General features: G+C 30.9%; 5 protein-coding genes across 6 annotated transcripts; 4 read left to right on the top strand and 1 right to left on the bottom strand.

The window, feature by feature from the left end:
* Positions 1-704: 704 nt before the first annotated feature.
* LOC145313501 (zinc finger Y-chromosomal protein-like) lies at positions 705-10,626 on the top strand. Its single transcript, XM_080152939.1, has 20 exons — positions 705-829; positions 1,435-1,542; positions 1,867-1,926; positions 2,220-2,452; positions 3,079-3,204; positions 3,624-3,712; positions 4,028-4,127; positions 4,388-4,480; positions 4,719-4,819; positions 5,131-5,199; positions 5,447-5,565; positions 5,839-5,960; positions 6,121-6,182; positions 6,510-6,583; positions 7,022-7,119; positions 7,571-7,652; positions 8,248-8,295; positions 8,539-8,648; positions 8,975-9,068; positions 9,312-10,626. Exons 5-20 carry the CDS (start codon positions 3,091-3,093, stop codon positions 9,401-9,403), a joined length of 1,467 nt encoding a protein of 488 aa, XP_080009065.1. The 5' UTR covers positions 705-829; positions 1,435-1,542; positions 1,867-1,926; positions 2,220-2,452; positions 3,079-3,090; the 3' UTR covers positions 9,404-10,626.
* Positions 10,627-13,411: 2,785 nt separating this feature from the next.
* On the top strand, positions 13,412-16,703 carry LOC145313499 (hematopoietic prostaglandin D synthase-like). Of its 2 annotated transcripts, none has more exons than XM_080152936.1 (8): positions 13,412-13,462; positions 14,187-14,250; positions 14,453-14,483; positions 14,753-14,878; positions 15,212-15,368; positions 15,659-15,716; positions 16,090-16,206; positions 16,624-16,703. In XM_080152936.1, exons 2-8 carry the CDS (start codon positions 14,187-14,189, stop codon positions 16,674-16,676), a joined length of 606 nt encoding a protein of 201 aa, XP_080009062.1. In that variant the 5' UTR covers positions 13,412-13,462; the 3' UTR covers positions 16,677-16,703. The 2 variants fall into 2 exon arrangements, with proteins under 2 accessions (XP_080009062.1, XP_080009063.1); XM_080152937.1 differs by having other exon boundaries at positions 13,418-13,457.
* A 424-nt stretch (positions 16,704-17,127) lies between these two features.
* Positions 17,128-23,338, bottom strand: LOC145313500 (uncharacterized). Its single transcript, XM_080152938.1, has 8 exons — positions 23,255-23,338; positions 22,658-22,691; positions 22,238-22,293; positions 19,913-19,960; positions 19,452-19,500; positions 18,068-18,126; positions 17,578-17,612; positions 17,128-17,231 (listed from the first exon to the last, which is right to left on the bottom strand). The coding sequence occupies exons 1-8, from the start codon at positions 23,327-23,329 to the stop codon at positions 17,144-17,146; spliced, it is 444 nt and encodes a 147-aa protein (XP_080009064.1). The 5' UTR covers positions 23,330-23,338; the 3' UTR covers positions 17,128-17,143.
* A 6,607-nt stretch (positions 23,339-29,945) lies between these two features.
* Positions 29,946-56,774, top strand: LOC145315140 (uncharacterized). The gene is made up of 14 exons (XM_080155188.1): positions 29,946-30,091; positions 30,685-30,937; positions 38,351-38,430; positions 42,550-42,660; positions 43,617-43,656; positions 44,093-44,174; positions 47,208-47,288; positions 53,811-53,897; positions 54,148-54,244; positions 54,593-54,688; positions 54,984-55,117; positions 55,487-55,570; positions 56,006-56,100; positions 56,468-56,774. Exons 2-14 carry the CDS (start codon positions 30,917-30,919, stop codon positions 56,720-56,722), a joined length of 1,263 nt encoding a protein of 420 aa, XP_080011314.1. The 5' UTR covers positions 29,946-30,091; positions 30,685-30,916; the 3' UTR covers positions 56,723-56,774.
* Positions 56,775-57,830: 1,056 nt separating this feature from the next.
* LOC145314789 (uncharacterized) lies at positions 57,831-59,762 on the top strand. The gene is made up of 5 exons (XM_080154868.1): positions 57,831-57,844; positions 57,972-58,105; positions 58,475-58,558; positions 58,994-59,088; positions 59,456-59,762. Exons 1-5 carry the CDS (start codon positions 57,831-57,833, stop codon positions 59,708-59,710), a joined length of 582 nt encoding a protein of 193 aa, XP_080010994.1. The 3' UTR covers positions 59,711-59,762.
* The last annotated feature ends 1,186 nt before the right edge of the window (positions 59,763-60,948 follow it).

Here is a 60,948-nt window from a genome sequence, read left to right as displayed (position 1 = left end):
ATGTTACTTTGATTTTTTTCCCAGAAAAATTGTTATTTATAGAATTTATTTATGAAATATTTGCCTGAAGCTGATTTAGTATAATTAACGGAACTGTATATAAATAAAGGTTAATTCTTAGGTGCTTCTAAAACTATTTAATTTAGCTTTCGTATAAACAGTAGTTCAGTTTTTCCATAAACACAAAAGCAACACCATTTAAATGTATTGAATTCTATTTAAAAATTAAGATTATATAGCTAGCTATACAAACGGTAATGAAACAATTTTTCAGGCATTAAAATGGAACCTTTAGAAGAAGAGGGTATGAAAATAGAAATCTCCGAGCTACCTCTACCTCAAGAGTTTAGAGAAACAGTCGAGTATATGAAAAGTCTTATTCAGGATTCAAGTAATACTGCTAGTAAAGCACATGAAATCAGCCAACTTATTTCTCTGCCAGGAATATATTTTCTTTCATTTAAAAATCCTTCATAACCTACCTATTTAGTTTTACAGACTAACATCTTTTCTTCTAGTTCATGGGATATTTATTATACTTTATAAGGGAAGGGGGACTACTTAACCTTTGAGGTGATTTGGCATAACTTTAGGAAAAGCTATCACATGAAATTTCTTTTTGATTTTATGATAAAATTGAGGACACAGCATAATATAACATTGATATTATTACCTAAAATCAAAGAAAATATTTTCTTAGGAACAGATACAAGTACAGAGGAATTTATAAAATCTTTCACTACTTCATTAACAGAGGCTTTAGAAGCATTAAGTGTATCATTAACAACGTTGAATTCAATCCTACAATTGCATGATGATTACAGAACAGGTAGGTATATTATTAAAATAATACCTTGAATTTAAGGGATTGCTTAATTTTGATTAAGTTTAAATAATGTATACAATTAACCATACAATTTTGCAGTGTTGCGGATCCGGATCCGCAAGGATCCGCATTTTTTTGAGTCCAAGGATCCGGATCCTCGGGTATAAAATTATGGAAAAATCTACCTAAATGTATATAAAATAGTCACTTACAAATTTTGAAATATCTGGTAATTTTATTAAGATCAGCTGATTCACTCCCAAACTCTTCTCTCTTCGAGATTAAAGAATAAATATTTTTTGAAAAATTTGGTGATTTTATTTTTATTTTTAAGGATCCGGATCTGGATCCGGTCGGATCCGGATCCGCACTGACCAAATTTGGAGGATCCGGATCCGCATACAATCAATGCGGATCCGCAACACTGCAATTTTGATAAAATGAAATTGTCGTATTATCAATGGCCCTTAATTAAATTTTAAGGTTGATTTAATTTCTACTTAGGTACTTTTTCTATATTTTTCAAAACTATTTAGGTACCTGTATAATCTCATTATAATTTAAATAATTGTAAAGCAAACCCCAATGTCATCGTGTTTTTTTTTCAGAAGAAAAACTGAAAACAGTACCTTCCCAACCTGTGAAATTAAAGATAAAGGAACCCGAAAATAAAAATTTATTTGCTTACAATAATCAAAGTGAGACAAAAATAAAAGGTACCTAAGTACAAACCTATTCAAATATTTTTGAAATGGGAAGGAAAAAATATTTTTACAATGGCTTTGTACAAATTGTTGTCCACAGATTTGTATGTAAAAATATTTCAGATTGAATCCCATTTCTGACTTTGACTAGTCCTGGAACAACGATTTTTCATTAATGCAAGAAATATTTATTGTTAATTAATTTGTATTGTTGAAAACATATTACATCATTGATACCAACAAGGCTTTTAGAGTATACTTAATAATTGTCTTAGAAAAAATATTATGTTGTTACTTCTATGAATCAAATATTAATTGCCTACTCTTATTATTCAGGAGAAATAGAGGAAGATGAAAGTAAAGCGGGCGAAAGTCTTATTAACCATGACGATGACTGTAAGTATAATAATTTAATACCTAATTTTTAAAGTATTATTTATTAATCTTCCTTGGACCTATAAGAATCTTCACTGTAAAGGAGAACCATATTTGTTCAGCGGTTAGCGAGATCCTTTACTACAAAGAGACAGATAGACATTCTGTTACTTTTTCATTAAAATAATTTACATGGAAGAATTTGTTTTCTCCACAATTTTTAAGTGATATGTTATCGACAGAAGTGCAGACAAACCCTAGCTATGCTTAATTTCGCTTCTAATATCAATATTAATTAGACATATCCAATATAGGTAACGATACAGAAGACATTTTGCAATCTGAAGAAGAATACTCACACAATAATATTCATAAACAAAAATCTTCGAATTCTAAAAAGAAAAAATCTACCAATGAAATAAATAATGAACATAAATATAAATGTAAAAGATGTGATTATTCAACCAACAGAGCTGATTGTTTTAAAGATCATATCACAGGAGGATTAAAGTTTAAAAAGTGCCCGTGGTGTGATCATCATTCGAAAGTAAGATAACAGTTTTAAATATCATATTTTTTTGTGTTATCTATAGTATATCCGGCTTTCAAGCACATTAATCCTTATACTAAAGTAACATGATGTCTGTTTGTCTGTCTGTGTGTTTGTATGTTTGTACCGAAGGATCTCTCATACCGCTGAACTGATCGGGTTCTCCTTAACAGGGTAGCTTCTCATAGGTCCTGAGAATGTTTATTACTATTTTAGGGGAGGGTACCACCACCCTCCCAAGAGAAATCGTCCCTAGAAAAAAATAGGTACTCCCCCCCCCAAAAAAAAAAAAAATTATTTCATTTTTTTTCACTAAAATTAAAAATGGGGAAAGAACCTTTACCCCCCCTCCCCCCCCCCCCAAAAAAAAAAGACTCTAGGGCGTAGCCGCTAGTAACATATAACCAAAGAAAAGAATGGCAACAATATTGATACTGTGGTATCAAAATTATATTTCAATATAGACCCGCTTGCTTAACAGAGCCTTTTTAGGATTAGAAAATTATGCCTGTATATTATATCAGGTGGTAAACAAACTCCAATTATCACTAAATAAGGCCTAGTTATGATAGGTGTCAAACTTTATCAAATTTTTCTATAGGTACAATTTTAAATTATTGCAGGGATCATTAGGAATGAAAAGTCACATATCTCAAGCTCACCAAGAGTCAAAGGATGGATCACAATTTAAATGTTTGATCTGCAGTTTGAAAGTTAACAAAGTAGAGAAAATTTACACTCATTTACAGGGAAGCATGTTTTAACTTTATAGATACGACTGTTTTATTTGGAAATTTAGGAATATGGTACTTTTTGGATGCGATGCTTATATAATTGTCTTTCTATTCTCACTTGTTGTTTAATTACTATAAAAGCTCATATTTGTTTAGACTTTTTCAAATGTATTAAGCAAACAGACATTTCTTTAAAACATATATAAAATTCAAATGACCTGTTTGTTTCAGCACATTAAGTAAATATTTTGTTTATCTGTGAAGATTGTTTATCTGTTATGTCGCCCTGTGGCATTATTTAGTTTTTTTCTTCGTGAACTTTTTTTTTCATATTTATCAAAAATAATTCCGGATTTCAATAAGTCTTAGAAGCAATTTCTTTTAAGCAACTAAAGTCCATTTAAAATTTTTTTCTTGAACATGCTGATTTTTAAAAGGTGCACAATATCAATATTCTAGTTCACTGTCAATTTTGTGATTATTCAAGCAGTAGTGATAAAGAATTGCAACAAGAACATTTAAGGTAATGCAGAACAGAAAAATAACCTTATATCATATTCTTATGTTTGAAATTATGTCTTTGTTAGCAGGTAAGGAAAGTGCTGTAGATTAATTTACCCAATGTAAAGAACAGTCTAGAATTTAACTCTAAGTAATGTGCAGAATTATTATTACCCCCCCCCCTCGACTTCGTATGACCATCATTTTCCTTAATTATGAAAAAGATTTTAGTGTTTTACCACTGAATATACCTAACTATGAATGGCTTCACTGAACCCTTTTTGACACGAACTTTTCTTAAAGAAATAGCAAAGATATATAATATTTTTTGTTGTAGGATGCACTCCGTCGAAAACCAGTTGAATTGCTGTGATATTTGTGATTTTACAACACCTTCCAAACTCAAGTACAACCATCATGTTAATTATATGCATAAGGTGAAGTCTTATCTATAAGGTCTTTGGATCAAATTTCATAGTACAGAGTATCAACATGTTTGACTTTATATAAGTTTACCTCTCTAGTAAGAATTGCTTTAATATGAATGGATATTAAATATTAAAAACTATATAAACTACACATTTTGGACTTCAAATCTAATTGTACTTACATCTTGATCTTACATATCAATAATTATAATAGTAAGTATGACTCAGTGTGTACAATTAGATTTCTAAACTGTCCTTTTATCTATTAGACTGTAAACTGTGATATATGTGAAGAATCTTTTACCGGGGCATCCAATCTTGGTAAACACAAGAGGAGTGTACACGAAGATAACATTGAAAAGGTAAATAAAAAGGTGCTCATATCAGAGACTCCTCACTTATTAAGTGCATTTAAGAAGTTAACTACTGTTCTTTTGTTAAGTGTAATAGAACATTTAAAGAATAAATTGAACACAGTAAGTAAGTATACCCAAGTAAATAAAAATTTAAGTTAGTAGGTACCTATCCTTTAGTTTTTCTCATTCTGTGTTCTTAATTGATTATTTATTTATGTTGCAATAGTTTTTATTTTATTCGCAGGATGAAAAGAGTAAACCCTACACAATAATTGATGGAGAAAGTATATGTAAAGCCTGTGGACACAAGGATCAAAACCACAGAAGACTTATGCAACATATTAGGAACATAAACAAAATATATTTGCTTTAACCTAATTGGCAGTTAAAAGTAACACCTAGAGTAATTTTTTACATTTCTAACATAAAAATGTCATTTTCAAACCTCTTCCTTTACAAAAATGAAAAAAAATTTAATAAGAGGTAATAGCAAAAAATCTTTTGTTATTTCCATTCACTTCTGAGTTTCTTTGGTGTCCTAATATTGCTGCCTATCTTATGTCAATGACTGAAAGATTTAATCACTCCTTTGTAAAGAAGTATTTACGGATAAGGAAGCCAACAAAAATTCAATATAAAATTTGTTTGTATTAAAGATGCCTGCATCGAGCCGTAGATTGCAGTATCTGTCATGAAAGTTTTACTGGTGTTTACGAATTAATCAGGTATAATTGAAATGTGGTTGCTTTTTTTGCTTAGTAAGGTATGCCTACTTAAAAAAACAAGAAAAGGGAAACGAATAAAATTTAATTCAATGCTCAGAAACTTTTCTACTGTTACTGTTTGGGTTGCATTACAAAATATCATCAACTCACAAAAAGGCGAAATCAAGGCCCAAATTAATTAGGTTCCGTTCCTAAATCAAATACTTAAGGTCGTTAGAAAGCTTTACAAATTCTTCTCTATTTTAAGGCACAAAAAGTACCACCATAATGTGATAAGAAAGCACGAGAAAGAGGTTGTTTGTGATTTGTGTGGAAAATTTCTGAAAGTACGAAGTATGGAGAACCACATGGAGACACATCATTCAGGTAATGGATCCCAGTAAGGTTGTTTAATTTACCTCCAACCAAAAAAAAGAAACCAATGAACAATTTTAAACTTTTAAAATGAAGTAGATACCTTTACATACATATGTGAGGAAAAATAAATAGCATAGGTATTTATCTTGTAGATTAAATGAAATAATGTCAAAATACTTTTAGAATAATGTAAAGACTACCTACCTCAGTTAGGTAACTCATGATTAAGATTCTTTTATCCATTATATATCCTCTTACTTACAGTATTCATAAATTGTTAAGGTGTAAAATTAACCTGTGATAAATGTGAGTTCTCAGCAGCTTCCAGGGTTGTTATGCGGAGACATCAGAAACAATACCATGAAGCTCAAGTTCCATACTCATGTGAGATGTGCAATGCAGGAATGAACATTGAATATAACTTTTTGTTGCAGAAAATTAGCTAAATAGAAATCTTGTTTTCTTTGGAGACTCTACCTAATAACCTAAACTCAAATACAAAAAAGTATTTCTGAAATTGTGGATCTGTAATAACAAATCATTGATGTTCATCTATACACAGGATTTAAGGAGAGAAAAGAGTTTAACCAACACATGGTGTCTGTTCATGGTGGTCATAAATTTAGGAAATTTTATGCTTGCATGAGCGTTGTATATTAATACTGTGTTGACTAAAGATCTTTGTATAGGAACAAGATACACCCATAGAAATTCAAAGAAAGAAATGGGTTTGGTTTCCAGGTCATAATGCTGAACTAAAACGCAGAAAATTTACAGTACTTATATCATATATGTTGCTGTTAAAGAATGTCTACCACGAAACTTGATATACTTAGTTTTTTCATCTCTAGCTGCATAATACTGTTCTTTTTATTCAAAGGTATTAGCATGTTTTAAATAGTAAATATACTCATAAAAGTTTCACCTTCCTGAATGCATAATAATTTGTACAGATGTGATCAATGTTCCTACAGTTCTTCTCAACTTGTTAATTTACAGGGTCACAAAAGATCTAAACACGCTGAAGGTAATAACCACCACCACACCACATAAGATACTTGATTTTTTATACATTTCATGGCCTTCTCTTGTTTTAGTTTGGGTCAGAGTGCGTCATTAGAGGGGCGTTAATTTTGTACTTACTACTCAGTTCACTTCAAACGAACAACTAAATTAATTTGAAAATTAAAAATATTTTATTTAAGGGACTTTCTTAGTAAATAGGTACTAGGGTAGAACACCCAAAAACAGCTGAAATCGTGAAAAATTTTTTCTCTCGAATTAATTAAGTTGTTGGTTATACCTCTACAGGTACCTACCTACTTCTTTGTTGCTATGTCAAAGGTATTACATCAACAGGAATAGTGAATTTACATCCCAAGCCAAAGTTTTTGTATTAAAAAGCCGTGTTTTCAAATTCTTTGTGTACAGCAAGAATGTTTTTAACAAGTTTTTTATATGTCAGGTGCATTTCACTGTGACCAATGCAATGCCCAGTTTGGACACAAAGTGAGCCTGAATAGACACATACAAAAACATCACTCTGAAGGAGAGGTTAAAAAGGTATGCTTTGTTTTTGATGGGGTTTTTACAAATATATAGGATGACCAAAATTGAGTGCTAATTTCTAAAAGCTTTTAAAGGTACTTATTAATATCCAGGGAGGGAAGGAACATTGAACGGTTTATTACACTATTCCCCAAAGAGGGTCCGAACAACTAATTAAAATCAAGAGAAGGGGTAGTTTTTTAAATTATCATTGGGAATGTACATCAATTTATGGGTCATTGTCTTATCCCTTTAAATTCCTGATAATATCAGTCTAAAAGACATTCTAAGAAAATGTAAAAAAGTTATAGTACCTTAATAGTGGAATAACATAAAAGCTAGGGATATTTATCTTATGAAGATGGCCAGCCAACCTAATCCATAGATATGTGTACCTAATTAGATGGTTGTAATAACTTATTGTATTTACCTAATGTTTCTAACATTCATTGAAATTATTTTGTAGGAGAAGTGTCCTGAAGCGGATTGTAATTACACCTACTCATTACCAGCTCAACTAGAAATACACACTAATAAAGTTCATAAAGGTAGTTTTTTAATACATTTTATTATGTTTCCCTCAAATAGCTTAGCGAACACAGAGCACCCCCACCCCTCCCTCCTAAGGTTGAAATTAATTGAAAATAAGGTAAAGCAGATTTTTTGTGTTTTTTTTTAATTTCTAACCCTTGCGGGGACTATTTCTAACCTGCGGAGTTTACCTGTACCTAATATAACATAAAAAAACACAAACACACGAAAAATATTAAACCTCTCCCCTTATTTTCTGTTTTCGACTAGGTTTAATTTTCATTCTTTCAAATATAAATATACTAGAGGATGCGCCCCTAGCTTCAAGGGGCTTTGGTTTTAAAGGGTAGGGAAAGACAGAAAATATCCTAAAACCATTGAAAGAGTTAATTTTAAAAATAAAAAATTAGCCTAAAACCATCCCGGGACCTATGCGATGCTTACCTAAAATGGAAAACTGAATCAGTTCAGCAGTTATTAAAATCTTAAGCTTCAGTCAAAAACTTACTACTTTATATACTTAATTAGATATCGAATTTATCTTCAAAAAACAATGAAATAGGCCTTACAGGTATAAGACTGGAATTTAACAGAAAATATATTTTTGTTAAGGTATTCAATATCCATGTAACCAATGTGATTATGTTGCTAATTATAAAGGTAAGCTCTAGTATTTTTACAATAAATGTTTTGGCTAAAAAATCGAATATTTAAATTCCTTAGGTACGGCATAGATGAGCTTTTCTTTATATTTTTGGTCTAAAAGATACTTTTCATAAAAAATCGGGAAAGATGCTTTTCTAGTGCAATTTATGGAATTATTGTAATGATTTCTATTAAATTTAATATTCTTAATTTTTAAAAGTTTTATAAATTGATCTTAAGAATGACTTTATCTTCCAGGTACCTTACATCGGCATGTAAAAACAATCCATGCTGGACTCAAGTTAAGATGTGAACAATGCGACTTTACTGCTTTCTACCCTAATGAAATAAAGATACATACAATGAAGGTTAGTTCTAACAGGGGCATTGCAGGATATTTACTATTTCAGGAATGTTGATTCCTGAACGGCTGTTGAATTTAGCTGTAACAATCAACAGAATTAATTTGAAAAATAACTGGTATTTTCAGAAGATTTTTTTCGTGATTTTTGGGGAAAATATCATTTTAGATTTATTTCGCTTGTTGGCTATACCTTATTCCTGTGTTGTGTCGTGGAAAAATAAGCTTAACCACAAAATTATTTATTGAAACCATATCTGCCTAATATGTTTTGATGTTGAATATAAAAGTTATCACTTTTATTGCCAATATCTGTAATATTTTTTACTTTAGGTGCATGAGGGTGTGACTTGGCCTTGCAGCGAATGTGATTTTGTGGGGGATACCAAGAGAAAATTATGGAAACACCAGAGTTTTGTACACAAAGGCAAGGGGGTCAATTAAAATTTTTCTTTTCCTTAGCTAAGAGATTAATTTCTTTTGATAAAGAAACTAGGTATAATGCCTTAAATACGTTTTTTTTTATAATTTTTGTATTGTTGAGTAAAATGCTCAATAATTGTGGTTAACATTGACTTTAAATTTTGACTAGCGGAAATTTAGAGGATATACCCTTTCCCGCAATTTTTAATGAAATTTTTGAAAATTATAATTGATCCTTTGAATGTAGGAAAAGCTTACGAGTGTGATCTGTGCCAGTTTAAGTCTCCAAGTTCTGGCAATGTTAAGAGACACAAACGACAAATACATAAAGTATTCTAGATGCTATTTGTTTAGTTCTATTGAAATTGCAATAATATGAAACTGAATGCTTTCAGCTATTACATTTTAATAAGCTGCAGCTTTGGTAATTATGCAGCTAAAGCCGCTTTTGACAGTTGTTTAACAGTCTTCAATCACTCTTCTGCCGAATGTGAAAAATGGGAGCTAACAAAAATATTAACTGCAGATTTTTGTTCAAACGTAGCCACCAGTAATTTAACATTAGAAAAAAAGGCTGTTTCAATATACTTTAACAATTCAAATCTGTAACCAAGCCGTCCTATGACATGTCAACGCCCCAGACTCCTTCAGAGGTTTTATACTTATTAGATTTTCTCGACTATCCAATCTAATTACAAAAATAAACTGCAACCAACTTATTCTTCTATTGCATGGTGTGTGCAATTGGTACGTTAATACCATTAAATTTAAGAGGGGGGAAAGTTTTGACACATTTGCGTAAACAGGGAGTATAGGCTTTATCTTTAGACTGAGAGGATAGGGTATCAGGGATAAAATCATTCTTAAATGATAAATTTTCCCAAGTTTTAAGATTTTTTGGATAGGCCTCCAGGTTCAGGAGCTGCAGGCCTCCAGGTTTAAGAGCTGCAGGCCTTTAGGTGGTCTCTGGACATATAAAACTTAAAATTAAATTTTTTTGTACAGTTATCGGTCATTTTATATAACAAAATATGCATATTTATAAATGTTATTTGCATATTTGAAGTAAAAAGATACATAGTTTGTTTTATAAGTTGAATTCTATCTCCTAAAAAAATAAAATTTTATTTTTACCTGTCCAGAGACAAGCTGGAGGCCTGTAGCTAGTGAACCTAAAGGCCTATCCAAAAAATCTTAAAACTTGGGAAAATCATCATATAAGAATGATTTTTTCTACTATAACCTATCCTCTCAGTCCAAAGCTAAAGCCTATACTCACTGTTTACGCAAATGTGTCAAAACTCCCCCCCCCCCCCCCCTCTTATTTTGTAATTGTTAAATAGACAGAAACCGAATTGCCTTAAATTCTAACTGGGATATTTTAAATTATATGTACCTGAATTTAAGTACTTGTAACGTTATAAAAAGTTATTTTAAAACTGTATGATTTAAATTTGTGATTGTTATACCTGGAAGATACAGTGCTATTTCAGTGCCTTATATTACGTCCTTATATTGTATGTTATAACTTACCATATCAATAAATTTTGTTATATTGTTTATTTATTTTATAATTATTAAAATCAATTTGTTAGTTTACTAAAAAGAAATTGTATTGAATCCGTTGAATTTTCACTTACATAGGCCTCTATAAGTTAATCGACATCAAACCAACCGTTAAACTTATGGCTATACTTAAGACCTTATATTTTAGCAGTCTGGTGTAAAATTTGCATTTTGTACATAATAAAATATTGAGATATACTTGCAAAAAATTATGAACAAATATTAATAGAATATTTATTAATTTGTAATTTATTAATGTTGATAACTGATAATGACGTGACATTTTATGAGTTTTAAAGTGATAAATGTCAAAATTTAAATAGTGTATATTATGAACCTAAGAACAAGTTAGTCTTCATAATCTTAAGGAATAAGAAAATGGACGGTTAATATAACGATTAAAATCATGGTTGGAAAGTTTAGATACTGTTTGTTTTTACAACAAAATTCTAACATTCTTAGTGGTAAAGAATAATTTATAACAAATTTTCCCTCTCTCTCTCTGAGAATAAGTTACTCATAAGATTAGGGGAAATGCATTGACTTTTTAACAGGAGCAATCATTCATTATGAGAATTCCTATTTTATAAAACGCACTTTTCGTAGAGTTTTTATTGATTTCCATAATAGGTTGTATGATTTTATATCTTTATTGACAAATTAACTCGGTGTGAAAATTGTCACATAGATGTTTGAAACAGAACGATTGCGTCTATTATTAGAGCAGTTAAGCATTTTTTAAAATGAGAAAGGGAATTAAATCTCAAAAGTTTATCACATATACTGCATCACATGTCATCAGAAATAAATCATTAAATTAACCTTGAAAAATTTAAAAATGTGGTAGGTATACCTGCTTTACATTAAATTATAGTTAATTCAAAGTTTAAGATACTCACGGTTGGACCCTCAGATGTTAAAACTTTATTTTAGTGTTTGGCCAAAATGACTTAGCAATTGTATCTGTAAGTACGTCTAATAACACCCTTTGCTATTTTTAAAATCCTAGAAAATTTCTTTTTGCAAGAAAATTGCATAAATTCGCAACCTTTTTTAGAACTACTACATAACTCGAGTTTTAAAACTTTTTATATAAAATCCTTTTTACAAAAAATATCAATAATTACTTAAAATTAAACCTGAAAGAAAGAAAAATCTCATTACACGTGTTAATTTGCATGTTTTAGGTCTTTTTTTGAGGAAAGTATAACTTCCACATTTTTGACAATAATATATTTTTTTAACATTTCAAAGTAAAATATAATAAAACTTAAACGATTTTTCTTGAATTATCAGTTGAAAATTTCATCAAACATGCAATTTAAGTGATGAAAATTTAATAAAATAATTTTTTGAATGTTTAGAATTACCAATTTTCTACATTTAAAACAAAATGTTAACAAAATTTAAAAACATTTTAACATATAACTTAAAAAATCAATAACATTTTATAAAAAGATGTTTCAAAAAATAAATCATTAAAAGGTATTAAAATGCATTTGAAATTACTTAAAATTAAAACGAGAACATCTTTTTACACTGTATTCTGTGTAATAGAGTTTAAATGACATGATTAGAGAATGAAATATTTCCTAAACTCATTAAGCCTTTTTGTGACTATATTAGAAATAATTTATTTTGTTTTATATTGCTTTTTTATTCAAATATTTGACAAAATTTTCCCTACGTCAATAAAATAAAGTCAGTTTTTTACTGTTTCCAGGTTTTTCTTTATAATTATAACAATTAAATATAATATAAATCTTCATTATCTTTTATTTGAATTATCATACACATTAAAATGTAAAGTATAAGCTAGAATAGCACTTTTTTCAACGAATATTTTAATGACATTATATCAAAATAATTCCTCTTAAATATCACACAACATATGATTGGGAAGTATAGCCATTTCTTGGAGGTATAATATTTACAAAAATACCATTAATTCTGTTTTTATCAGAAGTTAAAAAAAAAATCAAACAATTCTAAAACAATGGTTGGCTGTCTAGATATTGAGTACACTAAGACTACGGCTCTGTTCTATTGAAATAACGTTGCAAAAAGAGGGGTTCTGAAAGTAATCTACCTAATTGTTTTTAAAGAACCAACAAGTACTGTCAGTATCTTTTTTCTTGTAATCTAGCAGACAATCAAATCATAACACAATTTTCATGATAAAATATTCAGGTTTCTACTTCACATTTTAAAAAATATATTGATCAATAAAATGTTCAAAATTCTACTTTGTACTAATTGAAAAAATATGTTGTAATTCTTATTTTAAAGTTACATTTTTATCCCTGACAAAATCATAGACGACTTTTAAAGGCATCTTATCTAAACTTTTTGAAGAAAAACTTAAAAACGTTAATTAAGTAAGAAAACTATTTTCTTCGATTTTTCTGAAGTTATTATCGCATTCTATGGGTTTTTTATTATCATTTACTTATATCAAAAGTGCCAAACATTGTACCCTAACTTATTCATTTAATAAAAAACCAACCGTGTACTGTTTTAAATGGAAGGGAAAGGAATATAAACGATGAATTGATCAAACTTCATATGTAAAAAATCTGTCTTCGGGAGCTAGTAACATTAGCCGAACATTAATTTGTCCATTATCGTTATTTCTCTATCTATATAAAGATAAAATAAAAACAAGTTAGTCATATATTCGCTATGTACAATTTTAAGAAGATATTACTTGAAGAAGAAAATTAAAATTCTAAGTAAATAAACGCTTATCTTTTTATGATGAATAGAAATTAATAATGAATCTAGTTATTTACTGGAAACATTCAAGTGAAGTGAAATAATAAGAAAGTTAGGGTTATGAGTGGATTAATATTTATTTGAGTGATCACTTTTTTTTCTTTTTTTTTACTTAAAGCCGAATTCGTAAGTCGGCCGCAAATTATTAAATAATGACGTTCTGTCTTCGGTAGCTGATCGTTGACATTTGAAACTTATGGATAATCTTAACAATTTTTCCGTTAAGAGAGTACAAAAAAATATAATGATGTATTTGGACCAAAATCTACATCAGTTTTTGGATTCCTTCTGATTTTTTTTTGGCAGAAAATGAAATAATGATAGATGTAAAATGTAGACTTAGGGCCGTTGTAAGTATGCAATTCGGTGGTTGGGTGAAGCTCGGTATAAAAATTGGTTTAAATTCAACTGCTGCTGTTAAACCCTTAGTAGTTTTATTAAGGAACAGACAGCACATAGTTTGTTAACTCTTAGTAGTTTTATTAAAAAAACAGACAGCCCATAGTTTGTTAACCTTTAGTAGTTTTATTAAGGAACAGACAGCCCATAGTTTGTTGTAATGGTATATCATGAAAATATTTTACTAGTTCTTTGTATCATTACCAAATTTGTATTTAACTGATGATTAGGCTCAAGACAGAAGCCGCCTTTCTTAACATATTTCATTAATCCGCAGCTGAGCTTTCCTCAGAAAGGTTGGTTGCTGATCCTAAATAGTTTTAAAGAAAACAAAGATAGCCATTAAATAAATAAGTAATTCACTCATATCCCGTAATCCTAGATGGCAGACAAGCTGATATATTTTAATATTCCTGGCCGAGCTGAAATAGCCAGACTCATCCTAGGTTCACACACTACACTTTACTAATATGTTTTATTTTCAAATAAAAGATGACAAAAATATATGCTCCAAAATAAGACTACATTCATCTTTAGTCGACTTTTTGTTACCTATCAAATTCCTTTTTTGAATCTGTTTTAAGGACTACATTTTTTCATTGTTTCATTTAGTTTTTTTATATTAGTAAAGATTTTGTTTGATTTTAGCACATTCTGGTGAGGATTTCATTGATCATAGGCAAGCATAAAGTAATTAATTAGTAAAGTTAAAAATATATGTTCCAATAGTATCACAGTTTTAAAAAAACAACTTTGAGTACTTTTAATCAATTTTAATTTAATAGTTTCAAACTACCAATGTCCAAACTTTTCATCTAATGATTTTAATCTATAGAAGAGATAATCTTGTCTTATCCCTAAGATTTATATGAACGTCATAGTCATCTCCCAACCTGTTATGAAATTAAAGAATTAAACATGCAATTACTTTATCCTTGTGTTCTACAGGATATCCAAGAAAGAGTTTGATGGTATGAAGGATGAGCTTCCCTTTGGTCAGGTGCCACTACTTGAAACTGTAGAAGATGGAGTTATTGCTCAGTCCATGACAATTGCAAGATATCTGGCTAACAAGTAAGGAAATATTTTTGTTAGCGCAGCTATATCAATTACCAGTTTATAGGGACTCCAGAAAAGTTGTTGTCTTATCCACCCTCCAGTGAAAATTGTTGGGTGCCATTATACCCCCCCCCCCCTCCCCCTCCTTTATACAGAGATTTTGTACCCTCTCCCATCTGAGACTCCAACCATGCTCGACATATATTGTACGTTTGTCAGTTATTAAATTTAGAAATTGGGCTTGCTATTGCTGTGCTACTACGGTACATTTTCACTATAAATGTTTTTTACTGTATACATAATGCATTCTTGTCCTGCTTATTGGTTTAAATGATTTGATTTTTTCAGGTTTGACCTAGTAGGAGCAGATGATATGCAGCGTGCCCAGGCAGAGGAAATAGTTGATGCTATTAATGACATCATGGAGCCTCTCTTTGCTGTTATAGTTCCTAATGATCCCAAGGAGAGAAAGGAGAAGAACGAGGAGGCTATTGAAAAATTCAGGAATTACATGGATTCATTGATTGATTGATTGATTAGTCATAGTTTCTTAGGGTTTGGACTTAAGTCGGCTGGATTCTTTCATACTACAACTGCATTAGAAGGTAGCTTTAGATTTATAGAAGCAATACTTTGTATTCTTTTTAACTTAAAATCAAACTTGCTCTGAAAAACTGCCATAACTCGAGCAATCTTATAATAAATGTACGTAAGTATAAAATCTGTACTTGTTTGTGTATGTTAAGTCATACAATAACTTACAGGAAGATTACATGATCATGTAAACTGAATAGGTCAGGGGCTGTGAAATTAGAAAAACGATTAGAGATGCGTGGCGGCCAGTTTTTCGCAGGTAAAAATCAACCATTTGGTGTTGATATTATATCAAAAAATAGATTTGTTATTTCGGTTCTGCAAAGAAAACATTTAATTAAGATTACTACTGCTTAGGGATAACCATGCTAAGAATTTACTCAATTATGTCAAAAGGCAGACATCACTCTCATGATAAGGGGAATTTTTTGAATTTATTGTCTTTCATTCATGTTATGTTATTTTAAACCAATAAAATTGTATATTAGCACAATGTTTTAAGGTTCACACCATTTTTTTGTTCTCCCGATTTAATTACCTAATTGCTATAACTTGAAACTGTGAGATATAGTAAATTAATGCTACATGGTGGTTAAAATGTCGAAGTGAACATCATATAAACTATTTTTTAGGTAACACAGTGACCTGGGCTGACCTGCACTTCACTAACGCAGTCCTCCTTCTGAAGAAGCTGAATGGGTACAAGGCGTTGGATGGATGTCCTCTTCTTAGAGATTTAGATAACAGGAATGGAAATACAAAACAGCACAAAAATACTACACGGCTGTAAATATAGGGGAAAATGCATGATGCCAAACCTTTAATTACAATTAGATTAAACATTTTTTTATTTCGAAACATATTGTTTAAAAAGTACAATATTAATTGATTAAAGGTTAAATCAATGTCCCTAATTGAGATTTTAACATATTTTATTTATTTGGCTTCATGCTTCAGCTTTTTACGTTCTTGAATATTTTTTTTTCTATTTCTCAATGGCAAAGTCCAGGGGTGGGGGGATGGATAATAATATACCACCTCCCCCCACAAATTTTTGAAACCCCTCATTTTTTCCCTTCACCCTCCCCCCCCCCCCCCTCAAAAAAAAGCTTGGAAGACCAGGTCCCCAATGACTGTTTTGTATTACCCCAAAAAATCTTGTAGGATTTGTGCCTTGCCCAACATCAGCAAGTGGATCAAACAACATTGGAATATGTAAAACTTAGAAAACACTGACCACATCATTTATTCATATTTTACTTCTTTTATTGCCCAGTTAATTTAATAGATAGTTTAAATAATTAAAGTTCTTAGTTGATAATAATGTAGCAGTTTACTGTTCGTTTATGTTCAAGTATAGTCAACTTCCTATAGACATCAATAGCCTTGTTGCTTTAAGTAATCTGTCTAAAGATTTAATAGTTATTTCTCGCATTGTATTATAAACAGCTTTCCGCGGACATAGAATGTACAATTATAAGATTAAAACCAGTTTTTTTAGCCCCAGTTTGCCGAAGGCACAGGCTAATAGAGCTGGCTTTAATCTTATGATTGGACATTTTATTTTCGTAGAAAGCTGGATATAATAAGATGCTAGACGTAGTTTTTTTCGTATGGATAAGAACCCGTTCTTATCCACCGGATTCGAATGAATACGAGAAATAGAATTACACGTTAATACTTAATTTATTTGCAAATGTTATTAGTTTTATACATAAGATAAGCGTCCAAATCCAATTTTCCTTCTGCATTCGAATCCCACTCCTTTATTATACTAAAAAAGATAAAATGATAATTGAAAAAAATATAACAATTTTCTAATAAAAGTATGTGATAAATATGATGACTGTATTTTTACTTTTAGGAGCCAACTGGCTCACAGAGCATGCTCCTTAATCTTATAAACAAGTGCTATACTGTATTGTATGTAGTCTGAATTTTTTTTTGAAAGTTATTACATAAGAAAACAAAAAAATACACTAAATGTTTAGCTAAGACAAACAAAATTTCGATCTTAAGCAGTCAAGCCATAAAAACTTTAGTGACTTACTAGTCTTGAAAATCCGCAAAAAAATATTAAGTCCTGATTAAAAAATGATAAAATGAAAATTGTACTTTACCTACTAGCTTCGTCCCTATCAATTTTTCTGCCCAACTAAAAATATTAAAAAATATGTATATTTAACATGAACAGACAAAGAACATTTGACCAAAGGCTGGATTTTCTCAAGGAAGATTAAGCTTACCTGAAGGGACTTTGAATTATACTGGTATTTTTATAAACATATAAACATTTCTCAATAATTGGCTCAAAACTTTAGGTACTTTTATAGATTTTTATTGTCTGTGTTAAACTAGCGGTGTGTCATCATTTCAACCAACAATTTTTTATGTACATAAGAGGTTAATTTGATTAGCATCATATGTAATGTACATCCATTCATCGTCTATTCTCTTATCTTATCCTCTAAGATTCCTTAAGCATGCATTCTATTGCTAATAAGCATTATCCTATTAGGATACACAAAATTATATCATGTGTTCGTCTTTTAGAGATTTTCCAGGAAAATCAATTTTGTGTTCTTTAAAATATTTAAAATGGAATCTTACTTTTTCCTCCAGCTTAATAAGTTCATCAATTTTAATGAATCCATTGTCATTCTCAACCTCTTAACAAATATTAACAATTTAGTATAATGTAATCTTTAACGTTTAATTATTTCATACAGAGGGGGGGTTTTGGTGGGGTGTATTGTATACACCCCCATAAGGGTCCAAAACCCTTTACATTTCCTTTATAATGCAAGGGTCTACACTACCTAATATAACCAAGGGGATGACAAGATCAAGAGGCAAACCATCTGCACGCCATTGATTTCATATGATATTTATTGACCCTTTTATTTATAACTAGTGAATCGGTGGTGCAGGCACCACCTAAAAAATTATATTCTACGTTATCTCACTTCTGAATATTAACCCTATTCTTCCATTGACCTATCCCCGACTATTAACCTTTTTTCTTCCATTGACCTATCCCCGACTATTAACCTTATTTCTTCAATTGACCTATCCCCGACTATTAATATTATTTCTTCCATTGACCTATCCCCCACTATTAATATTATTTCTTCCATTGACCTATCCCCGACTATTAATATTATTTCTTCCATTGACCTATCCCCGACTATTAATATTATTTCTTCCATTGACCTATCCCCGACTATTAATATTATTTCTTCCATTGACCTATCCCTGACTATTAATATTATTTCTTCCATTGACATATCCCTGAATCTCTCTCTCTGCGAACCGTACTACAAATAAAGATTACTACGACTTTTATAGTTTCGTTTATTCATCATTTTTTAAAGATTTAAAACCGTATTTATAATTTTGTCTCTTTTTCTTTAAAATATTTTAGGATCCTAATGTTTTTTGTTTAAAATTATCGTCCTGAAAGGGTTAAACTATTTAGCTAAATGTTAAATTTTAGTTTAATATCTGAACACATTCGGGCGCGTCGCTAGTATCATATTACAATAAAACTTAGTTTTCCTTGATTTACTATATTATAAACTTAAATTTTCTATTTCATAAATAGAAATTTAATACTTCAATATAATTTGAATAGCAACATGAAATAAAAAATTTAATTTATTCTTCATAGAGTAAAATAATGTGTCTTATCATTCAGGTCATTGAGAGTTTATTTTTGATTATTGAACCAGTAAGAGTTTTTAACATCTGACCTTTGGAAAACTTGAGCTCATTTATAGACATTTATTTCCTATATAGATCTGTCATGGATCTTGATGCAATACAGCAGGCCGTTTTTGAAATGTTAAAAATTGGAAGATTTCATTAAATAAAAGTAATTGCAAATATAAGTATTAAATAATATATTCTGTTAATCAAGTAGTGAACAGGAAGTTAAATAAATCTTCCCCCACATGACTAGTTTTTATGCGATAACAGTAATTATTTTTGTTACCTTGAAAAAAGTCTGTCAGAACTTTCTTAACTTCGTCATCGGAAGATACCTAAACAATACGCCAATTTAAAAAGTTGAAATTGTAAATTCAGCCAAAATAAACAATCTAAAAAGAAGAAAAAAATGAAACATTTGATCGAGTGAATGTACACCAGAAAAGGAAAAGGACTAATTTAAAATTTTGGATAGAAAACTAATAATTGATATTAAAAATTTAAAATACAGCTATATTTAATAAGACTGTTTGAAAAGTACAAATCCTAAAAAAAAGCAGCGCCAGAAAGATTCCATGAAAACCAAATAATTTCAGTTGTTGCTGAAATCTTGTTTCAACTGACTGTCTGCTGGACAGATAGAAAGACATTGTCCAGACATTCTTGTTGAAATCTCAATCCAACCTCAAACCAAAATGAAAATAGACTAAGGCGCAGTGGTAAAAACACGCTTTTTAAATTTTTTACCTTCAAGACAAATTTCAGATAGTCAGAAAACTCAATGCTGTCTTTACCCTAAAATGGATTGAAAAATATTCATTAAAAAAAGCGATTGAGCTAAAGAGCAATAAAAAATATACATCTACTAAACCATAGATTGCAGAATCCAAAATCCCTTAAAAACTACAAATCCTTGTTAATCTGATATTAGAAATATTTTGCGGAATTAGCAATACTTTGTAGTTTTCAGTTGAGAGGATGAATACAATTTTCTTTCCTTTACCAACTAATTTATACTTTGAGTGGATAAACATGTATTTTAGGTCTTGTACAACTTCTAAATCAAAAACACATATAGTATAGTGATACTGAAATAATATCATATTAAAGACAGGTTTTTGCATATGGTAAAGCTCTAAAACACCCCCCAAAAATAGTAACTTAGCTAAAGGGTGTGCAAAAAAAATGCGGACATTTTTAAAATTGAAATTGTGCGGCTTGTGTTAATAGTAGAAAAATGTTATGCATATTGTAAGAACCGCTAGGAAGTCTATTTTTTTGGAAATATAAGAATGATTCTTCTGCTACGTATAGTTACGGAGCTACGTGTTAAAATGTCCCAACTGATGTAAAACTTGACTTGCGAGTAAATCATTAAAGATTAAATTAAAGGTTATGCAAATAAAAATACGTACATTTTTTAAATTCTAATTGCTCAGCTTGTGTTAATGGTAGAAAAATGTTTTGCATACCTATGGAATCGCTATAAACTCTATTTTTTGGAAATATAACTGACTTATATAACTGACTTAAAACTATAAAAAAAAAAAATTTCCACTTTTCTCACATTTATCAATACAGCTCCTAAACTAAAAATAGCACAAAAATCATACTTATTTTTCAAAAAAATAGAGCTTATGACGGTTCTAACGATATACATAGCATTTTTCTACTATTCACACAAGCCGAGCAGTTTGAATTTTAAAAATGTCCGCATTTTTGCAAACCTTTTTTTTTGTCTTTAATGATTTACTTGCAAGTCAAGTTTTAAGTCAGTTGGGACATTTTACCATATCGCTCCGTAACTATAAGTAGCAGAGGAATCGTTCTTATATTTCCAAAAAAATAGACTTCCTAACGGTTCTAATGATATGCGTAACATTTTTCTACTATTAACAAAAGCCGCGCAATTTCAATTTTAAAAATGTCCGCATTTTTTTTTGCACACCCTTTAATTACTTAGAGAATTGACTGTTTTTTTGCATGGTTATATTTAAAAGTAAATTGAAGAAAATTAACATATAATCGCAACTATAGTAGGAGTTATAAAACATGTGCATCACTATTAAACATTTTTCTACTATTAACACAAGCCGCGCAATTTGATTTTTAAAAAGGTACATATTTTTTTATATACTTTAATCTTTAATGATTTACTCGCAAGTCAAGTTTTAAGGCAGTTGGGGCATTTTACCACATTGCTCCTAAACTATACGTAGCACAGGAATCGTTTTTATATTTCCAAAAAACAGACTTTCTAACGATATGTGTAACATTTTTCTACTATTAACAAAAGCCGCGCAATTTCAATTTTAAAAATGTCCCCATTTTTTTTTGCACACCCTTTAATTACTTAGATAATTGACTGTTTTTTTTGCATGGTTATATTTAAAAGTAAATTGAAGAAAATTAACATATAATCACAACTATAGTAGGAGTTATCAAACATGTGCATCACTATTAACCAAGTTTGATTTCAAATCTTTGGTTTCAATCAGTGTTTATTCAAAACTGTAAATACTCAGCTTTCTAACTGTGATGTTAAATAATGGAGTTGGACAATTGATATGGTGCTATTGCCAGAAAAGAAATATGGACTTTTCAATGTCCTGTTTTGTATTTACCAAAGGAAATTATCAATTTCTAGAAGCTATGCCCCTAAAGGACTCTGTGGGCATTTGAGGTGGGTGGGGGGTTTAATTCGACAACCCAATTTTTTTGGGAAGAATGAGTTGACCACCCCAATTTTTAACATTAGTTTTAAAAAGAAAAAAGAAGTTTTTTTTTGTAAGGGTAACTTTTTTTGGGGGCTATTTCTCTTGGGAGGGTGTTGGTCCCCTACCTCAAAATAGTTACACACCTGCCTAGGACCTGTAAGATGCTACACTGTAAAGGAGAACTGTAGTGGTTGTAAAGATAGTGTAACAAAAAATAAGTTTTTTTGGTGTATATTTTCTGTTAACTTGTAGTTTATAATAAGAATTTGATATGTTAAATCTAATTTAACTAAATATTTGCTATCTATGAAAGATTGGCTAATATGAATCATGCTAATTCCTGGTTAGCGCTAACCTTAAACATATTGGTTACATCATCATAACTGGATGCATTTGATCTTCCCTGAGAATACCACTATTATGATTTACTTATATTTATTATTTATCAATATAAATTAATAATTCTTGCTTAAGAAGGGTGTGGGAAAGGCCTGTTAAACCCCATCCCAGATTTAAATAAGTATTTAAATAAGCCTGATTGTTTATGGTTGAATTAAGTAGGAAAATGTTAAATAGGTAATGGGAATTTAAGATCAGAATTTTTTTTATTTGTTTATTTCATATCTTTCCTAAGTAACATAAAAGATAATGAAAATCAACTACTACATAACAATTTACCATTCCAACCATGAAGGATTCTGGGTAGTACAAAACTATTCAAATTTTTATTTTTTAGTCATAGTAAATCATAGCTGTATTAATCTTTCCTGAGAATCTCTGGATAATCCCTGCACTTTTCTAGCAAATACCTGAAATATTGGAGAATTAACTTAAAGCTTTAGGAGAAAAATTATTAAGAAGTGAACCAAAATATATCAAAGAGTATAGTAAGATAGAATATAAATGAAATTGTAGATTCTTTTTGAGATGGAATAAAATGAGAAATTTCTTTGTAAATGAATGAAAAATTAAAGACGTTCTATTTATCAACTGTCAAAATATACATACATATATGTTTATGGTATTTATGAAGGCCGGAAAAATACTCAGTTTTAAGTGCTGAAAGACTGCCACAAGTACACCCAATACCACAAATTTGAAGCCTTCAGCTTCAATATCAAAAAAGTTATAGGCATTTTAAAATAATAATTTAGGTAGATGAAGTTTAAAAAGTTTTCCAGCTCTCATGATGATAATTAAATTTTGAGTCTAGCTGATTATTGTAATCAGTAATTTATTATTAAAATTTCTATCATAATTGCTAGAAAAATTTCAAAATTTTTATCCACCTAAAATGTCTATATTTGTTTAGAACCAGTTTTGATCTAATGGTAATGAATAAGGTTCAGAGCTTGAGTAAAAATTAATATACCTCAACAGAAAGTCTTTTGTTTCTTCCCTTTATTTCCTCAAAATCATGATATAATTCTTTTACTGCAGATTTCATATTTAATCTTTTTTTGTATGGGAAAACACATCATTCATCGCACTCAAAAAAAAAGACTTTTTAATCCAACACCCCAAAAACAACATAAAACAAATATACATACTTTTTTAAAAATTTTCTTAGAAAAGAGAACGCTCTAAGCAATTGTCAAGAATTTTTGCTCAAGACTAAAGGGCTGAAAATACATTACAAAGGCAGTTTTTTTATAGTTTTTATCAAAATATGAAATTCCTTTTTCAGTTGTAGCTTCTGCAGCAGACTGGTAAAATTATAGTCATAAAATATTAAATCTTGAATTTCTATTTGCAATATTTATGTAGTTTTAAAATCAACAGTGGGTCCCCCCTCCTCCTTCCATTAGGAGTTTCACAATGTAATTGGAAAAAAAACACAATAAGATACATATAAGATTTCCATGAGACATATAACTCCATCGGACCAGCTATTTATAAGATCTTTTGTTTCAAGCAAAAACACTAATACTTTATAGTGTTAAACTAATATAGGATTAATAAAACAAATTATAGGCATTCTCTCAACTTTTATTTTTGTTGTATTGTCTCGTCTATCAACATTTACGACTTAGCTAGTGTCATAAGTATTGAGTTACAAAAAATCTTAAAAGGACTAACAGACAAAGTCAGTTATGTTTCAGATGTGATAAACAATTAAAAATCACAAAACTTTTATAGTTGAATAATTTTTTTTGTCATGAACGACATAAGGACTCAACAAATATGTTGTAAACTTGATTCTCTTAAATTAAAAGGGGTATATACACAAAAAAATCACCAGTCTACCTTAATTAGCATCTGTGAAAATCACATTACCACTTTAGCGTTACGAACTGACGGACGGACACACAAAGTGACTTGGAGTAGTTTCTCTGCTAAAAATAAAATTATTGGGTTAATATTCAGAGATTGAGGGGCTGTTTATTACATTAGTCCCCAAACCTTTATAATAACTTTTCAATTCGTTGGCTTAACAACTTTGGGGACTTTAGTAAATTTTGATTGGTTGGTGCAATAAGTCGAGTTTTAAACGTTTCAACCACTAATTTTAATCTAAAGAAGGAGTAATTTTGTGTATCATCATTGGGGATGTACACCAAATTATCGTTATCTGTTTTATCCCTTTAGATTCCTGGTTAATATTATTTTTTAAATCAAATTTTTATGATTTCCTTTTGTGTTGCGTTTCCCATAAGTTTTGAGAACATTAGATTATCTAAAAATTATAAGCATAAGTAGATTAATCAATTCAGACGATTATAATTTGTTAATAAGTTATAAGTTTTTCTTTGTTAAACCAAAAAAAAGGGCAGACTGAGTTGTTCCTAGTATAAATGTTAGGTGAAAACTGTAAATACTTTTATTTTCTTTAATAGCCTACTTTCTTATCATTACTTTTACTTCCTAAATATAATTGATATTATGATTGGAAATTTTATGTTTTATCAAAAATGAATGACGTTCAAATGTACTAGATTACTCATTTAATATTGGGAACACCTGATAAAGTTTAAGGAACATTTTATTCTAATTTTGTATTTAAAATCAGAGATAGAGGGGACAATGGGCTGTTTATTAAACTAATACCCAAAGTTTTATATTATCGTTTCCTTATTTGTTGGCTTAATAACTTTGGGGACTTAAAATGAGTTTTGATTGGTCGGTTTATTAAGTTTAGTGTTTAGTCGTTTCAACAAATTGTAATCTATAGAAGGGGTAATTTGGGTATCATTGGGATGTACATCATTTTATCGGTCATTGTCTTATCCCTTTAGCAATATAAAATAAACATTCTATATTTTATTGGACGTCTAAATAAATTGCTTGGGGTAAAATTAACGGGTTATTACCAACGACTCAAAAATTTAACAAGAACGATTATAAACAAAATTATATAGATACTTCTATGTATAGTTAAATTGTTTGATAAACAGATTAATCGCTTTGGGGATATAAGGTTTAATTGATACAAAAATGATGTATAAATGGATATTTATCTATAATACAAAGTAGAAAGCCCTTAGAGGTTAGGGGCGAAGCCGCTAGTCCTGATAATGAAGTAACAGGATGTTTGTCTGTTTGTCTGTTTGTACCGAAGGATCTCGCTAACCGCTGAATCGATAGGGTTCTCCTTAACAGGGTAGCTTCTCATAGGTCCCGGGAAGATTTATAACTATTTGGTGGGAGGGTACCACTACCATCCCCAGAGAAATCAACAATAATAAAAAAACGGCGCCCTGCAGACAAATTTTGCAAATAGCTAAAAACATAACTAACACCATCTATCGGCGAAAAAAAAATATTTTTGTTAAATAGCTGAATTTAAAATAGATTGAAAAGAAACAACTTTACGTGTCTCTAGAGGCATCTAGGGGCGTAGCCGCTAGTGAATAGGCAAATGAATGGATAGGTGAAAGGATTAAGGATTGACTGATTGATGCCAGCTAGATTGAAAGTCTTAGATAGATATAAAATAAATTTCAGGGAACCAAACACTTTTAGAAGGACATATAGAGTATCTAATAACCTAACAACTAAAAAATAAAACCATATGCTTTGAGATTTGTTTGACAACAAAGATTTTTGTAACAATATTTATGGATAGATTGTCGAAAAAAAACCCGCATTGACGTCTTGTGGAGAGGAATTTCACATTAATGTAATAACACTCATACTCTTGACTACATTGTTTCCAAGCTCTTTATAGTGCCTATAGAAAAGGGGATAAATTTAAAATCTTATGACCAAAAAAATTCCGAATTTACGTCATATTAGAATAATGGACTATTATAATATGACCTCATTCGGGTTACTTTGGCCAACTGTTTTGAAATTTATCCCCTTTTTTTATAGGCACTAAAAAGAGCTTCAATATTTCAATATAAAGTTTAAGATCACAGCCTCTGTGTACGTGTGTGTACCTAAAGATCTCGATAATTGCTGACCTTACAGGGTTGTTCTTTACATGGAATCTTCTTATATATTTTATGGAAGGGGGGGGGGGAAGGCCTATACCCTCCCAAGAGAAATTAACCCTTAAAAAAATTACCACACACCCTTCTCCTTATTTTGTTTTCTTTTTAATTGCAAATTAAATTTCATTGAAGACAAGATTCTACAGTAAGTCCCTATCAAAGTATTATTGCATAATCAAGATTTTTAACGATTTATCCATACATATTAGTTTTATTAGATAAAGTTTAATGGCCCAAAATCTGACATGATATCGAGGACCATTTTGCAGTTAATTATATCCTCGTTTTACGCAGCTATTTTTTAGTATTCTAAGAAAAAAAATATATTTTTATTTTTTGGGGGGGGGAGGGGGGGGATAAAATGAATATTTTTGTTGTTTTGATAATTCTAGTTTTAGGATTTAGAAAACAATCACGTTTTCCCTTTTAAGGTGGCTCTCAGAGTTCCTCCAAGTTGCGGCCGCGGCTTTAACTTTGCCACAACTGTGTGATTTAGTGCTGTAGGTGACTTTGGCTGAATAAAATTTAGTAGCCGAGCCTTATGTAAGCTACACAGCTGAAGTCGAGGCTTATTAGGTGGCTTCTTAATGAGGTTGAGGTTGACGAGCCCTAAATAAAAAAAAATATTTTGATATTGAAAATAAAACTGGACACTATCATAATTCTTTTCTATAATTAGGGTTGGTACGTCCGGAATGGATAGCTTTTTTCGTTAAATTAGGCATGTTAGAATTGTCCTATCAATTTCAAACAATTTAGAAATCGTAGCAACTCTATTTTCGTTATCCGTACGTGCATTTTAAATTTGTTGATTTCCAACTTTTTTAACAAATAAATTTTACATATATGATATAATTATCTGATGGATCTGATTTTTGAAATACTGATATCTATGACAACAAAGTAACTGTTAAAAGCGATGATTCTCTATAATCAATCTATAAATGTAAGTATGTCCTTAAACATCATCCTGTATTTAACCAGTTTTTCAACAATTTTACTTACAATTTTGTTTCAACATTTATATTCTGAATATTCAGTTCTAGCACTCTACAAGTATTAATGTTCGTTTGTCCTACCATTTTAGAGCTTCGCTTTTATCCTTGTTTAGTTGATTTTCGGTACATTACTTTTTATCAAAAAAATCCATAACGCATTTTTTATACATATTATGCATTTTTATTACATTTATGATGTGTAACAGACATTTGTGGTAGTCTTTACAGTTTATAATTGGTATAAACCATTCCTAAAAGTACTAATAATACATCTTATGGCTTCGCCTCAAGCAAAAAGGAGCTGCATACCTTTCGATAAATCGTCCAAAGTTTTGAATCCAAAAATGTCGGATATTTTTTAAAGCCCAACCTATCGTACGAACATTTTCAATTATTAAGCAACACTGACAATTAGATCTCAGGTTGCTTGAGATGAAGGGTGAGTATAAATTGTTAGAATAAAGATATAAGTAAGTACATCAGTTTTTGTTCAGGGTGTTAACTTTTAAAATAAAGTTTACTATAAATCAGGAGTCATATTTCAATTGAGGTTGATAATATAACTAATAATGGCAGAATTTCAATACTAATCTCAAAGGAGGGGGTTGGGAATTGTCCAAATACTTTGATATGGATGCAAAAATAGCCTTAAACCACCTTTGGACCTGGTTGTGGTTATTTCACTTGTTAAAGAATATCTATCGGACAAGTAAAGCATCGAGGGGGGATAAAAGGAAAATACTGTTTTAGAGAGGTGTTGTGTTGTCATCCCCCTTCTGCACGCCAGAATGATTGATAATAAAAGATTTTAGTTGAAACATACTTATCCATTAACCCTATATCATGGTTATTGATTTGGCTAGAAAAATCTGGAAGACTTCAAAATATTAAATATGTTCTTACTTTATTTCCTTGCTTCGCCCTAACTTCCAAGGGTTGGAGTCATAGACGTCCAAGCTTTTTTTTGGGGGGGGGTTAATTACCCCCCCCCCTGAAATCTGTTGGCAGGGGTAAATTTAGTTCCCCCCCCCCAAAATTTACCCTCGGGGTAAAATTTTTTTGGGGGGGTAATTTAAATTTTATTAAATATTTAGTATTAAAAATGCGCGCAAAGCGCGCAAAATTTTTTTATTTTTGGGGGGTATTTACCCCCCCCCCCCAAAATTGTTTGGGGGGGGTTAATACCCCCTCCTAAATGGTTGAGGGTGCCCACGGCACCCCCAGGGTAGGGGTAAATTTTAAATGGGGGAGGGGGGGTGCATACGGCACCCCCAAAATCGTTTGGGGGGGTAATCGCCCCATTACCCCGGGCCCCCCCCCCTTGGACGTCTATGGTTGGAGTATTAAGGTGGTACATTTAAAATTTTATTAAATATTTAGTAATAAAAATACCCCCTCCTAAATGGTTGGGGGTGCCGTGGCACCCCCCAGAATAGGGGTAAATTTTAAATGGGGGGGGGGGGGGGTAAAACGAAAATTTTTTGGGGGTGCATACGGCATACGTTTGGGGGGGGGGGGGGGGTAATCGCCCCATTACAACCCCCCCCCCCTTGGACGTCTATGGTTGGAGTATTAAGGTGGTACACTCTTCTAAACTTATTGAAAATCAAATTTAAAATTACTGGAAAGAAAAGGCAAAAAATATGGAGTAAATTTTTTTAGGGGCGATTTTTCTTGGGAGGGTGGATGGAGATACCCTCCACCAAAATATACAAATCTTCCCTAGGCCTGTAAATAGCTTTCCTTTAAAGGAGAATCATGTCATGTAAGAGGTTAGCGAGATCCATTGCTATAGACCAAAAAAAGCTTACTATTTTATATAATAGAATATGAATTTTTGGTCTTTACTTCGTCACAGAAACATTTTTCATAAAATTATTGAAATCGTCTCTTAAAATCATTACTAGTTTTTACCTTATGGCATCTTACTTCTTTTTAAATTTAAGCTAAAATGTATGAACATATAGTGTTGACACTCCGTTGAATTAATAATCCATTGGAAAGAATCAGAAATATAGATAATGGCAGTAAATGCAAAATTTAATTTAGAAGAGGCTTGCAGTAGCTTTAGGCCAACAGGCCTTCAGGTTCCGGAAATAACCTTTGCGGCTTAACTTTTATTATCACAAGGATAATTTACAGACAAAACAATATGTTATGTAATAGTTTGAAAGATGCTTATAACAGCTCTCTTTTACCTCATCAATTAACAACCAACTCTTTGGGCCAAGGCATTCCCCTACTCTAACTTTTAATTATGACGCGGTGTTAAGCCGATAATCGAACCTATCACCTATCGCAGATGCGCTGCGTGTTGAGCCACGGTCGCGGGTTAACAGCTCTCTTTGCATCTCTTAACTTTACTTTAGTTATTTTAGGGATGATAATCAGGTTAGGAGGCAGCTTCTTTTAAAGTAAAAATACTTTTAGGTAATGGCAAAATTTAGGCAAAACCTTACAAACCATTTCTAGATCTTAATTAGCACATTGAAAAAAATATATTTTCATTAATAACTTGTTTTCTTACTCACATATCCCTGAAAAAATGTTTGTTTGTTTTGGTCAACAAATTCGTAGATACGCGTATTATAATATTCATGCAGTTGAAACATAGATGCGTTCGTGTCAAGACCTTATGATCGGTTTATCAATTCTTAAAAACACGCGTTTTTATCTGTAGATGCGCACATGTGATGTTAAATAATATGTTCTTGTGATAGAATCGGCGCGCTATTTATATTACGCGCGACAAAACCTAAACGGTGATTTTACAATGTAACAGACAATATTACACATAAGCAAAATTATGTAATTTATATTATTGTATTTATTCATTTGTTGTTTTTTAACGCCTATATTTTAAAGTAACTGGTTGTATGTCTGATTGTTGTTATCGGTAAGGTTACTTATAAAAGGACAACTTTGCCACAAATGTTTAGCAAAGCTTAATATAAATTTAGGTTATTTATATTCATTATTCAGTCAGTTCAGTAGGAAGGTCAAAGTAATAAATCATTCTTTTTTAAATTTTAGTAATAATCATTTAATATTTATAAATGGAATGCTATATTTTAATTTTGAATCATTTTTGGAACAGCGCGGCTTAAAATAGGACCATTTGCACTTCGGTGCTTTGCTAATGATTTTGATCGGTGCTGCTACAAAGAAGCACAACTATTTGCTATTTATTTGTAATAAAGATAAAATTAAGCAATAACTGCATTGTTATAATAGCGTTATATCTTATCTGTAGGTTTGTAGTATTAGTCTTTAAAGAAGGACTTAATGACGACGTGCAAAACTGTCAGATTAATCAGCTAAATAAAATTTCACATTTTGCTATTGTTTGATATTGTCAATATTGTAAGATAACCCCTGATTCAAACAGTGCTGTGATTAAAATTAAAACCTCTTATAATTGTTGTGTTATACTAAAGTTGCAGGAAAGCACAGATAAACATACAGCTGTGATATTGTAAAAATAACTAACTATAAAATCCGCCAAATATAAGCGCTACTGGACTGTTTTAGTTTCTGTAACAAGAACAAATTAATTCTGCGGAAGGAGATCAGTAGTTTGTCGCTTGCAGAGGAGTTAACATGGATTGGAGACATGCCTTGGTAATTATTTTAAACAGTGACAAATATTTTGGAAAAAACATATTTTTTAACTCCAGTCGAAACATTTTCATACGTGAAAAAAAAGGTTTTCATGGAATCTGATCACATAAGAATAAACAAAAATACAATGCAACGCCTTTATTTACGTATCTGCGGACAATTATATTAAAAAGAATTGTACCTATAAGTCAGTTGTTTTCTGTTCATTTCCACTGATACTTTATTAAACAGTATATTAACTCTTATTTTGTATTATCAAAAGGCTTTTTTATTATTTAGATAAAAAATTAATAAATTTAAATTTTTATCTTTCATTGACTAATCCACAAATATCCAATTAATTACCTAATAAGTCTTGGGTAGTTAAATTAATGCTTATATTAAAATAAATAGTTGAGTTTTTGAGTTAATTTTGTCTGATTGATTACTTCTATTTTGTGTTTAGAACCTCGTTAGGATTATTTTTAGATAATCTCATTGCACTATCTAATTAAAACAAAAACACCTGACTTTAAATATCTTAAAAGTAAAATTTTTTAGCGCAGCTTCTATAGTTGTGCACACCCAGTGAATTGCAAGAGTAGAAGGAAGGGGAGAGGACATTATCTTAAATTTTATATAAGGGGGTTAAAACAATGTAAAAAAATAAATTGATTTGTTAAAATCAAGGGCTTTAAAACATGGCCCAAAGCAAATGGACCCAAACTTAGGGCTAATATCTAATATTGTACTTTATTTGTATTTTGATTTGAAAATATGTAATTCATCAACCATTATGGGTAATCGAGTTGTACTTTTTTAATAGCCAAGCTTCAGTATAGTTAATTAGTTATGTACGTCTGTTACAAAATTTACATATATCTTCCTGCTTTCTTTTCATCAGTTATATCTCTATTATTTGATCAGGGGCGTCCAAGCTTTTTTATTTGGGAGGGGTAAAATTTTAAAAATAAAATTTTTTTGGGGGGCCTACGGCCTACGGCACCCCCAAATTAATTTTTTTTTTGGGGGGGGGGTAATCACCTCTTTACCCCCCGCCCTTTGGACGTCTATGTATTTGATCATCTAAAATTTCCAAGTTATTATTGGGCTACTAAGGGACACAATTCCTTGTTATTTTAATTCATTTTTAACAATTCATCCTTTCAGCTATTATTCACAATTATTGTCATAGTCAATTTTTTAAACAGCTTTCCCTCTGCTTATTGGTTGGTTACAATATTAAGTACCATAATCGGAAACATTTGTAAAATTATTATTGCCATCAAAGATTTCATAAATTTCTTAAAACATACATGATTAAATCAGTCGCTTGTGATTCATAAATTCTTTAATTGACTAGCTTTTTTGGGTGCTTTCATGTTTCTTTAAGTCATGACTGGTGGCTAAGCCCCTAAAGTCAACCACACACTTGAAATTTTGGTTTTGATAAGATTTTTTTAAATATCCATTTCTGGGGTCGATTTTGTCGTACCTCCCTTCCCCCACAATTTTATTCATTTAATTGTGATTCATTAAAAGCCACCGCGATAAACGACTTGTTCTATCAATTTATTGATATTCTGCCCTATCCCTGAACCTACCAAATAGCTGTCATGCATAAGAAAGCATACTTTATTAACCAAAGCGGGGAATTTAATTAGGTGTCTGTGTACTTGTGTGGAAAACTCAATTTTCGAAAGAATCTTGTTAAATTGTTTTTAATAGGGTTGGGCCGGATATCTGGTCAAAGCCAAATATCCGGCAAATTACCGGATATCCGGCCCAACCCTAGTTTTTAAGCTTAGGCTTAGGCTTAATAGATTTGACATTGGACAAAATTTGCCCCATCAAAATATTTTTTTCTTCGTTGTAAAAGAAACATTTTCCGCACAAATATACTATAGTATAATCAAATTCTAACTGTGTAAACTCTACAGAAAAGCTACAATTTACAATATGTATGCATTACCATGTCATTTTATTATTAGTTTTATTCTCTTTATTTTATTATTGAGTTACCAGAAACTGTTTTTTACCAAATTTAGTTTTAAAAAAATTAAAAGAGAGATTGCAATATTTTGGTCAGGTTTATACGTCAAACTCATTTTAAACATTGAAAAAGGTTGATTTCCCTGAGACTTACAGGCGGATGCCGAGGCCTGATACTTAGAAATATTTATTAAAATCAAAACCTTGAATTCTTTTTGTTTCTAAAATCCTCCTCCTTCTAAAACTAGCCCAAAAAAAAACTTCCTCCTTCTAAATCTAGATGCTAGATAGTGGCCTCACCCCTAACCTTTAGGGGCTTCGACTAGGAGAAGAAATATTTTCTTGATAATTGTGAAATTTTTTCTTCAGAGTTACCATCCCTGTTTTGTCTTCCGACTGTTAAATTTGGTGGTAAAATAATTGTGTTGCAATTAAATATAAAATAAAATTATAATCAATGAACCTGGACCTATGACAGTGTCCATACAAAGATGTCAATAATTTCAATCTATTCGCCTCCCCTCGCCTAATAAAAGCTAACAACAACCCTTTATTTTTAGTTTCTTTGTCTGACAGTCTCTACATTTCCAAGTAAAAGAAAATTTTATTTAAAAAAATATATTTATCAAATTAACTATTCAACATAAACTTCCATATAATTCTTTGTTTTATCAAAACATGTGTATAAAATACAATAAATAATTACTTGGTAGTGAGAACCAAAATAGATAAAAAATAAAAGACATGGATGAAAACACCAAAAAGTAGCGCATAAAAAGCTCAAAAATTGATCGTAATATCGTTTTGAAAGTTTCCTGGCAATCCTTTTAAAATTTGGTGCTCTCATCATATTAATTGTAGATGCGGGTTTCTATTAGTTTTGCCATAACGTAGGCGTGATTTAAAGTCATAGTAGATTTTACAATTATGTCAATATGATGCATGGCTTCTGTAATAGTAAATTTATATGTGAACGATATTGTTCCCTGTTCAACCTAAATTTCGTAATAAAAATCAATGAAACCCAGACAGAAAAGCACATTATAAAGTAGCCACGTGTATGGAAAAGATAATAAGTTGTCATTAATAAATCATGGTCAAATAACACATTATATTTTTAAAGGATAAACAAGGATGACAACATCCATAAGTAGCGAAGCACAAAAAATTGTGGATGGGAATACGTAGAAGTAAATTTAAAGTGTATTTATTAAAATCAAGAATAGATTTATTGGAGAAAATAAACACGAAACCTTGTTTTATTTTGTATGATGAAGACGGTTAAAGTAAATTACATACTAGATGTAAATAACGGTGGAAAAATATTTTGAAACTGTTAATGCAAAAAAGTTTTAAAATTCGACTAAAAATACCAAAGATATGGGCAAATATGTCAAACATATAAAAATAACCAAAAACCTGCTAAAAGGCAGTTTTGGCCGCCATTGTTTCTTTTCTTAAAACGCCAGAAATTTAATTTTAATATATTTAACTGACAAATTTTTTAAAAATATAATCATAAACACCAAAGATATGGGTAAAATTGTGAAAAATATAAAAATAGCCAAAAACTTGCAAAAAGGCAGTCTGACTGTCATTGTTGTTTTCTTCAAACGACAGGAAATTTAATTTTGATATCTTTAACTGAAAAAATTTTGAAAATCGGACCATAAATACCAAAGATATGGGGAAAATTTGAAAAATATGAAAAAATAGCCTAAAACCTGCTAAAAAGCAGTCCGACCACCATTGATGTTTTAAAGTTAATTTGGCTCCTTATTGATGGGAATGTTGTCAAAAAATTTCAGCTCTCTATCTTTTATAGGAGCCGAGAAAATCACGTTTCCCCCAATTCATTAATTACGGACGGACGGACATTGTGAATTATAGAGTAGCTTCGCTACTAACAACACATTTTTATTGATTTTTCTCAATTATTTTAATGTTGTCTGTTTTATAAAAATCATTTGTTTTGTGATATTTCTTATTAGTAGCGTAGGTACTTTATATTCAAGAAATGTCTGTTTGTCGGTCCATAAGCCATTAACCTACTCGCTTCCATGCTTTTCTATTACATTATTTTGCTTTGAATTTGTCATTCGTATTTGTCTTTGTTTTTTTATTTTAGAACATTGCATTTTAGAATTGAGCTAAGAATATATACACTTTAAAGGAAATTTTAAAAATCAAAATGTCTTATAAATTTGATCTTTCCCCTATATAAAACTACCCAAGCAGATGAAGAATAGTTATTTCTCGCATCGTATTATAAACAGTTTTCTGCGGATATAGAATGTACAATCATAAGATTAAAACCAGTTTTTTAGCCCCGAGATGCCGAAGGCACCGGCTAAAAAAACTGGTTTTAATCTTAAGATTGTATATTTTTATATTCGTAAAAAGCGGGATATAATACGATGCTAGACATAGTTTTTTCGTATGGATGAGAACCGGTTCCTATCCACAGGATTCGAATGAATACGAGAATAGTTATTTCTCGTATCGTATTATAAACGGCTTTCCGCGGATATAGAATGTACAATTATAAGATTAAAACTAGTTTTTTAGCCCCGGGGTGCCGGAGGCACCGGCTAAAAAAACTGGTTTTAATCTTATGATTGTACATTTCTATATTCGTAGAAAACTGGATATAATACGATGCTAGACATAGTTTTTTCGTATGGATGAGAACCGGTTCCTATCCACCGGATTGGAATGAATACGAGAAAATGAGATATTAATTATCAATTTTTTTCAAGGGTAAGTTAGGTAAATTAAGCAATACTTTTGATTAAAAAAACTTATATATATCAAACTAAATGTGTTATAAAGTAAATACAGATATAAAAAAAACTTTGCATTTACTACCTAACGCAATTAAAGTAATATTTGTGCATCTGACATTTCAAATACTTTTTATCCTTATTGCCTATAATTAAAAGCAATTATTACATTTTTTGGGTTAACAGTAGAAAAGTTGAACATTTTTCTCTTATCTTAAGTATTTTGTGATACCTTTAATATAAGAAAGAAAAGTTAAGATGTTCAGTATTTGTTATGATATGAAATGTATTAGAAACAAGGATGATTAGATTTCTAAAAAAGATCAAAGAAAAAAAAAGAAATGTCAAATAAAATTTTCTTTTAAAACAAAGTTTTTTCCATATCAACTAGCCCCACCCAAAATTTATTTGGTGAGACTAGTTGTAATGGAAAGAAACTTAACTAGCCTAACTTAAAATTTATTTAGGCGAGGCTAGTTGTTATGGAAAGATACTTAACTAGCCTCACTTAAAATTTATTTAGGTGAGGCTAGTTGTTATGGAAAGATACTTAACTAGCCTCACTTAAAATTTATTTAAGTGAGGCTAGTTGTAATAGAAAGAAACTTAATTTTAGGAGAAAATATCCAAAAAAAGATATATTATTTTTAAACTGGGATGAATTAAATGAAATACTAGGATGACGGACAAAGCAACGCACTTCAAATGAGTAAGAGCTATCTTGTATAAAAAGTATTTTTTTGCGTATATGATAACAATGAATGTTGTAAAGATACAGCCCCCTTCCCTTACGACGGTAAAAACAAAGATGTTCTATTGTTTGGAAAGCCCTAATTGACTAAAGCTGGAAGATCCCTTCAAGGTATTTTGATTGCAGGACCAATTTGTCAAATAATAATAAATGAAGGCAAATTTGTAACATGTGCAAATCAAGTAATATTTAAAAACAACATATTTTTTTGGAATTTCAGCTAAATCTGTTTTTGTAAAAAAAAAAAATTTATTTAACACATAGGAATTTTTTGTAGATGACTTTTAAAAAATACTTACCATATTACAGGAATTTCCTTTAAACAATAATTTGTAAGGAATGAAACGAATTAAAGTAGCTTATAAGCAGCCTAAGTGCCGAACGGATATAGTTAACTATACAGTATATTAATTGTTAAAGGAATATTCACAAGGAGCTCATATTTGTTTCCAAGTAAATCAATTGTACCTATAACTATATTGAAACCAGGGGCGTCCAAGCTTTTTTATTTGGGGGGGGGGGGGTAATTCCCACTTTACCCCCCTCCCCCTCTTGGACGTCCTTGATTGAAACGCAAATTTTTTACATCTATTATGTAATAATTGCAAAATAATCATATTTAGATGTACAGAAACTGTGACCTATGTATTTGCATCTCCCCTAAAAACATTACCTCCTAACTAAATATCAATTTAGAATAATGCTGTAATGTATTTTCACCTTTTTAAAAGCGAAGCTTTTATATAATTAGGATCGGTCAGTCCGTAACATATAGCTTTTTTTTGTTAATTTAGGCATGTTAAAATTGTCCTATCGATTTCAAATTTTGCATGGTGATTCCTTTAGTAGTTCGGTACGATTTAGAAAGCGTAGCAACTCTATAATCATTACCAAAATTTCCGTATGTCCATTTTAATAACAAATTTTAAGTGATCTAATCATCAGATTGATCTGATTTTTGGTATATTGATTCCTGGGATAACAAAGTATAATGTTATAATCGAAGCAACTCTATAATCAAGTCCTAAATATGTAAGTATGTCCATAAACATTATCCTGTATAAAGCAGTTTTTCAACAAATTTACTTACAATTTTGTTTCGACTCTTATACATTTATATTCTGATTATTCAGTTCTGACACTATATAAGTGTTCATGTCCGTTTGTCCTACCGTTTCAGTGCTTCGCTTTTATGGATGTTGTCATCTTTGTTTAGTAACAGAGATTGTAAACAACCATTTATCATAAAGAGTTGTTCAGTTGTTGTAAATTTAATCACCTTCCCCACTGCTACAAACTCTTTTTCATTGTCAGGACATTGTCATGATGTCCTAATATAACAAGCATCAGAACACCCAAAAAAGTAAATCTTATGAATTTGGAATTAAAATCTGAAATTTGAATAAATATATTTTTAATGCTAAAAAGAAAATTGAATAATTGAAAAATTTTATCCTAAAAAATCTACAAACAATCAACCTCCCCAAATTCAGAGAAGACACTTAGGTTTATAATTATAGAGTAGCTTTGTAACAAAATTTGAGCAATTCATTCTTTTACCAATAATGGCTAGTTATAAATATAATTCCTTAACTGTATCTGACGTATGTCATACAGACCAAAATTTAATAAAGCTATGCTATAAAAATATCCTAAATTTTCCATGACAAATATATGCTGATAAATGTTATTCCATATGGTATGAAAAAGGCCTAAGTGTTTCAGGGCATTAAACTCCAATAAAACAAATGTTTTGTAAATTGACTTATTAACAAGGACAGTCATTTTTATATGCAACACATCATACAATAAGATATGAAAGTTTATAAAAAAGGTCAAGAAAATTTTACTAGATGTTAAAGATTTAGCATTTTTTTCAGAAATCTTAATTATACATTTTTGTTTTAGATTATTGTTGGTTGGTCTAGCTTCTTGTTTTATCCTCCAGCTACTTGTGCAAACCTACACCGGTCAACACAACATCTCAGGTCAATTTAGTTCATTTATCAACCTATTGGTGGCTCCATTATTTTCATTTGATGGGAATAGTCCCTTTCGTGACATCGCACCTTAAGGGGCGATTTGTCGTATTTTTAAAATGTTTTATTATAGGTTATTTTAGGTTAGGTTAGGTTATATTGGGTTAGGTGATTGCCCCACAGGGTTAGAGCCCTCGCAGGAGCTAGAAATAGGAGAAAACCTACTGTGAAAAATACGAAGAATCGCCCCTTAAGGTGCGATGTCACGAAAGAGACTATACCTCATTTGATTGTTATAAGAATTATGTTCAAATATGTATCTAATTTTGTAAAAAAACAAAAAACATAGGGTATTCTGCTTTACACCACCATCTATGTATTATAACCCCTACTATACACCCCTTTTTGTTTAAGAAGAGTGTCAAAATGACAAATCCCTGGGCACGCCACTGGTTAAAGGACATTTTAGTTTTTTTTTTGAGTTGGAATGCTTTCTAAATTGTTACGCTATTACAAGAAATATTTGCCAAGTTTTTAATCAATAGGAAAATTCTTACAACCTTAAAATACGATAAATGTATCCGTCATGAACGAACGGACCAAACTTAAAAGTAAAAAAGCATCGCTTTTTAAAAGTATTTAGCCTTTTTTTATCTGCGTAAGAGATTCAAACGCACACATAAGCAAACATTCATTCTATTAGTTACAATTATAAATCATAGAACGGAACTAAAATTTTGCTATAGTTATTAAAAATAGATTTAATTAATTTTTCATTGCTGTGATCTAAAAACAATCATATGGTATTTGTGACAAGGGGCAGGGATAGACATTTGAAAAATTGTTAGATTAACAAAGCAGACAAAGATTTAAGTATGAATATTTATAATAAATGTAATTTTCAGAATTTTAAGTTGGCGAGAAGAGCAAGATTTTTTTTGGAAGCATAAAATTTCAAGAGGGGGAAAAAAATTTTTTTTTTGGGGGGGGGGTGTAGAAGATATTCCCACAAATTTTCACCGTCAACCACTAGGAAAGAAAAAATATTTTTCCAGGGGATAAATTTTACACGGGGGAGGGAAAGTGTATTTACCGCCACTATATTATTTTTTCTTCTTCTCAGGGGTGGGAGTAAAAACCCATATTTTGAGTTGGAAATATTATATTATACTCGATTTATTAAATCTAAGGGTTTTTGATTTCTGATTTTTCTGCAACCTTTTTTTAATTCGAATGATATTCCATGCCTGATTGGTCATGTTTATAATCTAATTATCTATTTCATTAGTTATTAATTAAATAATAATTAAAGATAGATATCATTAATTTGCCATCTCTGAAATTATATGATTACCTTCTACGTATTCAATTTATTTTAAACTATTGGTTGCGCAAATCTACTGTCTAGTAAAATCGTTATTTTATAAATTCAATAACCGCTAAATGAATTTCTACTAAACAAGGATGACAACATCCATAAAAGCGAAGCTCTGAAATGGAGCGACAAAGGAACAAACACTTGTAGATTATCAGAACTGAATAAGCAGAATATAAATGCATCAGTACAAACAATATTTTAAGAAAATTTGTTGCAAAACTGCATAAATAAATGATACTGTTTAAGGACATACTTACATTTTTGGGACTTGTTTATAGAGATGCTTCGCTTATAATGTTGTACCTTGTTGTAATAGGAATCAGTTTTTAAAAAATCAGAAGAATCAGATAATTTTAACATACAAAAATTTGTTGTCAAAAAAGTTAAAAATCGACATGTTTAAAATGGACGTACGGACATTCTGGTATTGTTTATAGAGTTGCTTCGCTTTTTAAATTGTACCTAACTACTATAGGAATCATTATGCAAAGTTTGAAATCGATAGGACAATTCTAACCTGTGTAAATAAACGAAAAGAGCTAATTCTCTGTGACGGACGGACGGACGGACGGACCGACCCTAATTATAGAAAAGCTTCGCTTTTAAAAAGAAGTCCAAATTTATTGAGATGTTAGGATTAAAAACTTATTTTTCATTCTTTCGAGTGGTTAAAAGTAGGAAATCTTTCTTTTTTAGGTAAATGTAATTAGAAATATGGGTTTCATGGGCAAGAGCTCATATATGAATTAACACCTCCAAGTTCCCCACCCCTTACAACCTTCAGAGTCAGAAATTAACAAATAATTCTTCTGGAACAAAATTAATGTATTGTCAATTGTCCTATCCTTGTATCCCTGGTAGGAAAGATGCAGCAGCATGACTTAAAATTATTGAAAATGAAGATCTTGTTATATAAACCACTAAAATATCTTATTTGGAACGTTTATGCATTTCAGTTAAAAATTGTGTTTTCAGTTTTCACTGATTTCAGACAATTAATGGACGTTGTTAATAAAAGTAATAATACAAAGTAGAACGATGTCTGTCTGTCCGTCTGTCCGTCTGACCGTCTGTCCGTCTGTCTGTCTGTCCCTTAAGATCTCGGTAACCACTGAACCGATCGGTTTCTACTCTTCAGGGTATCTACCTATTGGTCCTGTGGTGGTTTTAAGCTATTTTCTCGGGGGGTGGGACACCCCCAACCCCCCCAAAAACCAAAAAATCCCCCCCCATTTTTTTTTTTTTTTTTTTTTTTTAAGGAGATTTCCATGGTCCTTTACGATTTTCGCAATAATTTTTTTTTATCACCTCTTGGGGCAAAGCCCCTAGAGGCTAGGGGCGAAGCCGCTAGTATTATAAAAAGTAGTAAAGTTTTTGTGTCTGAAGCTTAAGATCTCAATGAATACTGAACTGATAGGGTTCTCTATTTTAGATAAGCTTTACATATGACCTGTCATGGTTTTAGGCAATTTTATTTTCAGATTAAAGGCTTGGGATGGTTTTAGGATTTTTTAAAACTCACTATGCCCCTTCGATTACAGAGCCTCTAGGTGCTAGTGGCGTAGACTTTAGTTAATGAGAAAAAAGCATTGAAACACAAACCTTTAATATAATTTCTGTTCTTTCTTTTGAGAATTAAAAATACTTATTTACCTTACAGAATTTTCTTTGCCGTATGAAAATTATCAGAATCATTATAATAAGTTTTAATTAATAGACCCAAATTAAATAAGGAGTTATAAAAGATAATTCGATTTTTGAAAATAAGTCAATCAGCTAAAACTTTTTTTACAGATAGTATTTGATGCTATTTCCAAATCCAATTTCTTGATATTTAATAAAAAAAATTCACGAACTGCATTATTAAAGTAAGCCACAAATTATACTACAAATAAATGTACATATAGTGCACATAAAAATAATTACAATTTCCTAGACTAAAGTATCTGGATGTTAGTGTATGGCTTCACTATAAACGAGAAACATGTCGTCTCAGAGGTTAGCGATATCCTTCGGTGGTACACATGGACAGACCGACATCCTGTCACTTTCATATAGGGATTAAAATTTTGTTTTTCATAAAACCAGTCACCGTCTATTGCTTTACTAATGCCAACTATTTAGCTTTATTATTACTCGGGTTTTCCCCTTTGCAAAATTAATATATATTTCTCGAATCTCAAGTGGTGGTATTAATTACCCCCAACCAATCTCTTAATTATTTCATTTAGTAAAAAAAAACATTTTGCCATTCTTATATTCGACATTTAGTACGTTAACTCTCAAAATTGTTTCCAATCATATGTATAATGTATGTATATCCGTTTTTAAAAGCGAAGCTTTTCTATAATTAGGGTTGGTCCGTACGTCCGTCCGTCCGAGACGGATAGCTTTTTTCGTTAATTTAGGCAAGTTTTTGCGTGGTGATTCCTGCAGTAGTTAGGTACGATTTAGAAAGCGTAGCATTTCTATAATCATTACCAGTATGTCCGTTCGTCCATTTTAAACATGTCGATTTTTCTACTTTTTTAACAACAAATTTTTATGTGATCCAGTTATCCGATTGAACTGATTTTTGGTAAACAACAAAGTACAATATTAAAAGCGAAGCAACTCTATAATCAAGTCCTAAAAATGTAAGTATGTCCATAAACATTAACCTGTATCAAGCAGTTTTTCAACAAATTTACTCCCTGTTAAAACAATTAGGATTTAAAATGACTTGATTTATTATTATTTTTTATATTTAGATCTGAAAGGATGGCTATAGCAAGTTTTCTTGACGCCTCCCCTGGTTTCGGCGGAGGATTTGATACGGCCAACAGTAATGCTCAGTTTCAATCAGATATTGCCAACTTCAGGCACTTTAGTCATTGATATAAAAAAACAGTTAACTGTTATTTAGTATTTTCATATGAAACGTTTTAACTTAATGGAAATTTTCAATTGAATTAATTAACAAAACGTGCCAAATAGTCGAAAAAACTGCTCGAAGTGTGTTCCATGTGTATTTCAATCATGTCTCGGCAGCTGCGCGTCAGCCGCCAGTAAGCCTCGGGGAAATCAACCTCTTACATTTTAAAAATCAGCTGGGAGTATAAACTTAAAACAAATATGGCAATCCCTCTTTTTAAAAAAAAATATCTTTTCCTTTTTTAGTTGAATTTACATAATGTTTGCTTTGGGGTTATTAAAAATGTTAAATTCTAATTTTAAAACACAAAAATGTAAATAACAATCTATAATTTACTGCATATAATAATTGTTTTATTATCATTGCAGTTTATTTTTTTTTAACAAGGACGATACATTTTAACCAATAACCATAGTTTTTTTTATTTAAATACTTAGTTTTAGAAAAATAGAATAGCGTTTTATTTTAACATTCATAAAACTTTTATAGATAATTTAAATTAGATTTCAATGGAAATGCTAATGTCGGTCATAATATCGAAACAACAAACAGACAAATGGAACAAAATCAAATTGAAGGAATATTTTGGACGAAGCTAAGCATTTTAAACCATTAAGTTATAATTGTTGAGTACCTTCGCTACTAAGATTACCACAAATAGTTTCATTATTTTTACCGAGATCTGCAATAAATAATTAAACAAAACTATATAAATTATAAGTTTTAACTTTTACCCTTTCTATAGTACACTTTAGCCAAAAGGACAAGGCTATGAACGACCATGAAAGTCCACTTTTCCTCCGATTTGCCTATCCTTACCTGTATTATCATTAAGTAAAATATTAATGATAAATTTTTTATTGAATAATACAAAATTAATGACTAAAATTTTAATTTAACCAGAAATAGTTTAAACCCACCATCAATAAGCGGAGAACTACAGGCAAAATAAACCTTTTTTTTTAAACCTGTCTTTGAATTTATTTTTAAGCAAAAAATCTTCAATTTACAACTTTCTGGTAGCAGCTTTTTGGTATAAAAATCTAATATTTTAATGGTGAATACTAAGTCATTAATTTTCCATCAAATTAGGCAGCCGTAAACAAGCCGCTTTTCCCCCATTTATTTTGATGTATTACGGTAGGAATTTTAAAGACAGAGGTATTACGTCAGTTAATTGAAAATAAAATTCACTTAACTCTTGCTTGGTCTTTTAAAGTATTTATTAAAACACTCCCTAAATTTAAAATAATTAATGAAAGAAATTTAATTATCAATTTAAAATAAATATCTTCAAGTTAATCAACATTTAACAAACAGAATACCTTTTTATTTTATATTTAAATTTCATAGTTAACAAGGTTTATTTGAATATCCAGGGTATTCAAGCAAAGTTACATGAAAATTTCCAGAGTAATCTAGGCCCAAGAAACAAGATTCCTGATAACTTTGTCAATAGAGGTATGCCTTTTTTAGTAGCGAAGCTAATCTATATCTCACGTTGTCTATCCGTTTGTCTGTTTGACTGTAACGCTATGAAGGAAATGTGATAGAAGATAGAAAGCTTATAGTTTTAGTGGAGATTTTTATGATATATGCGCATCTAGTCTATTCATTGTTTTGTTCGTATGTTTGGTGATTATGCTTTAAAGGGCATAAACCTTATTTTGAAAGGTTTGTGATTTTCTGTGAGATTCTGCATATTCTTTCTTTTTTATATTAATTAACCCAAGCCCAACACTTATAGAGTAACGCTTTTACAAAAACTTCTAGCATCCATAATGAGATTAAGACAAAAAAAGGAAGTCTGGTTATGGAAATTCTTTTTCATAACAGATGTTTTGCTATACTGCTGTGAATCTAATGATCCTTGTAGTTTGCCATTGATACTTTTAAATTATAAAATCATAATCTTTTAACAATCTTAAAACCATATCACAGTGCATAAATAGCCCAACGAACTCAAAAAACCTGATGTTAATGTTTGAGATTCAATATTTTTAGAAACATTTGTTAGTAATAATCACGTTTTTTCACACTTCGTTGAATACAACTAAGATAATTTATAATTTCAAAAGTATATTCAGTCGATAGTTTTCCATTTTTTCTTATTTTTTCCAATATTTCTAAGTTTACTAAATGGAGAACGTAAAATAATTCTTAATAATTAAGTTTAATTTGATGTATAATCTGTTATATAATCAGAGGCTTAGAAAAGGGAGCTTATCCACAAAAATTAAGGGGGTGCACATTCACAACTAAGGTGTCAACCCCTCTACACCAAATTTGACAAGGGTCTACCTACACCCGCTTAAAACAGGCAGGAGGTTGGACACTTCTTGATAGCATAATTGTTATAAAGATAAAAATTTATTCAATACCAAATGATTTACTATTTCATTCAGATTCTTAGCCAGTAAAGTTATTTTTCAAATATTTGTTATACATATCTTAAAATCTAATATTAATGGAAAAATTAGAAGTTCTAACTTGAATACTGTTTTGAATTAATTTTTAAAACCATCTCTTAATGTCCAGTGAATGAAATATTGATTTGCTTTACCATGAATTCAATTTATTATTTGTTGCCATTTTCCTTAATTGAAATTTTTACACAAAAAATAGGATCTTATGAAAATGAGTTTCTTTGAAATTTAATTAATAATAAACCGATTTTCGACGCCAATTTGTTTGCAATTTAAAATTTTACTTAATTTTTCATTAGAAAAATAATTTTTATTGCTGTGCTACGTAAAATACATAATTATTTTTATTTAGAGTTTTTTATTGTCTGTACGTTCGTCCGTTTGCAATAAAGTAAAATTATCTTAGCTCACAAGGTTTGGTGATTATAGATTTTAAATTCTAAATACAGTTTTTTCATTATGCCAATTAAAATAATATAATATTTACTGATCTTATTTCCCAAAAAATATCGTAACTTTTTTATGCTGTACTTCTGTTGGACATAATAGTCCTTGTTATCTAATATTTATAGATTTTTTGCAAAAATGTATAATATATATTTAATTTTTTTGCACTATCATATTATGTGCATAAAAAGTATCAAAAAAGAGTTGGGTCACAATTTTTGCATAAGTTTACTTCATACAATTACAATTTTTAAGGTTTATCTTTCTATCTATCAACCATGCATCTATCTACATAAATATCTACTAATCTATTCTTTTAAATGCATCACATAAGTAAAAATTACAATGACTGTTCTGCCTTTCGTCAATTATGTTTCATATTTATCCATCTGAATATCTTTCAGTTCATCAATCTTTATGACTTTAATCTATCAATATGACTATCTTTCATGTCATCTATCCATCTGGATGCCCGTCAATCTATCTATCCATCTGACTATATGTCTGTCCATTTATCCATCTGACTATCTGTCTATCAATCTAACCTTATGACTATCTGCCGTTTTATCTATCCATATAACTGTCCGACAATCTATCTATCCATCTGACTATATGTCTGTCCATTTATCCATCTGACTATCTGTCTGTCTATCTATCCATCTGACTATCTGTCTCTCTATCTATCCATCTGACTATCTGTCTGTCTATCTATCCATCTGACTATCTGTCTCTCTATCTATCCATCTGACTATCTGTCTCTCTATCTTTCCTTTTGACTATCTGTCTCTCTATCTATCCATCTGACTATCTGTTTCTCTATCTATCCATCTGAATATCTGTCTCTCTATCTATCCATCTGAATATCTGTCTGTCTATCTATCCTTCTGACTATCTGTCTCTCTATCTATCCATCTGAATATCTGTCTGTCTATCTATCCTTCTGACTATCTGTCTCTCTATCTATCCATTTGAATATCTGTCTCTCTATCTATCCATCTGAATATCTGTCTCTCCATCTTTAATTCTTTTAAAGAACTGATGTACATATACTGTTCTCTTGTAAAACAAAAAGATAAAAAAAACTATTTGAGAAGTATGATGCAAAAATATTTTTTGTACTATGGAATGTAAAAATTATGTTTTTTTCTCCAAATACCTAAGAATAGAAAACTTTCAATACTTCTAGGTTTTCCTTATGAAAGATTTGCAGTTTATTTCGTCATAGAAGTATTATAGAATGTATTTTAAAGGTAATTTAAAGAAAAGCATATGGTAATACATATATTTCGTAATATCTTTATTTACTTGGGTAATCCATTTAATGGTATTCCTAGCTACTTCTAGGGACAACAGGTCAGGTTTCTTGAAAACAATCAAAGCTTACCTTTTCCATTAAACATCGGCTTCCTCTTGATTCATAAAAAAGTAATTTCACTAGGCATAATACTCAAAGTTGAAGTAGCTGAATTCCATCAACTATAGGTAACCTAAGCCATGAGAAATAAGTGATCAGCTTTCACTCGATTAAATTAATTAAAAATAATTTTGTTGTAGCTTAAAATAATGGGAGAATAGTCAATAGTAATTTAAATTATTCTGTTTCATATTTTCATATTTTTAGAAAGAATAAGAGAGAATCCACAAGTTGCTTTTAGACCCCAACAACAAAACACCAATGCTCAATTTACAGCATTTAATCAAGGTAGGAAATAGTAGTTGTGTGTGTATGTTAACAACAAAATCGACTGAGCTCCAATTATTAATTATTAAGCTTTTAATAATTATTTATTATCAACAGTTCTGAAACTTTTTACAACCTTGTCTCTATTATTTATCGATTAACATCAAACGGTTTTGTTTCGGTATGTTTTTCTTGTATTCCCTGGCAAGTTCGAACCCATTAATCCCTGTTTCCTTACACCAAATTTCCTAGAGAATGAGTGTGTTACGCGGCATTCCTAACTATCTCCGCGCGGCGCGTGGCTTGTAAACAGACAAAAGAAACGCGCACTTTTCCTTTGATTAGTCCCACGTGAAGAGCTACGTGATTGAAAATAATGTATTGCTTGAATATACATGCGCTCTGATGTGTGGAATATCTCAAATAAGCCTTCTGCTTAGTTTGACATCATAATGTGGTAAGAATTTATCTTTAATTCTTAATAATAAGCGTAGTATGGTATATTTTTACGAAGAAATTTAAAACATTAATTTTTCAACAAATAGACCATTTAACTGCTAACTTTTGACATACGAATATTTTCCTTAATTTTATTGATCATTTGAATCTAAAATTATCAATTTCTGATGCCATTTAATATGTTTCGTGCCAATTTAAAGTTTTTTAGAAATTTCATATTTTCTTATTAAATTGAAATCACGCAACCTCGATATTACAAAAAATAACAATTAATTTTATGTATTTAATTCTTATATTTTTGTTTTAGACTCACTGTTTTCATGGTAATAAATACACATTTGTAAACTTCACATGTTGGTCATTCGGAGGGCTTGAGATTAAGATATCGAGAACGGCTAGGATTGCGTTCCGATACAATGAAAACAAGACAGAACAGATGCAGCTAAGAACATTCTGTGAAGTTTTGTGAATGTGTTGGTTGTGATACCTTACCACACATTATTATTATAGTCATAATCAGTACAGTTAACTTTAGTGACAATTATGGGTCCTAAAAAGAATAAAGGTGAACAATTGAGTAAGCGGCTGCGTCCAGCCGTTGATGCCCTAACCAGTGAGCTAAATAGAGTGATGAAGTTGGTCAGTGATACTTCAGAACTTAATGTTAGACATCTCACTAAGGAATCAATCCTTGTCCATGACAAGTTCAAGACATTTGACAGCATCATGGTCGGTTTTAGCAAGCTTGGTTTGAGAATCCAAGAGCTTGATGAGTTTAGTGACATTTATTCTGATATAGTTACTGTACAAAAAGACTATAGTTCTTTGAAAGATGCTCTTGATGCTATAGAAGAGCTTAGTGACATTCAAAGTGTTGTTGATGTTGTTGGTGATAATTTGCCTAACCATCAGGCTGAACTTTATGATCGATGTTTGAAGATTGTGAAAGTTATTAAAGGGCCATACTTTCCCTTGCCTGATGCAATTATAAACACTTTGTCTGCTTTGATGAAACGTCTGGCTGAGGTTAAGCTTGAACCTGTGAAGCCACCCACGACGACGGCGGGTGCCTCGACAGCATCACCATTTGTGTCACCGTTTGACACACCACAGTTCGTCGCCGGTTCTATGTTCACGCCAGGATATATGAATCGTGTCGACGAACGTCTTCTTCCATCTTTCGACGGCCTGGAAGCTTCCTATGTAAGTTTTAAAGACACTTTTAAAAAGCTTACTGTAGGACAAGACCCGTCGTATTTACAGTTATTGTTAAGCAGTGAAAAGGTCTGTAAAAATAAAGAGCTGAGACTCCAGTTAATTCAGATTCAATCGCATGAATCTCAGTGGGCCTACCTTGACGCACGTTTTAAGTCCAAAACACGTCAGATGCTCTGCCTTTTCAACCAATGGGAGAAGAAGTCTAAACCGTCGGACTCCAACCAGATTGTGACTGTGTTAGCAGAGTTTGGCGGAGCAGTTAGCCAGCTGGAGCAGCTGACTAAAGATGATGAAGATGATGAGGTCACCACCAGCCAGTGGTTGACCGTGATACTTCTTGAGATGTTATCCAAGAAGTTGCCACGTGATTTTCAAGATAAGCTCAATTTATCATTGGGCTCGATGGATGTCCCAAACGTCCCAAAGCTGTTAAAGATTATTGAAGAACAGCGTGGCGCCATTTTAATGAGGTGTTCGACTGATATGGACACCCCCTCTAAGAAGAAAGGTAACCCTGCGACAGCCGCTACCGCCGTAGGTAAACCTGGTAAATCTAAGATGAAGCAGTCATGTTTTGTTAATGGCTGTGATGACATGCACTTACTTTACAAGTGCCCAAAATTTCATGACCTGTCAGTGTCAGACAGGAAGAGTATTGTGGAGAGTGCGGATGCTGTTGGATTTGTTTGCAAAAAGGGCATAAATCTGTGGATTGCCCGAAGGCAGATGTAATAGGCGGCTGCAAAGTGGACAATTGTGGTCAGGCCCATAACAACCTTTTGCATGAGAGTGTTGATATGGCTGCCGCCGTCTATGAAGTACATACTTCCCCTGAGGCGAACCTAATGTTAATGTTACAACAATTAGACGTCGTTGACATTAATCGCCAGAAGGTCCCAGTGAACGCCATGTGGGACACTGGTTTAACTACTTCAATGGTAACCCAGTCACTTGTTAATAAACTTCAGTTACCTTTTACTGGACGTTCAGCAAGAATTTCTCTAGCTGACGGTGAAGTTAAATGTTTCCCGACGGTCAAGCTATGTTTAGTTGATCGACACAATAATTATCACATGTTAGAACCTGTGGTAGTGCCTCTCATTGGTCGAAAAGAGGCGATCTGCTCCATAAATCCTGTGGAGGCAGCTGTTTTGTTTGATATGAAACCTGAAGATTTTACTTTGGTTGATGGGCAGGTTGATTTGCTCGTAGGGCACCTGCACCCATCGATGTTTCCCTACTCTGTACGTTCAGTAGGAGAAACCATGCTTTACTCCAGCCTGTTTGGATCTGGATATTTTGCTGTTAGTGCTAATGGTTTAGCAAAGAGTAGGTATGTTGTCTGCTCAGATGTTCAGCCGCAGCCGACTGTTGGTGCTGCTTGTGATGCTATTATTGAACCTGTTGGTTCTGCTTGTAACGCGGCTGATGAACTTTTTGGTTCTGCTAGTGCTGCAGCCGTTGACAACCTGGCTACGGCGGGTGTTGCCGTGGTTATTACTGATAATGATGTTAGTTGTGCTGCAGTTATTCCTGATGATATTGGTGACGATACTGTCGCCGTTGATAACATTGTTACGGCGGGTGTTGAGCCGCTGAATGATTCGGTTCCAGCCGGACAAGAGCCGACGGGAGTTTCGGTTCCAGCTGGGCAAGAGCCGATAAGATATTCGGTCTCGGCCGGACAAGAGCCGACGGGAGTTTCGGTTCCGGCCGGACAAAGGCCGGTAGATGATTATAAGTTTTATGACAACCACACTTTTATTACTTGCCCTGGTGGTGTTATGAATCAAGAATCGACTTGGTTGCTGCCAAGCTTGCCGCCCGACACAGGGCAAGAGGCCTGCATTGGCGGGTAGAAATATGGCGGGTGTTGCCGCCAGAAAGTCATTGAAATTTTTCAAACCACACATATCTAATCTACAACATGAACTATTATGTGAAAATGATCTTTAAAGAAAAAAAAGATATCACAAGTTATATATTAAGCTTGTGAAGGGAACCAAATGGGTTCTGTAAAGAATAAGTATTCATTATTCAACTAATTTTATTGTTCATACCTAAGCACAAAAATTCTACAAAACTGTTAAGACTTTTAAAGCAGATTTTAAAAAGATTTTGTTTCTTTAAGTATGATTTTGAAAAGCAAAAGTTCGTGTGTAATAACTACCAAATGATTTTGCAGAATTAAAATACCTCGAAAAATGTATTTTTTTATGGTTCACGTCTACTTAAAAAATGTTATTTCTCAGATTCTCATATGAAATAATGCATTAAAGTAAAGAACACAACATGTAATATTATTATGATAATGTTTAAGATATTCCTTGTTATTATTTTAAAAGATTATCGCAAAAAATCAAGATATTTGTTTAAATTTGTAAGCAAATCAAAGATTTTCTTTCATTCCGGAGGCAGAGATTCTTAACAATTCATGTACAAAAGTTTTCTTTCACTCCGGGAGCTGGGATTCCTATTAATCCACGCGTTAAGATTTTTTTCCTTCATTCCGAGAGCAGAGATTCGTAGTAATATACGTACCTAGCGATTTCGGACAATTTTAAACCTTGAGAAAATACTTTAGCAATTATTTTCCTAAGTATATATATTTTTCGTTCATGTTTAAGCATTTATAATAATGAACACGATGTATGGTATTATTAAAATATTGATTATTATTTTATCTGAATGCCACAGAATTAATTTAAGATAAACTATGCATATTTTAAATTAACTCTACCTTCATTTTTATCGCATATATTAAAATACTGCTTCAATGTATTTATTTTTGTAAAAAGAAATTAACCATTTCTTAAGATTTATAAGTAACGCAAATTTTGATACAATTTCGTTTAAACTTTCAGATCGATGCAAGATTTTTTTCATTTGAAATGCAAACTTAAGTTTTTTGTACGTTTACGCAAGTTTTTTCAATGATTTAAGTCTTTTCGGGACCAGGGATTTTTTTTCGCGGAAAATTTCCTAGGTACCTGCACAGATATAAACATTTTTATCCTTGTTGGATTGAAATTTGATATGATAAGAAATTAACAAAATGAGAGTTTTACATCATTTAAATATTTCTTTATGATTTATTATAATCACATAAATAATTTAATATAACATGCATATTAAAATTATTATTATTTACCTTTGAACTGATGTACCTAAAGAGAAATTGCAGATTCAGCATTTTAAAGTTCTTTTCTTATATTGAGCTTTTGTTTTATTTTGGTAATTTAATTTGCATATTTCAATTGCAATTTATTTTACGCAATTTTGATTCACGAAGATTTAAAATTATGAAATTTAATTTTCCGATGTTTAATGATTTTTATGGTCATATTTATTTAGATTTAAGTATCTATTTATTAAACATGTTAGATTTAAGGATCTTACCTATCTTATCTTAAAAATGTTTAGATGTAAGCCCGAGTATTTTTCCGCTGGAAAATGCTAATTATTGAGAAGTTTTTTATGAAATTTTACTTTTCTTTTCTAGCAAAAAGATTTAGTAGAAAAAATGTCATTATTTAATCTTTCTTTCTTTTGATGAAAAAAGTTTGAGTTGATTATTTAATTATTGATGCGATTTTTAATATAAAAATCATTTGCCTATTATTATGTAGATACCTAATCAAAGTTTAGGTACTATTGATTATTAATTCATGTATTCGCAATTACATGGTCTGTAATTCTAATTTTAATTGAGATTATGAGGCCATGATATAATGAGATGTGTGAGTGGTAAATGTGCAATTCATGAATGTTGAATGCTTTTCCCATTCCTTATTCCTATCCTTATGTGGTAGTGGACTCGGTTTGAGTTATTGTGGTATTCGCGAGTTACCATAATTAATTTTAGGCCTTATGGCCATAACATTTTAAACTCTTGTGGTTTATGTGTTGTGAGATTGTGATTTCGTGGACACTGTCTGCACGCATATTGCAAAGATGAGGTATTGTGTTCGATTCCCAGTGAATAGACGGGTGTGTTTCGGTATGTTTTTCTTGTATTCCCTGGCAAGTTCGAACCCATTAATCCCTGTTTCCTTACACCAAATTTCCTAGAGAATGAGTGTGTTACGCGGCATTCCTAACTATCTCCGCGCGGCGCGTGGCTTGTAAACAGACAAAAGAAACGCGCACTTTTCCTTTGATTAGTCCCACGTGAAGAGCTACGTGATTGAAAATAATGTATTGCTTGAATATACATGCGCTCTGATGTGTGGAATATCTCAAATAAGCCTTCTGCTTAGTTTGACATCATAATGTGGTAAGAATTTATCTTTAATTCTTAATAATAAGCGTAGTATGGTATATTTTTACGAAGAAATTTAAAACATTAATTTTTCAACAAATAGACCATTTAACTGCTAACTTTTGACATACGAATATTTTCCTTAATTTTATTGATCATTTGAATCTAAAATTATCAATTTCTGATGCCATTTAATATGTTTCGTGCCAATTTAAAGTTTTTTAGAAATTTCATATTTTCTTATTAAATTGAAATCACGCAACCTCGATATTACAAAAAATAACAATTAATTTTATGTATTTAATTCTTATATTTTTGTTTTAGACTCACTGTTTTCATGGTAATAAATACACATTTGTAAACTTCACATGTTAGTCATTCGGAGGGCTTGAGATTAAGATATTGAGAACGGCTAGGATTGCGTTCCGATACAGGTTTGCTGATTCAAAAATGTCAGATTTAAGTTTTTAATTGGGTTTCCTAACGACTGTTTATCGTTGGCAATATACGAATTTATAACTTTCTAGAATGTCTCTAAAATATACTTTGATTATGAGATCTTAGCATAATATTAAATTTTTATCTTGATTTTTAAAATATTTTAGATAGAATAAGATTGAATATTCAGCCAAATTCTCCACCTGCGTTTAATCAGCAAAATTCTCAACCTGCTTTTACATCATTCAATTCAGGTTACTCAAAGTTATCAAAAGCTATTAAAAGTAAATTTCTATAGAAAGAAATCTGTGTCAACAAAAAATTTAATGTATGGTCGAAAAGTTTCGATGCTGCAAGTTTGAACTATGAACTATAAAACAAATGTATAAAAATTGTGTTCCTAAGAAAATGTGACATTTTCCTAAATCTATATCAAAAAGTTTATATTATACGTATAAATTAACCAAGCCATTTTTAAGATCATATTTAAACATAATATTTCAGGTATAAGCAGACCAAGCCCATCTCTGGAACCAATTAGTAATGGAGGCAATTTCCAATCATTTGAACTGGGAACAAACCCAACCCCAAACAGACCTGGGTATATTTACTTAGAAAAAGCAAATCATTTCTTTCACAATAATGTTTAATACATTTTTTACGAGTTTGTCGTTTACAAGATGTTAGCAAAGCAAATGATGCCCTCTTGAAATTCAAAGATCTAATTTGATCAATCTTTTAGGTTTCAGGTGTATTAGAATCCGATACACTTGATTAAAACCACTCCTAAGCCATAATAAAAATTCATGTATCGTATTATAGAGACTTGTCCACGTGAAATAAAATAAAATATTAGAATATTTCCTGTTTTGTTTGCCCGGGCTGTCGGTCCCTCGGTGCAAATAAAACTTAACTTAAAACTTTCTGGAGTAAATATAACCCAAACTAGACCTCCTGCATTGAGCAGAGCTCCTCCAAGATTTACGCCACCGCCATCTCCTCAGATTAACACACATATTAATGTGAATTCACAAAATAGACCAAGGAACAAATTATAATATTAAAATGTTGAGAGTCTATGAATATGATTTGTAAACTTTTTTGATAGGAAAGCATAAAAAAGTTTCAAACTTTAAATTCAAAAATCAAATGTTACACCAATAGAAACAAAAAGTAAAACGGCTTTTCTGGCGTTTAACATGATGAAGAGCTCGTAAAAGTTTAGCTAAAACCGAAATAAAATTTAAAGGATTCTTTTAAATATTCTTTTTTAAAGGCTCTATTTCTGAAATATATTATGCTTTGTTTAATGACATAAAAATATTATATTTTTCACTCAGAACGCCAGAGGAAAGTTTTTCAGTATTCAGTGACAAGGAAGTTGTCCTGCCAGGTCAGCGAAACAAGGAGGTGCTGCCGCCAAGGAGGCCGAACAATGTTCCTAGCCAGCCAAGACCTACAGCACAAGTTCCAGGTATAAGAAAAAGGATTCTACGTAACTATATCAGGATGGTTTAGTGTATCTAAAAGGTTTAGTCAGTTTGAGAATTTGACTATCAAACCTTCATTTTAATTCCAAATAGAAAAATGTAAATACAAAATTATCATAAGCACAGATTTTGTATAGAATTTCCAAAGAAGCTTTTCCGAAGAACGGATAAACTTTATTTAGACGGCCTCTATCAGGAAAACTTTTTTTCTACCATAAAATAATTGTAGTTAAGAAAATCTTGTAAGATCTATGAAAGATAGAGATATAAATACACTTTAATACATTTGCTCATATTTCAATGAAAAGAAAAATGCAGATTTCATCAAATCCCTATCAATAACCTTATTTTAGTTGCATTTGAACCCGAGTTTCCTGAAGAAGAATTAGAACCAGAACAAGTAGAAATAACATTTGAAAATAATATTCCTGAAATAGGTACGTGGAAGCTAGTACATGGAGATGGGGGGAAGGGATGGAAAATGGTGTTTAATCAGATTTGCATCATCTTCATTCCAAAATTGTATAATACATAATGAAGAAAAAAAGTATGTTTACACATACATATAATTCGTAAAATTCCATTTTTGCCATACTGTATTAATTTATCTCTTTAATGTAGGACATTGAATTCAAAATGAAGGCTTTTGCAAAAGTTATTTTTGTTAGTTGATTTTTTTATTGACAAAAAAAGTATTTTAATGTTTAAAAGGTCTTTCCTTGACAGTATACTGTCTTCAAAGGGTGTTTTTTGGGAGGGGGGGGGGGGGGAGGTTATTCAAAATAAATGTTATCAAAAAGAAATAAAGGAATTCAAACAAAATTAAAAAAGCATATTCTTCATTATTTTCTTTGATTTTATATAAATTTCAGATTTAAGATTTTCTCCGCAAACAACTGAGCGAGTCTTACCTCAGCCATTACTCCCAAATCCTGTAGATCTTAGCCAGAGTTCACAAAGTTTCCAGGTATTATTTGAACAGTTTAAAGTCTTTCTCTACCTAGTCTATTCAATTGAGGGAAATTATCTCTGATATTTCTGAACCTTTCAGAATAGAATCACAATATCTGAAACGAAATTACAATTTCATTAGTTATTTTTTTTTTCAAAGACTCAATGGGCTAGGAGCAAAATTATTCAAACAAAAAAAAATATTTTATAGTAAAACTTATTTGAATATTTTTTTTAGTATTTGAAATAGATTTTCTAATATATGTTGTTTTTGATAAATACAATAAGAACCTTTTTTTCTCAACAATAAAGATAATAGAAAAAATCTCTTAAATATTAGATGTGTTATCTATTAGTTTAAAATTACTTATGAATTATTACAGGTTGAAGATCCTTTCATTAATGAAGACATTGTGGATGGTTTTGACGTCATAGACCTGTCCAACATTGACCTTGTCAACCGTCCTGTCCAATCCTCCAGCCAGGAGCCGGATCCAGCTTTCCTGGAGCCTGTGCCCGCCGTACCTGGACTACTGCAACAGCTGGAACTAATGGAGGAAGTTTTTGAAGATATTGATATGAATTTACCAGAAAGCCAAGAAAAGAATTCTTTAGCCGTTCAAGAGTTTCTCATTTGATATGTTTTGTTTGACTGAATCTTTTTACATGAATAAACCATTTAAAATTTTAGTTTAATAGTTTAATAGCGTAGCTCCTTTATTACTTAGGAGTTGTCTGTATTTCTGACTGTCCATCTGTCACTTAAAGATCGTTAAGAATGCTACAAGATTACTCTATCTGGACAGTTGCGCTTTAATCGCCATAGTTATCCATGTTTCATATTGATATGGCATTGTTAGTATACAACAGCTAATATCAATAATATTGACAAAGATTTGGTTGGTTGATAAATTTCTGAAAAATAAGAATATCAAATAAAAAAAATAACAATGATGAAAAATCTAAACAAAATTAAGCTCCTCGTTAGAATATGCATTTAAATTACACTTTTTCGATTTACAATAATTTTAAATAACTTATTTCATAATGTAAAATAGTAAGGTTTTTATGTCTGAATTGGTTGAACTTTTCAGAAAAGTATTTTAAATGCGTTGGGTGGTTGTAGGATATTTGCAGTTATTCCCCACCCTCCCCTAGAGGCTTGTGGTGAATCAATTAGTGTTTACATACAGCATTTGTTAAAAGAGCTTGAAAATACCTGATATTCACGGTGACATTTTAATCAACTTCAAATAACCCCTTGTGGCTTATTATAGGTGCGAGACTACTCTATATATGTACCTGTCAGTCTGTAATGCTTAACTCTCTCAATGGCTGGCCTATAATTTGCTTATAAATTAAAATATAAATTTTGTTGGACGTAATCGACCCTGTTACAAATATATTTCTTTACTTTAAAGATAATTTTCGTTCTTGTTAGAATCAAATCAAACTCTTAGTAAATAATTTTCTGGAGTAAATATAACCCAAACTAGACCTCCTGCATTGAGCAGAGCTCCTCCAAGATTTACGCCACCGCCATCTCCTCAGATTAACACACATATTAATGTGAATTCACAAAATAGACCAAGGAACAAATTATAATATTAAAATGTTGAGAGTCTATGAATATGATTTGTAAACTTTTTTGATAGGAAAGCATAAAAAAGTTTCAAACTTTAAATTCAAAAATCAAATGTTACACCAATAGAAACAAAAAGTAAAACGGCTTTTCTGGCGTTTAACATGATGAAGAGCTCGTAAAAGTTTAGCTAAAACCGAAATAAAATTTAAAGGATTCTTTTAAATATTCTTTTTTAAAGGCTCTATTTCTGAAATATATTATGCTTTGTTTAATGACATAAAAATATTATATTTTTCACTCAGAACGCCAGAGGAAAGTTTTTCAGTATTCAGTGACAAGGAAGTTGTCCTGCCAGGTCAGCGAAACAAGGAGGTGCTGCCGCCAAGGAGGCCGAACAATGTTCCTAGCCAGCCAAGACCTACAGCACAAGTTCCAGGTATAAGAAAAAGGATTCTACGTAACTATATCAGGATGGTTTAGTGTATCTAAAAGGTTTAGTCAGTTTGAGAATTTGACTATCAAACCTTCATTTTAATTCCAAATAGAAAAATGTAAATACAAAATTATCATAAGCACAGATTTTGTATAGAATTTCCAAAGAAGCTTTTCCGAAGAACGGATAAACTTTATTTAGACGGCCTCTATCAGGAAAACTTTTTTTCTACCATAAAATAATTGTAGTTAAGAAAATCTTGTAAGATCTATGAAAGATAGAGATATAAATACACTTTAATACATTTGCTCATATTTCAATGAAAAGAAAAATGCAGATTTCATCAAATCCCTATCAATAACCTTATTTTAGTTGCATTTGAACCCGAGTTTCCTGAAGAAGAATTAGAACCAGAACAAGTAGAAATAACATTTGAAAATAATATTCCTGAAATAGGTACGTGGAAGCTAGTACATGGAGATGGGGGGAAGGGATGGAAAATGGTGTTTAATCAGATTTGCATCATCTTCATTCCAAAATTGTATAATACATAATGAAGAAAAAAAGTATGTTTACACATACATATAATTCGTAAAATTCCATTTTTGCCATACTGTATTAATTTATCTCTTTAATGTAGGACATTGAATTCAAAATGAAGGCTTTTGCAAAAGTTATTTTTGTTAGTTGATTTTTTTATTGACAAAAAAAGTATTTTAATGTTTAAAAGGTCTTTCCTTGACAGTATACTGTCTTCAAAGGGTGTTTTTTGGGAGGGGGGGGGGGGGGAGGTTATTCAAAATAAATGTTATCAAAAAGAAATAAAGGAATTCAAACAAAATTAAAAAAGCATATTCTTCATTATTTTCTTTGATTTTATATAAATTTCAGATTTAAGATTTTCTCCGCAAACAACTGAGCGAGTCTTACCTCAGCCATTACTCCCAAATCCTGTAGATCTTAGCCAGAGTTCACAAAGTTTCCAGGTATTATTTGAACAGTTTAAAGTCTTTCTCTACCTAGTCTATTCAATTGAGGGAAATTATCTCTGATATTTCTGAACCTTTCAGAATAGAATCACAATATCTGAAACGAAATTACAATTTCATTAGTTATTTTTTTTTTCAAAGACTCAATGGGCTAGGAGCAAAATTATTCAAACAAAAAAAAATATTTTATAGTAAAACTTATTTGAATATTTTTTTTAGTATTTGAAATAGATTTTCTAATATATGTTGTTTTTGATAAATACAATAAGAACCTTTTTTTCTCAACAATAAAGATAATAGAAAAAATCTCTTAAATATTAGATGTGTTATCTATTAGTTTAAAATTACTTATGAATTATTACAGGTTGAAGATCCTTTCATTAATGAAGACATTGTGGATGGTTTTGACGTCATAGACCTGTCCAACATTGACCTTGTCAACCGTCCTGTCCAATCCTCCAGCCAGGAGCCGGATCCAGCTTTCCTGGAGCCTGTGCCCGCCGTACCTGGACTACTGCAACAGCTGGAACTAATGGAGGAAGTTTTTGAAGATATTGATATGAATTTACCAGAAAGCCAAGAAAAGAATTCTTTAGCCGTTCAAGAGTTTCTCATTTGATATGTTTTGTTTGACTGAATCTTTTTACATGAATAAACCATTTAAAATTTTAGTTTAATAGTTTAATAGCGTAGCTCCTTTATTACTTAGGAGTTGTCTGTATTTCTGACTGTCCATCTGTCACTTAAAGATCGTTAAGAATGCTACAAGATTACTCTATCTGGACAGTTGCGCTTTAATCGCCATAGTTATCCATGTTTCATATTGATATGGCATTGTTAGTATACAACAGCTAATATCAATAATATTGACAAAGATTTGGTTGGTTGATAAATTTCTGAAAAATAAGAATATCAAATAAAAAAAATAACAATGATGAAAAATCTAAACAAAATTAAGCTTCTCGTTAGAATATGCATTTAAATTACACTTTTTCGATTTACAATAATTTTAAATAACTTATTTCATAATGTAAAATAGTAAGGTTTTTATGTCTGAATTGGTTGAACTTTTCAGAAAAGTATTTTAAATGCGTTGGGTGGTTGTAGGATATTTGCAGTTATTCCCCACCCTCCCCTAGAGGCTTGTGGTGAATCAATTAGTGTTTACATACAGCATTTGTTAAAAGAGCTTGAAAATACCTGATATTCACGGTGACATTTTAATCAACTTCAAATAACCCCTTGTGGCTTATTATAGGTGCGAGACTACTCTATATATGTACCTGTCAGTCTGTAATGCTTAACTCTCTCAATGGCTGGCCTATAATTTGCTTATAAATTAAAATATAAATTTTGTTGGACGTAATCGACCCTGTTACAAATATATTTCTTTACTTTAAAGATAATTTTCGTTCTTGTTAGAATCAAATCAAACTCTTAGTAAATAATTTTCAACACTTTTTGCAGCTAGTTTTTGTAGGTTTTTCTATGAAACAACAAAATTCAATATTTATTAACATATTACAAGAATCTCCTACCCTACTCCTCAAACAGCATAAAACATTTTCTGTACCAATGTAAAACTGTTGATTGGTTCAGCTGTTTAGAAGCGGACATACATACAAACAGACATCGTGTTACTTTGTAGTTTATCTTATTAATTGTTAACACAAAATTAATCATATCTAAAGCGTATAATTTTCACCAAAAAAAAATGAAGAATTATTTAATATTTTCCTTCTCATTAGATAAGACAAGGGTAATTTCAGCAAAATTCAACAATAATCATCTAAAAAAAAATATTCATCTACCATCAAATAAACAAAAAGAGAACAATGACACAACTTTAAATTTCCA

This window comes from Acartia tonsa, chromosome 3 (genome assembly GCF_053477335.1).
Source record: "Acartia tonsa isolate MP-2025a chromosome 3, ASM5347733v1, whole genome shotgun sequence".
In the NCBI taxonomy this organism is placed as follows: domain Eukaryota; kingdom Metazoa; phylum Arthropoda; class Copepoda; order Calanoida; family Acartiidae; genus Acartia; species Acartia tonsa.
Note: the sequence above shows the minus strand (reverse complement) of the source record. Positions and strands in the feature narration are given on the sequence as shown.

What these genes read in the sequence shown, in the direction of transcription:
- LOC145313501 (XM_080152939.1), top strand. Translation starts at nt 3,091, where the DNA reads ATGAAAAGTCACATATCTCAAGCTCACCAAGAGTCAAAGGATGGATCA. An exon ending in GTGAGATGTGCAATGCAGGA is followed by an intron (nt 5,961 to 6,120) that starts ATGAACATTGAA and finishes CTATACACAGGA; the next exon opens with TTTAAGGAGAGAAAAGAGTT. An exon ending in AAGATCTAAACACGCTGAAG is followed by an intron (nt 6,584 to 7,021) that starts GTAATAACCACC and finishes TTTATATGTCAG; the next exon opens with GTGCATTTCACTGTGACCAA.
- LOC145313499 (XM_080152936.1), top strand. Translation starts at nt 14,187, where the DNA reads ATGGCAGACAAGCTGATATATTTTAATATTCCTGGCCGAGCTGAAATA. An exon ending in AGGCTATTGAAAAATTCAGG is followed by an intron (nt 15,369 to 15,658) that starts AATTACATGGAT and finishes AAACTGAATAGG; the next exon opens with TCAGGGGCTGTGAAATTAGA. An exon ending in TAGAGATTTAGATAACAGGA is followed by an intron (nt 16,207 to 16,623) that starts ATGGAAATACAA and finishes AATCTTGTAGGA; the next exon opens with TTTGTGCCTTGCCCAACATC.
- LOC145313500 (XM_080152938.1), bottom strand. Translation starts at nt 23,329, where the DNA reads ATGAAATCTGCAGTAAAAGAATTATATCATGATTTTGAGGAAATAAAG. An exon ending in ATGTAACCAATATGTTTAAG is followed by an intron (nt 19,961 to 22,237) that starts GTTAGCGCTAAC and finishes AATCCATTTTAG; the next exon opens with GGTAAAGACAGCATTGAGTT. An exon ending in ATCTGAAATTTGTCTTGAAG is followed by an intron (nt 19,501 to 19,912) that starts GTAAAAAATTTA and finishes CGTATTGTTTAG; the next exon opens with GTATCTTCCGATGACGAAGT.
- LOC145315140 (XM_080155188.1), top strand. Translation starts at nt 30,917, where the DNA reads ATGGATTGGAGACATGCCTTG. An exon ending in CGGTCAACACAACATCTCAG is followed by an intron (nt 38,431 to 42,549) that starts GTCAATTTAGTT and finishes TTTTATATTTAG; the next exon opens with ATCTGAAAGGATGGCTATAG. An exon ending in CAATAAGCGGAGAACTACAG is followed by an intron (nt 43,657 to 44,092) that starts GCAAAATAAACC and finishes TTGAATATCCAG; the next exon opens with GGTATTCAAGCAAAGTTACA.
- LOC145314789 (XM_080154868.1), top strand. An exon ending in ACCTACAGCACAAGTTCCAG is followed by an intron (nt 58,106 to 58,474) that starts GTATAAGAAAAA and finishes ACCTTATTTTAG; the next exon opens with TTGCATTTGAACCCGAGTTT. An exon ending in AGAGTTCACAAAGTTTCCAG is followed by an intron (nt 59,089 to 59,455) that starts GTATTATTTGAA and finishes GAATTATTACAG; the next exon opens with GTTGAAGATCCTTTCATTAA.